This window comes from Emys orbicularis, chromosome 6 (assembly GCF_028017835.1).
Source record: "Emys orbicularis isolate rEmyOrb1 chromosome 6, rEmyOrb1.hap1, whole genome shotgun sequence".
Classification (NCBI taxonomy): domain Eukaryota; kingdom Metazoa; phylum Chordata; order Testudines; family Emydidae; genus Emys; species Emys orbicularis.
Window position 1 is genome coordinate 118,979,822 of NC_088688.1, and position 72,089 is coordinate 119,051,910.

At 44.5% G+C, this 72,089-nt stretch overlaps 1 protein-coding gene across 1 annotated transcript; it reads right to left on the reverse strand.

The window, feature by feature from the left end:
• Positions 1-971: 971 nt before the first annotated feature.
• LOC135879892 (atrial natriuretic peptide receptor 2-like) lies at positions 972-38,843 on the reverse strand. The gene is made up of 23 exons (XM_065405923.1): positions 38,790-38,843; positions 37,646-37,742; positions 34,511-34,643; positions 31,839-31,962; positions 29,331-29,435; positions 28,562-28,664; positions 26,875-27,020; positions 23,637-23,709; positions 21,194-21,341; positions 19,628-19,714; positions 19,223-19,366; positions 18,139-18,260; positions 16,829-16,970; positions 14,566-14,614; positions 13,310-13,411; positions 11,565-11,684; positions 10,571-10,664; positions 9,483-9,570; positions 8,351-8,490; positions 7,030-7,182; positions 5,104-5,202; positions 2,481-2,572; positions 972-1,133 (listed from the first exon to the last, which is right to left on the reverse strand). The coding sequence occupies exons 1-23, from the start codon at positions 38,841-38,843 to the stop codon at positions 972-974; spliced, it is 2,577 nt and encodes an 858-aa protein (XP_065261995.1).
• Between the last annotated feature and the right edge of the window lie 33,246 nt (positions 38,844-72,089).

Below are 72,089 nucleotides of genomic sequence, written 5' to 3' on the forward strand. Positions count from 1 at the left end.
AGAGGTGGTATCTATGTCTGATGGGAGAAGCCCTCCTGTCAACGTAGCACTGTCTACACCGGGGGTTAGGTCGGTATAACTATGTCACTCGGGGTGTGGATTTTGACCCAAGAGGGTCAGACCAGCATTCCAGAGAGCTCCTGCAGCAGCCTAAGACATGAACTGTTTAAACATTCTTTCTTCTATTTAATAATCCCCAGCTCTTTTCATCCCTAGATCTCAAAGCACTTTACAGAGGTGGTTAGTATCATCCATGCTTTACAGATGGGGAAACCGAGGCACAGACAGGTGAACTGACTTACACAAAGTCACTCCAATGGCTAATGACAGAAGCCAGACACCCTGAGTTCTTTTAGTCCAATGCTTTATTCACTAGGCCAGATTATTCCCTCCTACTCTACCTGGCCTTCAGTTCTAGCAAAGTCCACATTTCAATCCCTCCTTTCAAAACATTAAACAAATTAATCCCATGAGGCTTATCACCACCCTGGCACTAAATAGCACGGCCTCCCCTTTCTCCTTCTCACCACGAGAGGAGTTAATATTCTGGCATCTCCAGCCTGCTGCTTGTGCCAAGTCTAATAATGGGGGCTGTTTGCAGGGCTTTCCCCCCCAAAACCAAGCGACAGCTGTACAGATCTGATCCCGGTCTCTGGATAGCTGGTGACACAGAAGAATCCATTTAATTCCTTAATTATCCACACATTTGTCGTCACCAGTGATTTGTTTTACTTCTTTATTTTTGTTCCCGTCAGACTAAGGGAGAGAGCTTTGATTAATGACTGTCCATACATCCGGAGAGGCTGTGGGGGAGCAGCATCTATTTTCTTGCTTTGCCTCTAGGTGTGGCATGGCAATGGAAGCTTTCAAATAGCTCAGGCTCTCCTGGATCACAGGAGAAGTTTGCCAGGTAGATCTAAAAGACTGAAAACAAGGAGAAACTGGAACAACTAAACATCTACCCATGCCCTTTAAGCTGGGCTGGAGAGAGGATCACTGGGCAAGACTCCTGGAATCAAACTGAAAGTAGTTCCATCAGGGTCTTGAGAGGTTGTGGTAGTGATGGGTGCTCTCTTCTGGATGGCAATATTCTGCTTTCCTTCTAGCCAGTAGGTCACCATGTCTCCTTTCCCCTATGGAGAAAAATAAATCAAAGTGTAATAATAATACCACCTAGCTCTTATATAGTGCTTTTCATTAGTAGATCTCAATGTGCTTTATAAAGGAGGTCAGTATCATTACCCCATTGTACAGAAAGGGAAACTGAGGCCTGGAGAGACAAAATGACTTGCCAAGATCCCCCAGCAGGCCTGTGGCAGAGCTAGAAATAGAACTCAGATCCCCTGAGTCCCAGTCCAGTGCTCTAGCCATTACTACTGCGTCTATTAATGATGGAAAAAACACTTCATCTCTGAGAAAGTTTCACTAATTTTAATTATGGGTCTGTCAACACTACAAATACAAATACAAATGAATCAGGGGATGCCATTATCACAGTCTTTTCTTCTCATCCACTTACAAGACAATGACAATCTGTAGTGTGGGTTGGATCTAATTGTGTTTTTACCATATCCCATTACTGAGGTCAAAGCCTTAGCTAAAGTCCTGAGGCCAGGCCAGACCTTTAGCCTGGTTGTGAGACATAGTTGCAACATGGTTAGGTCCCACCCACAGTACAAACCGTAATTATGTTGTCATTGGGTCAGTGGGAAATTGTGTGGTAACTGGATCCCAGGATTCAGTTGTTCATGTGGTGTAGATAGGCATGGGCCTGTTTCAGAGCGAGGCCATGGAAATGAATTGTTTTCACAAAGCAAAACTGTGGGACACTTTGACATTTACCTGCATGCTTCGCATGGCAGGATAATTAACCAGACAGATATGGACCCAAAATGGAAAAAAATGGGTTCTAGATTTCACACCCTTCAAAGTCCAGGGCCAAGGGTTTTCTATCAGCCCCTTACAGAGCGAGAGAAGCTGCCTGCAGTGTTCAGTTTTGGATCTGGCTTCAGATTCCTCCCAAAGGTTGTGATTATTCAAGGTCCATTTTCACCACAAAGAGAAAATCCCACCGAGAATGAAATTACTTCCCAAAATGGGGGCCGTTAGGATTGACAGGTTCCAAACACAAAGTTTGTGTTCGTTTATTGTTTATCGCTATTTTCAAGTCTCGTGTTTGATTTGAAGCAGGCAGGCAGGGCGGCTTGCCAAGCCGTGAATCTGAGTGTGGAGCCCATGTTTGGGCCCTCGCTCCCAGAGTTGGCTGGGGCTGGGAGCAGCTTATGTCACCCTTGAGCAAACTCCGCTGAGTGATCCTTCCATGGAACTCCATCCAGGCCTCTTCAGCTGGAAGCACCGCTCAGATTCAGTAAAGCCCTTCTCTGAGCGAGGAGGGTATGAAGGATTAAAACAACGGCATTCCAGAAGACAGTTCACACTTTCCCCCTCTGAAAAGCTGAGCACAAATGCTGTATATTTACCTTGACTTGCAAATTCCCACGACACACTAATATGTACTCTCCAATCTGCTCCAACAGCTGGTACGTATTTGAACTGCATTGTATTTTAAGAGCTGGAAGGGGGGGGAAATTGCCATATTATTGTAACCATTTATCCACTGAAGACTTAGCCAGCAATGAATAGCGACTAAACTTCCATCTGCCCCCCAGGCTGCGTCGTTATTATTGAATGACACCTAGCTCTTTTCATTTCTTGGCTGTCACTACCATGTTATTTGAAATCCTCACAGATGAACTGAAAAGTCCTTGGTCTCTTTGTAAGTCATCTCAGGACACATACGTGACTGTCAACAAACACTTCACATCACATCCTGTATCCGATATTATTTTTCAGCTCTTTATAGCTGCCTGGCTGGAGTTGCTTGACAAGTGACCCTTTCATCTCACAGGGAAGAAATCCATATGGAGTTTTAGCCAGTGGCCACTGAACAGCCACTGCCTTTTCTGTGTACTCACTTTTGAACAAAGACTAAAGCTAAGAGAAATTTCCACCCACCCACTGCCTCCAAGCCTATAAATAAATAAAAAGAGGGGGGAGGTGCCATCTCCTGTAACTGTATAAATACTTCTACTGAATTATTCTGGCAACATGATCTTTTCTTTAACCAAGGAAGGATTTATACTCATGCAAAATGCTTATTGTCTCATCCATTGCAGGAGACTGGGAACCAGGACTCCTGGGTTCTATTCCCACTTCGGCTACTAATTCTCTGTGTGACATGGGACCAGACACTTAATTTACCTATTTGTAAAAATGGGGATGATTCGTGAGCTGGGGGTGGGAGGATTTTTCCACTGAAATGATTTTTTGACAGAAAAAAACAGTTTCCTTAAAATCAAATTTTTCCACAGCATTTTGATTCAGAAATCTCAGAACATTTCATTTAGATTGAAAAATGCTGAAATAAAATGTTTCCATAATTTCCAAATGAAAACTTTTCTGAACTATTTGCCCCACAAAAAGTTTTGATATTTTGACATTTCATCCCGATTTGGGACAGAAACAAATGTTATGTCCACACAGGATGGAAATTCTGGATTTCACGGAAGTTAATACTTCTAACCTATCACTGTGAGGTTCTCCGGGTTAGTTACCTACAGTGTGTAAAGCTATTTGAAATCCTCAGATGACTATTCCGAAAGAAGCATGGAAAGAGGAGAGGATTAAGGTCATAAAATGATAAGCTTTTTCTTAGCACACTGTGTTAGAGGTGCTGATAAGACATACAGAAGAAGAGGTGAGAGATAGGTAGAAATACATGACTGAAGAGAAGATGAAATGTGAGGGATGGAGAAAAAGATTTGGGAGTCATCAGCATAAAAGTGGTAGCTGAGCCTATGGTATCAAATGAGTTCACTCCAGGAGAGTGCAAAGGGAGAAGAGGAAGGGAGCAGACTGGGAGATCGACAGAAGGCTAATGAGGTTGCACACATAACTGAGAGCATGAGTTGAAGACAATGGGGGTAACAGATGTCACTGAGGGCATAATTTGTTCTGCAGAATCTTCATACTAGTGATGATGAGTGAGAAGGAAAGAACCCAGCTTGACTCTCAGATCCATGGGTCGAGTTTGCAAGGCTAGCAGTTAGGATGGGGGAGGAAACACACTTTCAATTTGTAAACTGGGCAAATTTGATATGGAATCAGTAAGGCACAATGGACATATTAAACCCCATCATGACAATTTTGAGAGTCACTTTTTGGAGTGGAACAGCCCTTTAAAATATATTGAAAAATTGCCCTGTTTTAATACATTTGAAAAGCATTGTAACCCCATCCAACAAAACTATGTAACCTTCTTTCTCTCGTGGATTAGAGGAACAAATATGTCTAAAAAAAAAAAAAAGCCCAGCTTTGGCTCATTCAGCTTTTTCTGGCCCCTGGAGCTCGGATCAAATCAGATTTCAGCTCAGCTAAAGATAAAGCCTGCTAACCAAACTCGGGACTCTGTCAGTCCCTGGGAGGAGCTGAAGAAGAAGAACTCTGTCCGCAGATTTTCTCATGAAGATTTCTTCCTGATCATTCTGCTGGACAACAGGGTTTGCTTCCCCATGCAACAGACTTCCCCCACCTCCACTTACTGAGGGTGCAGTTCCAATGGAGCCAGGTTGTCAAACTTTCTGTAGTCACTAGCAGTCCCCATTTAAAGGGAAGTTACACTGAGGAGGGTGGGCCATAGAACATATTATAGTTCTGCGATGAGCTCCGCTGAGTGCAGGGAAGGAGGACGAACAATGAACATTCCCTGCTAATCCTATGCATCTCCAGGGCCTGATTGCAGCCTGCCCCATCTCCTGCAAGGAGCTCTGGACCCTTGGAGACCCCTCTCTTGGGCCTGGAGGAAGAGGGGAGGCTGTCACAAGGCAGTGGAGCCCCCTTTTTCACAAGAGGGGAAAGTCATGCATGTAGGTTCCCCTCTGTCTGTGGATCTTGGCTGCACAGTTGAGCCCTCAAGTCAAAAGCCTCCTGAGGTTGGGAGTTGCACCCTCTTAAGCCAGGGCTGGACTCAGAACTCAGCCCTTTGTTTCTCCACAACTCATTAAAATGTGCTAAGCATTGCCCCAGCATTTGGCTTTTCTTTACCCTCACTGGTGGACTCCATCCTGGAAGCTGTGTTGACAGTGTCTCCAAACAAGCAGTACCGGGGCATTTTGGTTCCAACAACTCCAGCTACAACTGGCCCTATTGAAGGAAAGAAAGCCAAATATTCTGGGAGATGTTTTTAACTCACACTCAGAATGGACCTTAGGCTCATGTAACCTCAGTGGTTGCACAGGGCCCAGTGCCACACACAGCTCTGGTCCAGTGTCCCCAGTTCCCCATTTGTGGTCCAGTCTGGTTGCATTGCACCATGACAAGGTATAAATGATGATACTGTCCTAATCATCCCCTGCATTTGACAAGTTGTGCTTCACCTCCACTACTGACTTCCAGGTCCATGTAGGTGAGTCACTAGAAGCCCAAGAGCCTCATGAGCAGGGTAGGAGCTGGGATGGAGGGATCACAGTCAGGCAGGAGTTGCTATGGGTACACAGAAGGGTCTGGGGAGGAGGGCCTGGTCATAGATGAGCAGAGAGCTAGATGGGTCTGTGATGGGGTGTCTGCCCTACACTAGCATGTAAGGGGTTAAAAGAGGCCTAAGGAGGCTGTGTGAGGAAGTGGCCAATAGGAGGGAGGCTGTGAGAAGCAGCCAATCCGGGCCCAGCAGGCCTATATAAGAAGGGCCGCAGAGCAGAGCAGGGTGAGTAACTGTCTGGAGCTCAAGGAGGGAAGAGTGTGTTCCTAGGTAGAGGAAGGAGTGCTAGTACCTTGGACAGAGCAGTGCCTGACGGCTCTGAGGTGAGGGCAGAGCAGGTGCTAGGGGCCCGGGAAGAGGCCCAGGAAAGCATAGCAGTCATAAGGGGAGTTGAGGAGATGCAGCACGTGGTTGCCATTGACAGGGTCCCTGGGCTGGGACCCGGAGTAGTGGGTGGGCCTGGGACCCCCCAATCGCCACTGGGGAAGTGGCTGGACTACTGACAAAGATACTTCCCCCCTGGAAAGGGGAAACATGGATATGGTGACATGGCCAGAGGGAGGGCCAAGTCATGAAGAGGGTGCTGCGGTACTTGGATTGAGGCGGATCTGCAGGCTGAGACAACGATGGGAGAGACACCATCAGGAGAGGGCATACTGGCTGGCGGAGCTAATCCCTGTAAAGAGGCACCACTGTGGTAAGTGGACCCATGACAGAGTCTCCACGGGAGCTGTTCACACTAGGCCCCACAAAAAATACCTTAGGCTGGCCCTGCACACACTAAGCATCTGGAAAAGCAAGAGCAGGAACCAAGCTCATATATTGCTGACAATAGCAGAGGAACTTTCTATTCCTAGGTATCTCTACTGAATCTTAGCTTTGGTTCTGTGATGTCAGCCCATTCTGCTTTAAATTGAGAAGGGTTTGCTCTGTTGTTGCGATAACAAGGGCTAATAGTCTTGTTGGGGCCGCATTCCAAAGTGCTGAGCATCACAGCATGTGTGCTGGTCTAATCCAGACTCCGTATTGCCAACCAGGCATGCAGATGAGTGGGAAAATCAGATGGTGACCCAGATCAGGAAGCAGAGAAAGCATAAGTGTGGGAGATGAGTCAAGGATGTGAGGAAAAAACTCTTTTGGGATCACGAACAAACTAACTGGGACTAGCAATGGCAACAAAATTACCATCCCTGGCCTGTATTAGCATCAGCTTTCTCTCTCCTTCTGTGAGGCACAAGTGGGCTCTGCTCCTCCCAGTCTGGCTGGTGGGGCGCTCTTTGCAAAAGCATCCATGTCAGAGGGATGGTGAGGGCCATTTAAAACTCAACAGTTGCCACTCAGCAGTAACTGCCTTGTCACAGGATCTTGGATTCTAAGGATAAGGTGATAGTGCATCTACCTGGGGCTCAGCCCATGGCTGAAAATTCAGCTCAATCTTTACATAGACAAGACGCTATTACAAACATTTGCCAGATGGCAGCATAGCCACATACCTGAGTGGATTCCTGCTCGTATCTTTAGCTGGGTGTTGGGTTTGTGCGGAATCCTAAATGTCTTGCACACGGCCACCAGGTCTAGAGCCATACTTGCTATTTCACTGGCATGATGAATTCCGTTCTCGTTGGGTACCCCCGACACTACCATGTCTCAAAACAAAAATACAGCCTCATCAGCCTTCAACACGAGTCATTTTAAACAGGCATTTGCTAGAAGGATGCTGGCCTTGGCTAAAAAATCCTATTTCCCTTTCACACACTGGGTTAGCTCTAAGTTTAGGGCAAAAACCTCCAGAAACAAATCCAGGACAGAAAACACAGTATAATATTTTGAGTGATTAATTTCTAGAGCTGTGCAAAACTTTGGACTTCCCTCTTACCCCTCCCCACATTCAAGGACTCTGGAGAAGGGGCACAGGGCCTCACGGAGGGTATCAGCTCTTCTAGCTTTGGGTGGGGGTCACCAGGAAATGGCAAGGAACCCCAAATCCCTCAGGAGTCCTCTCCCATTCCTTCTGAAACTGGCTCCTACACTGAGCAGCAAGGGCAGAGATAGTCACTAGCTCTGTGGCTAAGGAATCCATTTGAGTAACCAAATGCTAGCTAAGATGTTCAGGATCCCTAATGTGTGCAACAGCTGCTGCAGCAAGTGGTGTTTCATCACTACCATTAACATTTAAGGGTTCAGAGTCCATTGCCCGCAAGATCCTGGAAGATTTGTTGCAAGAGTAGTCTTTAAGTGGCAGCCATCCCTTGCAAACCTACAATATGGGGGAAAGAATGAGTGGCGTCTTTTCTAAAGAACCCAGAGAGAGAGCCTCCAGCTCCATACAGAGTAGGAAGGAGGATAAGGCTACCACACCCTGCTTGAGAAGACAGCAATGATAACATTTGGGAGAGGGAGTCTTGGGCAGAAGGTGTGGGGTGGGGATGGGTTGTTGGCATTGGTTCATATGAGAGTCACACATTTCTGTAAAGCACAAGCCATCAAGTGAACCAGCCGCGATTGATCTGTTGTCAGCATCTCAGACTGGACCCTGCAGGTCACAGAAATCAAACTCAGAAGGATTTGTTCATCTCCACCCACTTCTCTCCTTTCATCAGATTTAATGGAATACTATGGACATGTAGGGGGGAAAATGAACCTTCATCGTTAGGGTGGTGTTAGAACTCTCCCCTATCAAAATGTAATTATTCTGGTCCTTAATGTGGCAATGAGCTATTCATATCCCCTGGACTGTTCATTCTTATGCTTTGAGCCCTTCTTCTCCTAAGCCTCTTATGAAATCCCCACTTGCCCACAGCACAGGGAACTTACAGGCATCTCCTATCGTCTCCACCTTGTAGACATCATAGTTGTCTATGATTTCGTCAAAGGTAGTGTAGAGTTTGTTTAAGAAGTCCACCACTTGGTAAGGTGTGCTGGTGCTGGATAGCTGAGTGAAGCCAACAATGTCACTGGTAAGGCACAACAAGAGAACATACACTGTCCAGTGAGGTGTTTGGCTAAACACCATCCAGTCAGGTGTTCTGGTTAAACATGAGCACAATGGCACATCTTCCCATGCAGTACTATTTTCTCAGCTGAAGGTATTGACCCCCCACCCCCAACATCCAGCCCTGAATTTGTGTTTTCATTCTGTTTGTTTTGAAGTCTCTCTTTCTGGCTGGGGATTTTCCTCTTTAAAACATTTGCTTAGGCAGAGAAGAGATCCCAACAGTACCAAAGACCAGACAGAACTAAGTCAGCTTCACTTTCCAACGGAGTAGACAATTTTTCACCTACCACCAGACTTTGTGGATAAAAGGTCCTTGGTTTTAGACTATGCACACAAGAAAAGGTGGACGTAATATCCTACCTCTGTCATGGACTGAGCCGCTGGCTCTTTAAATTGTTGGACAGCGACTCACTGCTGTACCTTTTACCATGCTGTTCAATGCCAAAAGCCAAATAAAGTCTGTGAAAACATGTTTGAGGTATGTATTGTTTTTCCCCCCATAGGGACCGATCCTGATGTCTTTACTTAGTCCAAACTTGGGCAATAAATATTTCTTTTAACTGCTAGAGGTGATGTATTACCGAGTGCTAGACTTGCAGCCATGTGATAGTCTCACTTTCCACTTCATTCATTTTAACATAAAAAATGGCAATTTTGTGACCTTTCATAGAAATTCACAAATTTGCCCTGAGGAAAATTTTGCCATTTTCCCACCAGCGATCACAGCTTTGATAGAAATTATGTTCCTGGAACAAAGGTTTCATCCATTGCATTTTAACAGCACTCCTTTCCACAGGTGGAAATTTGCAAACCTCCTTTATGGTCTCACTCAAACAAAAAGTTTAATGTTTGTGTTTCATGGACATTATTTGCCTCCTCTCTACAAGTGACTTGACCACAATTGTTTTGTGCAAGTAAATTATAGTCCTAAATCCACCCATTCCCACTTACCTGAAAAAGATAGTGGCAATTACGTAACTTTGGGCTTGTGAAGGTTTTCCTTGCCTCAGATCATCTGCTACTTGCTTGGGTAACATACCTATTTTAGAGCATAAAGCGAGATTGTCAACTATTATTGTAGGGTGAGAAATACATGAAAAGGATAAAATTAGCTTAATCTGATTTTTCCCCACTCAGATATAGAAAGCAAAAGAAATGTTTATGAATGTAAAATGCTTTGACATTGGAAAAAACATAGGAATAAAATCTGCCCTCACTTACAGCCTGCTAAATCCAGAGTAACTCTGTGGAAATCAATGAAGTTACAGCAGTTTGACACCAGTGTAACTGATGTCAGAACTTACCCATATGTGCTGCTTGTTATGTATTCTAATTATTATTATTACAACTAGTGTTACTGTTAGAGATAGGGTTGGATTGGAATCAAACATCCTTTCTGAATCCTAGTCTAGTTGCCCCCTGGATCTATACAGGGCTAGAAGAAAGCTTGGGAGCTAAACATTCCAAAGTCAGGGGAAGTCTAGATGTAACCAGGCCCATCACTGATTCTATCTTTCTTTACCTCTCTTTTGTTTTCCTCTGTCTTTTCTTTCCTGCCTTCTGTCTCCTCTTCTCCTGTGTATTTCATCTCTGGTCTTTTCTCTCTCCCTCATTTCTCTCTCCTTTTTCCCTTCTCTCCTTCCTGATTTCTCTCCCTTGTTGTCTCTGTCTGTCCTCTCATTCCCATCCTCTTGTGAATCCTATAGTGCACAATCTATGAAAGAACCCAACTCCTCTATGAGCTCCCCAGGATCCTCCAGCATGCCTGGAACTGCACAAGCTGACATTCTCAGCAACAGAAGAGGGTCTCAGAACGTTGAGGAAGCTGGAATATTAACTAGTCAATGTAAAAGTATTTATTTGGGGGGGGGGGGAACTATAAAGAAATGATAAATATCTATTGAATCTTGCATGGAGGAACTCTATTAAAGGATTACCTATTAAAAGGTAGTTTCTTCCATTGCTTGCCACTAGGAAAGCTAAATTTCAATTATTACTGCTCAGAATACCCTATATTTTCTGTAATTTGATTGACTTACTATATAATAAACGATCAGTCTTCTGCTTTTCATGCATTAAGTCCTGGGTTCGTTCTGCAACTACTACTTCCAGGTGTTTGCTGTATTTCTCCATCTAAGCAGGACAAACAGATTCCATAATATAATCCATTCACTAAGGTGTTCATGTCTATAAACGGCAGGCAGTTCAGCATTTGGCTGGTTCTGGTTTGGTAACATTTAGATGGGCACAGGTCAAAAGTTGGTCTAGATTATTTTTTTCTAGACCAAATTCTGTCCTTCGGTACATTCATGGCTCCCACAGGAAATCAGTAAGATCACATTCTTCTGAAGGCAGAATTTGCCCCATTACTTTCAAATTCTACATAATTATTGGGAGCCAAGTCCTGGATAGTACCAGTTGCAGAGATGTGCGTTGAAACCCTCTGCAGGGACCACATAAGGACCTAAGTCTCAAGCCGCCACCAACTGATCACAGAGCTGCATTAGGCCATGCTGTGGCTTATGCACCCCTACTCTGAGTGGCAATAGATGGTGGAGCCACTAGCCCCATTCCCACCACCAAAGCCTTGCGCAATAGCACTCAAGATGCTTCTGGAGAGCTGTGCTCTTGATATATAGTAAATTGGGCTTCAACTGCTGCTGCAGCTGGGGAGCTCTGCACTTGAGGAGGGAGGACAGGATTTCCAGACCTGCATTTTTAAGAAACAATGTTGTCACATTATTTTTTTTTAATTCAGCCCCAAACAAAATTGAGAACTGAACTGAAGGAAAGGGGCTAGAATGGAACCTGGGGCTCAAAGTTAACTGTAGCTTCCACAATAGCTCAAGTTACAGCTAATTCTACTAGAGGTCAATGAGTGATTGCTATTCTTCTTCGCAAACAAAGGGCATGACATCAAAGGACAAGACCATTCCAAGTGATTAGAAGGGAGAGCTGGCAGCAGTTTCAGGTGGGTATGTTAACTCCTGCCTGGGTTGTTTTCTGGTTTGGTTAAGACTCTATTAAGCTTACCAGAGTCATCATCATGTCAACTGGACTAACTTTGTTAGGATTCATCTTGTACAATAACTTCTTGACTTGCTCAAATGTAGGCCTTTGGGTTGGGTTGGTTTTCCTGCACCTCCTGATTAGCTGAAACAGGGAAAGGGAGAGAGAAATCAAATGACCCTTAATAGTTCAAGGTACAGATAGGTTTTCCTTCGAGCACTATAGCTTGGACCATTTTTGAACTTGGGGCCAGATCGTGAACTGGCATAAAATGGCATAGCTACATTGAAGTCTCTGGAGCTACACTGATATACACCGACTGATAATCTGGCCCATGTAATTCAATAGCATTAGTAAATGAATGTGCTACTGGGAGAAACACTGCAATGCTCAAAAGCCATGCTTGGTTTCCTCTGTCAAATACTTTTAAATCTTATTTACACTAAGAGCACTTTACACTGCCAGAGTGGTGGAAAGTGGCTTTAGGGCTTATCTATTCACAGAAGTTGTACTAGTTTAACTTAACTCAGTTTAAAAACTGATTTTGTTAAATCAATGTAAAACCCAGTATAGACACTCTTATTTCAGTTTAAGGGTAGGTTGGTTTCATTTAAGTTGACAAGCTAAGCTATGACACTCTTAAAGTGAACTAAGGGTATGTCTACACTACCCAACGGATCGGCAGGCAGCGATCGATCCAGCGGGGGTCGATTTATCATGCCTAGTCTAGACGCAATAAATCGATCCCCGAGCGATCTCCTGTTGACTCCTGTACTCCACCGCCACGAGAGGCGCAGGCGGAGTCGACGGGGGAGTGGCAGCAGTTGACTCACCGCGGTGAAGACACCATGGTAAGTCGATCTAAGTACGTCGACTTCAGCTACGTTATTCACATAGCTAAAGTTGCATAACTTAGATCGATTTCCCCACCCCCCCCCAGTGTAGACCAGGCCTGAGAGTGCCTACACACAAACTTGCACCAGTTTAACTAAATTGGTTTAAAGACACACTTTAGTAAACCAGTGCAATTGTGTGTGCAGACCAGCACTTAGTGTCAATGAGACTCAGACCTTTAATCTCCAGACACATACTATAACTGACTAACAACTGACTTTCAAATGCTAATAATAAAGCTTCACTGATATTAAATATGTAGATGGACTTGACACTTGATAACAAAATTAAAAGCCATACAATTCCAATGACTGAATATTGAAAACATTACTGCCCTGAAACTTTTGGGGGACAAACTGAAATTTTCCATTTGGCAGAATAATGGCTCCTTCATCGGGCTGGTCACACTGAAAGCTTACATCAGCATAGCTACATTTCTCAGGGGTGTGAAAAATACACACCTTTGAGAGATGTAACTACGCCGACCTAACCCCTGGTGGAGACAGTGCTAGGTTGATGAAAGAATTATTCCATCGATCTAGCTACCACCTATCGGGGAGATGGATTAACTACAGTGATGGGAGAACCTCTCTCCCCCGTTACTGGCGTGAGTGTGTACACTGAAGCACTGCAGCTGTGCCACGATAGCATTGTAAGTGTAGACATACCTGTAGTGGATATTAAAGCTAAAGAGCATTTTATGGTGCCTTCCTTAAAAAGTACAATCTTAACTCTGCATTTCCTAGGTTTCTAACTTAAAAATAATGTTTACATTCCTCAAAGGAATATTGCACTGAAACCATTGTCATGTGCCTGCAATCTGAAGTTCACCGCAATAAAGATTTTTGTGTGAGAGACTAAATAACCTTATTTACCTCCACATAGTCTGTAGGGCATGGGCAGGAATTCTCAGACCTTCCTGAAATTAATTCTGTCAGAGGGAGGCACGAGGAATATTCCGCTGAATGAGAATCATCCTTGAGAAAACAATGTTGGAAGAAGAGGACAGGAATGGGGACAGCAGTGAAAAGAAATCAATAATAATGATGTAAAGCACTGAATACACCAATCAAGGAAAGTGAGAATAGCTGGTAGGTTTCTCATCCACCATGTTGAAAATACACCCCTATTGTCATATGTTGGGGACATATTCTTGCCTATCACTTCCTGTACAGAAGCCTTCCTTTTTTCTCTCCACTGGAAATGTTCCAGATCAGGGCTTTCATGTCTGAGTACAGAAGAGGTCTACATCTCTCACTCTGCCACAGACGGCTGTCTCCAAACTCTCACTCAGCTGACAAGATCTAAGCTCAGCCTATATCGAAGGGGAGCAGCTCTTGAAATGATTGAAAACATCAGACACAGCGAGATCCACAGCCCCTTATGAAGCTGGAAGGACCACACTGGGCCACTGGCATGAACAGTTAACAGTAGGAGAACCATAACCATAAGTGCAGGCCACTAGAGTTATTTTTAAGCAAAATTGTTTTTTGGAGCCAGAGTTGTTATGCAGGTTTTTTCAGGGCACCTTATGTTGATTTTGACGCAAATCCTTTATGCAAACAGTTTGGCCTAGATCATTTGCCCTGAATCCATGTACAGACAACACCTTCCCCATGGATGGGGTTCAGCAGCTACCCCAGCACTGTCCCCCCAGCTTTGGATCCTGTCAAGGTGCTTTGTGGGTCTGGGGCTGTATTGTGGGAGGACTGGAAACTGAGCAGGCCAAAGGAGGGGTGGGCAGGTCAAGGGTAAGGCTAGGAGTGACATACCTCATCCCCACTCCAGCCCCACAGAGCATACCCAGAAAAAAAGAATAGAACAGAAGCTGTATTCTCTTTTCCACTGCATTTCTCTCAAGGATCCCAGGGGCTGGTGGGGCCTGGAGGAATCTTACACTGGTAGCATGGCTCCACTGGAACTGGATTTAAACCCGTGTAACCAAAATAAAGATACAGCCCTCAGTAAGCACTGAAGATTTTGATCCATGACAGGAATATATACCGTTGTGAACACGGTACTGTGAGCCAAATCCTGCTCCCACTGAAGTCAACTGGAGTTTTGAGAATAACTTCAATGGCAGCAGGATCAAAATTATGAGGACGTTCACAAATAGCTCTTCAACTCTTACCTGCACAGGGTCACTTCTTGTTGCGATCTCTAATAAAATGATGGAATAACTGCAATATTACAGACAAATAATTGTAGTGAATATATCGCAAACAGAGCCATTTGAAGAACAGGATGACATTTTTGCATATTTTCTCTCTCACTTCCTGCTTTTTTTCTTTTTCTTTTTCCTGTCACTAATCTAGCCTTATTTGGGCCAAATTCTCATGAAAATCAATGGACCTTTTGGATGCCTATGGACTGCAGGATTGAGCCCATGGCGTTTTGGCCAGCAATACACATGCTGAGATGGCTTAGCACCTGCTCATAGTGTCAAACACCAAGATGCCAAGCGCTAGTGAACCCGGGTTAGATGGACAGCCCTTGTACTACTACACGTGTCATCTCTTTTGCAGGAACTCTTCTGCTGGATTGCTTGGGAACTCAGGTGCTACGTGCCTCTATCTGATTTCACCTGTTGCCATTTATTTGCCAAGTTAGGATTATCTGCCATGTTAGGCAAAGACAGACTTTATAGGCACTTGGGGTTGACAGGTTGTACTGTAACAGGAATCTCAGTAACCTTTTTAAGTTCACTGGAGTGTTCAGTTGCCTAAGACGTGAACAATGTACCTATTGACACTCTGTTTTAAGGAAAGGTCTTAGCAACATGTGACTCCAAGAGGCAAGCTCAGCCACAAATTTACAGCTCGGTAGCCTAAAACTGCACACTTTGCCCCTGCAGCGGGCAGCAATCTGAAAGCATGTACAACTAAGTCGGCATTACTGGGAAACGTGATGCTTTTTGGATGTGAGGCAGTGACAAAACAAAATGCATGAGACACTCCTGCAAAACAACTGCTTCCAAGGAGCACCATAACTCAAGGAGCACTGAGTATCAGAGGGTAGCCGTGTTAGTCTGTATCCACAAAAACAACAAGGAGTCCGGTGGCAGCTTAAAGACTAACAGATTTGTTTGGGCATAAGCTTTTGTGGGTAAAAAACCTCACTTCTTCAGATGCACAAATCTTCACATCTGATATAATCAAATAAATATAAGCACTGTACACTTCGCATTCTGTGTTGTAATTGATATCAATATATTTGAAAATGTGGAAAACATCCAAACATATTTAAATAAATGGTATTCTGTTGTTTAACAGTGTGGTTAATGTTTTTAATCGCGTAACAGTGTGGATAGCTTTCTTCCACAGGAGGAGTGCATTTGGCTGTTTAGTCTTTGTTGCTCAAATGCTCTGGCTGGGTCAGAAGAGATGGAAATACAAAAGCAGATCTCTACACACTGAAGGCACCACAGCCTTTATTCCTTCACTACTCCTAATTATTCATTATTTGTATTCCAGTAGCCCCTATAAGGCCCAATCAAGATCAGGGCCCCATTGTGCTAAGCACTGTACAAAGACTAGGTAAGAGAGAATCTCTGCCACAGAGCTCTCACAGTCCAAAAAGACTAAATATTATTGTCCCACAATGGGATACAGAGGGAATAAATGACTTGCTCAAGGCTACAGAGGAATTCTGTGATAGAACAAGGCAGTAAACCTAGGTTTCCAGATTCCTAATCCAGTGCCTTAACCACAGGACCATTCTTCTCCTTGCATCCCTCCTAGTAAACCCCTGTACATGTTTGAATAGGAGGAGGGGCAGACTAGAACCTGGCATGACAGGATCCCCTGGGCAGATGAGCGATTGTGAAGTATTGCCCTCTGGGTTCTCTCAGAAAGAAAGGCACGGAGTCACTCAAGAGTGCATTCTTTTCCTCTATGTAGCTGTTTTTTCTCTCCATACAAAATATAGCCATCCAGTGTATTCAGCAAAAACACTCTGTTCTCATTGCATATGGAAATATAGGATGGATGAATTTTGCTGACACATTGGAAAACTGCTCCTATTTTAACTTAGTATATTGCCATTAGCTAAGTAATAATTTTTTTTCAACAGGGAAAACACAAGGGAGGAAGTGATTTAAAAAAAACAGACCCAGGGCTAGTTTTTTTTATATCCATTTACCCGGATTCAAATCCAGAATAGCTCCATAAAAACAAATGGAGTTACTCTGGATTTACACCAGCATTACTGAGCTGAGATTTTTGGCTTCCTATCTTGGAAGGGTAGATCCTGGGGCATCTAAATTATTCTCTAAATAAGGATCAATTTTTAATCACAATCCTCCAAATTCACCCTGGTATAGCTTTGGAATTTAGCTAAATTATTACGAAAGACTAATTGATCACAGAGAGAAAGACAGGAAAGTTTATCATCACCTGTACACATCTGCCATGGAAGTGGGGACAAAGTCTGACAATGAATGGGCCTCAGGAGCCAAGTAAATCTGCACCAAACGTTGCTGATATGCACTAGCACCCTCATAATGATCCTCTTTTCTGTAGGACTGTAATCCATAGTCTTTCATGGAAGAAAGAAGGAAACAGGTACTTAGTAAGGGTTATGTTCACTCCTGAAACTCTTCCATTATTAAGTAGCAATATTAGTGGTTTAAAGGAGTTTGCTCTGTATGGGGAGATGAGACTTGGTTTAAAAAAATAGCACTATGTTGCTCTGATTTGTATCCAAATATAGTTGTGAATACTGGAACTGCAGCTTGAATATTGGGAGAGATTGTCTGGTGAGGTATGACTGCTTCTTGCTACCCCTGTGGTGGTGGTTCTGGCCCAACGTATCCAGCCACAGTAGGATCATTGCAGTGCAAGCCAGAGTCAGCATACCTGCTTCTTTTCTGCACCTCCTTGCTGCCAGTGTAGGGGTGTGCCCAAAGAAAAGGGGGTGTGGTTGGGACATCCCTCAGCTGTGATGATCTCCAGCTGTGGTTTCAGTGTCTTGGACTACATAGATGCCAGGGTAAGTCAGAGCAGCTCTCATGCTCTTCCAATGTATGCTGGGGCCTGGACCTACGCACAGAGGCCACAGCATCGGGGGACTGTAAAGGGGAAATTTCCACCAGCTTTGTACCCCATCTTCCAACCTGCTTTGTATGAAGCTTGTCTGGACCCCAGGATCTGACCCAGGGTCCGCGTGCTGAGCTGTGTTCAGAGAACAGAATGATACAAATTCTGACTTCTATTTCCTAGATCCAGACAGCACTGAAATTTGGTATGTGGAGGCAGGGGTTCAGGTTGGTGGTTTTGGTTCAGACCAGTATCTAATTGGGACACTCCAAGGATCCCATTCTTTAGACTGGAAGCCCAGCTTCTCACCTAGCTGTGAAAGGGCACTGTGTTTATTGTCTGAAAGGAGGATTTGCGTTATGTCAAAGAATGGCATCAGGCAAAGATTTCATAGAGAATGACATGGATATACTGCTAGGTCTGATGACTGACTCCATCATTTGTGTCATATAATTGGTGCAATGGTGACATGTTAAATTGTAGGCTAGACAGGATAATGTAATGGGATGTTTGCTCTGGCATAGTTTACTTTTAATGAAGGCTGCTGCAGTTAGCATTTCCACCTGAAACGTTGGTTCACAGTCCTGCTGGAGCAGTGAAGGCTGTGAAATCAACCTGCATTAGTAGGTTAGTTAGCCATGTTTCAAATTTTCATCTCTCTTCATTACCTGAAATTTTACAGACCCAGCGGTCGTCTATCACACAGTTATTAGACTTTAAGCATCCATGATAGATTTTATGCTGGTGAAGATAAGCCATTCCTTGGGCAATGTCTCCAGCAAAGGAAAACCTGAAAGGCACAAAATCATTATTAACATGTTAGTATTCCACTGAACCAGACACTCAGGAAGGGATTAATCCAAAGACTATTGAAATGAGTGGAAAGACTCCCACTGACTTAAATGGTCTTTGGATCAGACCCCAGGGACTCGATCCTGCAAAGTGCTGAGGACTCCCATGAGTTGCTGAATGCCCTCAGTTCCCATACAGTTGAATGGGAGTGGAGGGTTCTGGGTCCCTTGTAGGAATGCACAGAATCTTGTGGAAGTTCTCAGCAGTTTGTGGGCTCGAATCACGTGCGCAGATATTTACTAGCTGAGCAAAGTACTCAACTTTTAGTTTGTATGGCGTGGCGACTTGGACCATTTTTTTTCTTTGCTGTTGCATAGAAGCAAGGCAAACATAAGGCAGAGATAGAAGGGATAAGGGACAATTTGCAATTATATGTGATGAAGTAGTTCATAGGGGAATTCCTTTGAAATCCTGAGCCAGTTTTGTGTACATCTGTTTTTATGGGTAACGCTAATGTTGCACTTTTAGTTGTACTAATCTGTTCACGGTTGGACTATCATGAATGTAGCTGTGCTGCTCTTTTACTCATCTTAAGCCAGAACATCAAAGTGTACTAAGTACAGATGGCAGTGGTGGGGAAAAGAGGCTATATGGGAACCAAGGTTTAAAATGGTGTTGCAGCATACTAGAGATAGGATGAAAAGGTTTGGGCGTGACATGGGTAGTGCTAAATTCAGGGGTGTCAGGATGTCCATGGGACAGGTCAAATCAGAAACTTGGATTATCTCTTAACCAATAGGTCTCTCTCTTTCTCCTTGCATCTCAGAAGAATGGTATCCTCTGTTATACATCACAGCACTGTTGTGTCTACCAGTGACTTTATCTATAATTAATGTCCCTCTTCAAGTGTCACCTGGTGATGCTACGTGTATCTTATTTCACAAGTTTTTTTTTTTTTACCTGAAGCCCCAGTTGAGAGGGATGTCTTCATTGAGCAGCACGTCGCTCAGGCTACCTTTTGGACAGTATTCTGTCACGATGGCAACATTTGGCACCTCTGTACAACCGCCGATGAATTTGCAGAGGTTGGGATGATCAAGTTCTCTGTGAAAATGAACAGGAATCACACCCTTTCTAAGCCTCCCCTCTACACCTTTTGGAACTGAAAAGTTAGGGCTTTTGCCACTGGATTTAGAGGAAACGCTAAATATGCATAGAAATATGTTCAACCAGGTTCAAAGAAATGTTTTCAACACTGTTTGCGAGAGAAAAACACGAAAACAAGTAACGATGGGGCAGGTTCTGATCTCCATTACACTGGTGTAAATGTGGAATGGCCCCCAATGTGCAGGTTTCATTGTTTACCTCACTTGCTTTACTTCCTTGCGTATGGATTTGGACAAGGTGAATGTCTTCTTCCTTATTTTCTTGATGGCGACTGTTCTACCATCACTGCAACAAGAAAAAGACTTTCCTAAGTGCTGGATTCCCACATGGTGAGAATGCAGTATTCTCTATATAGGAGCTTTGGCTCTCTGCGGAAGGTACACGGATGTGGATTTTGTCAAAATCTGGATGGGTCTGAATTTCATGATTAGGGCCTCTTTCTGTTATAGGCTGAGCTAGAACTCTGTATTAAAGCAGCCTGGAACTGTGGGCATGTAGGGAATAAAAACCCAAAGATCCCTACAAATTTTGCAGCTCAGGTCAATTTATCTCTGTGTGTATTAGAATGTTCCGCAATCAAAGAAGTGAAGTCTTCTGTTTTCTGCAGGGGAGCACCAGACTAGTATGGAGTAGATGGGAGTGGTGAGGGCAGGGGAAAGAACCAGTGGGGGCAGAGAAAGCTGAAAACCCCCAATAAAAGGGTGGGACAAAGTAGCAGGTGATTCTTTGAAGCCCTCCCTTTCCCTCCCTCCACCTGTAGCAACTTTGAATGCAGTCAGCTGGGGAGTAGCTCATGTTTACAGGGCTGCAGTTTTAAGGCAGCAGCCTGCCAGTCCAAGGTCTCCTCTGTGCTTCCATGTGGCACTCAGCTAAGTTGTATAAGCACAACAGTGTAGCCACAAAAAGCCAGCGGTGATTCTTGCCTCCAGCCAGAGCAGAGCCTTCCAGTGAGTGAGAGTACTGGGGAAGGGGAGCCACTGTGGAAAGGGGATGACCCACCTAGGTAGGAGGAGCACAAAACAAGAAGGAAAGTAAAAGGCAATAAGGAGAGAGAACAAAAGGAGAATGGGTGGGGCAAGAAAAGAGACAGAGAAACTCTGCTGGACAAAGGAGAGATGGCAGCAACCTTCCTGGGACATGAGGGGACTTTGTGGCGGTTGCAGTGTCCACTAATCTCTTGGAAGCCGGTGCTCCTACAAAAGACGTTTAGGAGCCATGGATACATCTACCGTCTGTGTGTACAGGTAGGTCACTACCAGCTAGGGATGTATTCCAAACCAGTGAGCTAGAGAGGAAATGCGCCATTCCCAGTCTTGCGAGCTGGTTTAAGGCCATAGATTATAATGAGCTGTAGTACAGTACATAATTTTCTGTGCCAAATTGCTTACTTGTATTTTACTTAAATATTAGAGACGGGCCTGACTCAAAACCTTCGCTCCCAATAAACTTGAATGCTGTGGATGTTCAGAAGCAGAGTCAAGTTTGCAGTTCAGTCCCACGAGCATTGAAATCTCAGCAGGAGAAGGAAAAGGGGCATCCAAAAATAGAAAACATCAATGTGCGTCTGAGAATATCCTTCAGCCTGAGTGTGCTAGGAAGGCCAAGTTAGTCCTCTAACGTTCCTGGCCCTGGCCCAAGCAGAGGAAAATTAGCCCTCACATTATTTCCAGGTGATAATACAGCAAGAACGGAAAGTCTCTCTCTTGCATGGGTGTAACTACAATACACAACATAACACAAAGACTGACTGACATATAAGCCTACTATATCCCTGTCTGGGTGAAGTGCTGTTTCCTGGATGCGTTGACAGCTGCAGTGCAAGAACTCAGGGCCGTGATACAGCTGGCGTTGGAGTCGCTGGGTGCCTGGGCTGCACTAATGATGCTGCCCATTGCCGTCCGTAGCATGCGATCTAAATAAAAAAAAAGCCATTGAGATGCACATTATATGCAGGTGCACCTGCAGAAGACTCCTGAATCATAAAAACTCAGGAAATGCTGCTGCCCATGGCACCAGAGAGCCGGCTCATTTATGCTTGCAGTAGGAATGCTTTAATTTAGGATTTGACTGTTAACATGTAACAGGGTGACTACGGCTGACAGCCATAGGCAGTGGCCTCTCCCACTAATATCAGTAGCTGAAGGCAGTTCCTCTGCCTTCAAAACTATCAGCCCTCAATGGAACAATTTCAAACTCAGTGAGTGTCATTTTATGCAAGGGACAAAGCCAATAAAGGAAGAGACAGTACAAAAAACCCCAAACTCCAAAACCTATGATGTTACAAATCTATTTAGGACTCTTTGAAGAATTTAAAGTTATCATCAGGGGAAGTGATTCTGACATTAAAGGGAATTCAAAACAAAGCAACAATCCAACTGGTTGAAAAAACTAGAATATCAACATTTTTCACGTCTTTCTTTTGGGGTGGGGGGGGAGGAAGGTGATGCTTTGAGCTGGACAAAAAGTAACAAAACTACATAGGGAGCAGATTAGACAGACTCATGAAAAAATGTGAACAGATTGGATCCTATGTTGATGACAGCTGTAGAGATAGTTAAAGAGACGGATTATAAGTACATATGAATTCTGCCCTACAATACCTGAACTAGAAACGGAAGAGACCTGTTAGGTTTCCAGTTAATTTGCATGCCAATGCAGGAATGTTCTCTAGTGTTTCTTTACTAGCATTCTGTCAAGTTTCATTTTAAATGTGCCCGTGTGATGTATATTCCCTTCCTTGATTTCATTCCGTTACTGTAACAGACTAACATTTTCTTGACGTGATGTTTGCACTCCAAGTATGTCTGTTAGACATGTGGCATCATATTAGACGTCATTCAGCCTCTCTCTGGATATATCTTCAACTCTTCAAATTTCCAAAAAAAGTCAGTCTATCCTGCCACCTAGTCGCTTTTGTTTATCTTCTCTGAACTCCGTCTAGTGCTAATTGTTCTGGTCAAGGGTTACATAGAAATGAACTCAGTATCCCAGTTGAGGTCACCTCAGAGCTAGAGAGAGAAACTATTATGCAGAGGCATAATGCCATGGAACAGGGACATATCAACTCAGCACTGCGTTGGCATTTTGTTTTACACACACACACACAAAATCTTGGCTGCTTTTAGTAAATTAGACTCCTTATTAACCTGATATCTGTTCCTTAAGACCATGAAGGTATCTCATTACACTACTTAGAAATGAACATACAGCTCCAAGTATCCGTACTAAATTAATGCAATAAAGTCTTATCCCATTGACTTGTACTGAACATATTATATATTTAAAGCAGATGGGACCTTTTCAGCAATACCTTGTGGAGGCAGGACTACAATTATAGTTAGATCCTCAGCTAGTGTAAATCAATGTAGTTCCAATGACTTCACTGGAGCTCCATTAATCGATATCAGCCGAGGATCTGGCCCATATGATAGCAATAAATGACATGGTGAATTATATGCTGTACAGCGAATGTACAGCCTGTATGACAAACTGTACAATAATGCTCCGATGTTAAAAAATGTCCAAGTGGAAAACAAATATAATTATGATTTTACACATTAGATAAATTGAAGAAAACTCAAGTGATGACGAATTACTTCAGCTACGGATAACACACAGTGGGACAAATTAAGCACTTGGTTACATCTGTGCAAATCCAACATCGCTCCACTGAAGTCACTTAAAAAGAGCATGTTCGATCCTAAAGCAACTAGGGCCACCGCCATCTGTTGTGCCCATTTTCACATATTTCCAGAGGGGATTTGTGTATTTTTGATCGATTCCTTTGTTTTTTATTTGTAAGTCACCATAAATTACAGGAAAAAAGCCCCCAAACCATATGTGAAAAGAAACCCCTGATCTTTACGCTATGTCTACACTACTACTTATGTTGGTATAACTTATGTCGCTCTGTCTCCTGTCCGCTTAGAGCCGCTACGCTAGAAGCGCTGTAAGACTTAGTGGAGCTGCACTGCTGTAAGCTGTCTAGTGTAGCCATAGCCAAAGTGTTCAAGTTAAAATAACATCCTTAAAGGAAAACTCCAGTGGTCAGCTCACAGATGCTGTGGTGACCGGCACCTATCAAAGATAGATCCTCCTCCTTTAGGTCAGACCCTTATGGAATATGGGTATATTTCCGTGTGTGCTTCATTTACACAACAGGATGTGCACTGATGATAAAAGCGCCAAAATGACAGTCTTTACAAACCTTGTTTGATGCGGGAGAAGTCTATAATCCAGCTTTCATCCCAAAACATCTTTTGCTTCTGATATTGAAACCACTGCAGAAAGCATAACAGGCCAAATTCATTCCTGGGGCAACTCTATTGGCTTCAGTGGAGTTGCACTAGGGATGAGCGTAGCCAATACATGATTAGTTGTATGGATATTTTCAAATATAAAATCCTACAGGTGTCTGAACAAGAATCACCATTTTAGCCCCCATCCTCTCTCAACGTCTGACTGACTTACATAGAAGTAACAGATCTGGATCTAACACCAAAATACAAAATCTGTAATTCTGAAGACTAAAGAACATGACATTTTGTAGTGGACAGTCTGATACTTTCAGTCCATGTTTGCATTTTTGTGCACTGCACTTAGAACCCAGCTCTTACCCCAGCGATGTGGTGAACATCATTTCACATCTTGGAAATGTCCAATGTGTAAACAAATGTCATTTCCCCCCAGATAAGCAGCATTTACTGGTCATATAGGATGTGGCAATCAAAATCAGGCCCCAGAGCAGCAAATTAGATGGTACATTATTACACAAAGTACTGTAGCTTGCATAACATTAGATGGGACACTGTCACTATTTTGTAAATAAGATGTATGTCTAATAACTGACATACCAAAAAGTTGTCAAGTACAATAAACCCATTTTATACAAGCACATACTTGTCTGTAGATCAGAGTTGCAGGTTAGCTATGATAAACAGAAGACAATTTAAACACAAATATTAGATGGTCAGCATTTTGCCATCTATCTAATATTACCTTCAACAGCACGCATTGGATGGATGACAAGTAACAAAAACCCAATTTACACAAGAGTTCTTGTGACATCTTGGGAAGTGGTGGCAGAATTTGGGGAGAGCTTTCGGCCTGATTCCAGGCCCAGAAAATCAATGGCAGTCTTTCCCCTGATTTCAATCGGCCTGTGCTTTCAGGAAAAGGAGATGTATTTTAGTGTGCAAGGACCATAATCAAACAAAGATGATGGGACTGATTCAATACCCACTGAATTAAATGGAATCCTTTCATTGACTTTAATGGGGGCTGGATCAGATCATATGAGAGAGAGGAGCATTGGAGCATTGTGCTCTTGCTGTATACTGAAAACTGGATACAAGTGACCTTTTCAGCTCTGTTTGTAAAAACAAGTTTATACATTGACTAAGCAACAAGCAGCAGAGAATGCTGAGTAGCATCTACCTACAGAAGCTAGGTAGATGATACTTAGCATGCACTCCAGCATAAGAGGAAAAACAACAGAGTCCCTGCAAAACAAAGAATATCTGAGACAATAGGTAAATTAGGTTTATTCTGGAGGACTCACAGCTAATATATGCATAAGTGAGAAGGGGGCTAACTGTTTCCCTAACTCGTATGATGACTTTAAAGTTATCCACTGAAATCTGGTTGTAGGGGCTTGATTGAACTCCAGCCTGTCTTGCAAAGAAGTGGGAAATGGAAGGTGAAGTGGTCTGATGTGTATTATGTTGGAAGATCCTCAATAAAAATGTTTGAGTAACAAACCGACATTGAATCAACGTATGGGGTCAGATCCTTCTGTTGGACCTGAGCAGTGCCTATTTGTACCACCAAGAGAACTGGCCCACTGTAATGGGCTTAGGAAACCTCAAGTTGCTCATCTAGTTGCAATAGTTCAAGGGTCCAATGCTGTAGTCCACATACTGACCCTCTCACTGTGATAAGAGTGGATAAGGAAGGCATGCAGGATCGAGTCTACGTTATGTTAATACATTTGATACTGAAACATGTAAAGAGGCTTAACAGCTGTATAACTGATACTTTTCTATGATTTAATTAATTCATTACATTGGCGTGTTTTCTCTTAGAATGTAAAATATTCCGGTGCCCACCAGAGACTCTGGACACATTTACACGGAACAAGAATTTCCTTCCATGAAAATGCCCTTCAGAAAAGTAGTCACAACTCTCCAGTTCCCATCTAGAGTCTCTCAATGCTCTTCCCAGCAATTTCTCTCTTACCCCTAGAAAAAGCTGCCAAGAACAAAGAGGTCTTGCATTGTAACCTGAAAGGTAACAGATCTGGGCTGTGGCAATCTGAAGCAGGAAGCTAATTCCACAGTTTTATCTAATTATATGGCCTTCAGCATGGTAGTATCTAAGTGTCTCCCAGGGCTGTGACTTTAGATTTATTCTCACAAGAGCTCTGTGAAGTAGGTACCTATTATCCCTATTTTACAAGTTGGGAACTGAGGCACACAGAGATTGTGACTTGCCCAAGTTCGCATAGGAAGTATATGATAGGACGAGGAACTGAATCCCAACCCAGTGCCTTAGCCGTACGATCATCTTTCTTCCCCTGAGCAAGAGCATCCTGCCTTCATTCCCTTGCAATCAACCAGGGGGTGTTAGATTGAGCGCTCCAGATGTCTCAGCCACAGCAGTGTGACATGAGGAGGGAAGTGATCCCTGCCATAACAAAGAGCCAATGCACTTATAGGTTTATAGGTTAAAACCAAGCAAGTTATCCATAATGCACACAATCAATACCATGACTATACATCTGAAAATATTTCCCTGGCAACAGCTTTCCATAACGTTCAGAAATTAATTTATGTTCCTTCAGATACAGAGGAATCTATAGGAAGGCAAAAAATAGAAGGGCCTATTCTGCAGAAATATAGTAAAAGAATAAGTAAAAATGATATATCATCTTATATTTATCCAGCACTTTTCATCCCAAAGGATCACAAAGCATTTTCCTTATATCGATCTATCCTTGTATACACACACACCCCTTTCTGTATTCCCCCCAGTGAGTCTGTTATAATAATGAACTACTACTACTAAACAAAACCCAAGGATTGGAAACTGACCGGATCTCCTAAGTTGAGGAGAGGTTCCAGCTGGTGTTAGGATGCACAGTCAGACACGCCAGGATCATTACAGAGAAGGTGTAATCCTAGCTGTCAGCCCCTTGTGAGCCATTCTCCAGCAACGTGGGGCTGCTCTAAACTATACCCGGGGGGCTGGTGTAGAATGGGCCCCAGAATCAAGAAGCAACTTTCCCTCCCATTTCTCTTCTTCCCCCTTGGATCTACCCGGGGGATTGTGTGTGTAGCAGAGAACCTGTTCTGATGCTTGTAAAGAGTTGCGTTGTAAACAATAAAATAATGGAGACACCAGGATGGAAATAAAAGAAGAGAAAGGAGATTTCATTTGACACTTACCACTATTGTCAGAATGAAGCCGGCACAGACTAAACATATTGGTAAGGCAATTGCTATCCTGGCATCAGCTGTCAGTGGGCATTCCCCACAGTCAGCTGGACACGTGGAACAGCTTTCATCTTCTTCACAAACACCATCTCCACAGACTGGGCAAAAAGGGATGTAGAGAGCAAAATGCTTGAAAATAGCTCTATCCACTCTTAGGACTCAAGTCAGTAACAAATACATAGGGCTCCTGAGCTGGGGATCCCCGGGAGTGGCCACAGAATATCTGGAAGAACAGGTTTTGAGGGATTCTAGGATCTTTGTCCTGCAGTTGAAAGCTGTGGATTTTAAATGTAATCTAAGGACCCTTAAAATACACTGACCTTAGACTAAGTGTGGACATCAGTGCTTTTGACATGTTGTTGCAGATGTGTTGCTTGGTTGTTACCTTTTGTCTGTTTATTTCTCGTCGCCTGTCTTGCCTGTTTAGACTGTATGCTCTTGAAAACAGGGACTGTCCCTTACTCTGTATACTCAGCCCAGCCCTTGGGAGACCCAGGGGTCAGGAGAACAGAAAGCCATCTTTGCCCCCTTTCCTTTCAATCAGCAGGACTGGTATTCAGTAGTATGAATAACTTCAGGCAAAATGAACAAACCAACCCATGCTAGGAGGTGTTTCAAACGAAAGCTCATGAAAATTAGAACCAATATCAGATGTAATGTAATTTAAATGGAAGTTTCAACACCAGCCCAACATCAGCAAATGATCACAAAGTTGAAAAGTATCCCTGAAAGACATGATCTTTACAGCTGAGATGTTCAAAGAGCTGTCTGTTTGGTTTTATAGGCAATAAGGTCAATGGCAAACGGTAACTTCATTAAATAATCACTGTTTTCTCATTTCATTTACTAAAACATAATCCCAGTGGGAATTTCTTTAGATACTTTAGAGTGAAAGTCAATGGCAAAACTCCCATTAATTCTAATGGGGCCTGTATTTCACCCACGGATCTTCACTACTAGAATGCTGTACCTCAGATTCTCAAGCAAGAGAAGACTTAGTGCCACTGAGATGAGCAAAAGCACAGATCTCCTAACTACCAAAATATTTTGGAAAACAATTGGTAATAATTCTGCCTGCTTCAGTTCTATTCCATTGTAATCTGCATTCCAGTACTATGCCCATCACAGAGGTCTCTGAATGCCTAACAATTATATTTATTAAAATTAACACAAGAGCACTGCATTGGGCAGTGTTTCTGAGGTTTATATGAACAATAGCACCAGGCTCAAGAATCACTTGTGTTTGCACGTTAGCTGTCATGCCTCAGGCTAGCCTGCTTCCTGTCTGATGACGAGTGTCCATATACTGGAAAGAGACCATGTGGTAGAACAGTTTTGCATCCCTATAACATCCCAACAAGCCTTGTAGTGCCTGAAGCTGCTGGTTCTGGTATTTGATTTCAGCTGTTTGACCAAGTGCAGCCTTTTACGGGGTTCTCATGTCCTACACAGGCAACGAGAAGCTGGAACAACTTTAGAGATTTCAAGTGGTTTGAAAAAGAATTGTAGAAACATTTGATGGGATACATTCACTTGTGAAGGGGCTATGTGGGCTTTTGTTCTTCTAGCCTATCAGTAGAATTGGAAGAGCTGTGTAATTCCTGTTTAACATACGAGAAGTCTTTATTTCATACCATACCTACTGCAGGTAGCACCGTGGTTTTGGCTTCCAGAGCAACTTGCATTTTCCCAACCCTGATGTGTGCGATGAGAGAGGTCACCCCCACATGAACCAAAATGACCTGCCAAACAAACAGCCATTGCTTTAAATTTCATACACTGGACTTTTTCAACACCAATAATCTAATCTCCTTTCTCCTAGATTTATTATTTCACCTTCTTCCTATTTGCAGGCAATGGAGGTCTCATCATCTTCTCATCAGCCCATGTGGCAACATGATCAATTGTCTCCAAACCTCATTAGATATTGTTACCAGAATGGAAGCTAAATGGCCACTCAAGACCTCTGTCTCTCCACGAGGGAGTCTGTAACTCCACCCAACCCTACTGCTGCATGTGCAGTTCTGTTGAATAGGTCAGCCTCTGGGAGAGGCAAAGTCTATGTTCTTCCAAGACTTTTGGGGCCCAAATAGCCTCAGCTATTTCCATAAATGTTTTTGAGACATATTGGCAACCCTCACGGAGCTGCCATGAAGTGAGGGAAGTGAGACAAGCAGAAGTAGAATCCAGTCCTCTGGAAACAAGATGCTAGGTGCACTCAGTTCCCAGTAAAGTCAGTTGGAAGCTGAAAGCACTCAGCACCTCGCAGTATCAGGACTTTATCCTGCAGCCTTTATATGCATATAACTCCAAATGAAATAAGTGGGCGGATTTCCTACCTAAGGACTGCGGGATCTGGCCTGCTAGTAAAAAGGTCTAGAGCATTGTATGCCGTAAATGTACTATACCTTGGCAGTCCAGTTTGTCTGACTCATTTTGCCAGCTGTAGATAAAGTGTGAGTAAATATCTGGCCATCATCTGGAATCCACGGGCCACATATTCCACCTTTCCCCTTTACCAAAAAAGAGCAGTCATATCAATAGATAATAAAACAAGGAAAATTCCAGACCTTAATACTCTTAAATTTAGTACTCTTTGGGGGCCTTGTGCTTTATTCCAATAACTAGCAACGTATTATTCATTATGACAATGCTCAATCATAAATGACACCATTGTGTGCTAAAATAAAACACAAACAAATGGAAAGGAGCACACGGATTGATAGTCCAGTTTAAAATTCCACAAAATTTTCACTCACTCAAAGTCCATGAGCCATTTTCTGTCCTCATCTCATTTAGGCACCTAAATCTGGAGTAACTTTATTGAAGTTAATGGAGTTATTCTGTATTTACTTCACTAAAAGTAGAATTTTGTCCACAATTTTTTATTCTCTACATGGTAGATTGACTGTAGCTCTACTTTTTTTTGGTGACAACTATGGGATATGGTGTTTCTTTCATGAAAGTTCCTATTTCCAGAGCATTTCTCATTAAGATTGTATCAACTTTAATTTCCCAGCAGCTGCAGCCATTGAGAATTATAATGGCTGTCTGAGGATCATGGGTTTTTAAATGGCTTAATCCTTCTTGCTAAATTTCAGATATGTATTCAAGCATTTCTGTTCATGCACTTTAAAATACAGTATGCAAAAAAGAAATGGATTGCTCATGCTAGCTGACGTAAAACCAGGAGTAATGGTCTCAAGTTGCAGTGCGGGAGGTTTAGGTTGGATATTAGGAAAAACTTTTTCACTAGGAGGGTGGTGAAGCATTGGAATGGGTTACCTAGGGAGGTGGTGGAATCTCCTTCCTTAGAGGTTTTTAAGGTCAGGCTTGACAAAGACCTGGCTGAGATGATTTAGTTGGGGATTGGTCCTGCTTTGAGCAGGGGGGTGGACTAGATGACCTCCTGAGGTCCCTTCCAACCCTGATATTCTATGATTCTATGATTCTTCCTGAAAAGATGACACCGTATTGAAAGCCCCTGCTTAATGGAAAGAGCTTTATTTGTAACTATCCATTCAGTAGCACAAGCCCACTTTCCTACAGCAGTTTTGCTCTATGGGGGCTATTTTATAGATGCTTGCCTTGTCTAAGCAGGAAAGCTCAAAAATATTTCAAACTTTAAAAGCAAGAGGCTGGGTGGTGCCTTTGTGCTAGAATCACTCACAGATCACACCCTCCCCACAAGGATTTGGGGGTAGAACAACTCCACAACAATGCACCCTCTCTCTTCCCACAGAGGGTGGTGTGTGGACACGGGAGTGATCCTGAGGGAGGTGGCAGCCAGTGGCAGACTGAGGGAGGACTGGGCATGCTGACAGGATGCATATCGTGCTGTGCAGCGCCAGTGGAGATTCCAGCCAAAAAATTACACCGCCACAGGCTGGATGATATTTCTGTAGCCCCCTTCCTTCAAGGGGAAGTTCTGAGGTCAGCTGGGGAATCCCTAACAGAGTGGCTCCAATAGAGCTGTGCTGGCAAGGAGCAGGGCCACAGCTGCTGTGGAGGCACAGGGGCCTTGGTGCAGCTGGGTGAGATGAACATGATTTATGGGCTAGACACGTGCACTGGAATGGGTTGCCTAGGGAGGTGGTGGAATCTCCTTCCTTAGAGGTTTTTAAGGTCAGGCTTGACAAAGCCCTGGCTGGGATGATTTAGTTGGGAATTGGTCCTGCTTTGAGCAGGGGGTTGGACTAGATGACCTCCTGAGGTCCCTTCTATGATTCTATGATTTCCCCTGTGAAGCCTTCTCTCTTTAAATACATTTAAAAGGTAATGAGTGGAATCTCGCAGAACTTCCTCTCCTTTCTGGTCCTATGGGTACTATCTGTCCCTCCGTAAATACAAATAGACTAAACTGTTCTAACACGTCATTCTGGAGCCACCATTTTAAATATGGTAAGTACACAAAGTGAAGAGGAACAGACTGTCCCCCTCTGCAATTTAGCACAAACACCTGCCTTGACTTCCGTGAGCCAGGATTTCACCCAGTATGTTTGAGTACAAGTGCCCTAACAGAGTCCAGAAGAAATGGATAGATTCTTCTCGCAGTGCAAAGTCAGCCATCAGGAGCTTATTGTCTGGCCTTTGAATGCTTTTCTACCTTGATGAAATATGATAAAACCAGTTCATATAGGGTCCAACCCTGCAAGTCACTGAGCAACTCCCATTGACTTTAATGGAAACTGCTGGATGTTCAGAACTTCTGAAAATCAGGCTGTTTCAGTCTCTAGCAGCCTGCTCCAAAGCCTGCTGAAATCAATGGCAGTCCTTCTGTTTGCTTTAATGAACTTTGGATCAGGCCCTAATATGGACTTTGGGGCCTAATTTTAGGCCCTCATTTTTCATTATGTTGACCTGGCTATTAAAGTGTCTCATCTAGCATGCAGAACAGACCCACCCATTGTACTAACCATGAAGGCCAAAGGGCAGGAGTGGATGTTGGCGTGATGGACACAGCAGTTCTCTCCATTTGCATCTTTCCAGTTGGAAGGGCACTCTTGTTCTTCACAGAACTTCTTGGCTGCCGCAGCATTGCTAACCATTTTTTTTTAAATACAAAGAGAGGATTTTATATTCATTTCTCATTCCTAAAATTTTTTTAACAGGCATGTAATGAAGTCCTGTTCTTTACACTGCACAGATATACACAGCAGGAGACACACTGCTATTTCTTTAAATTGTTTTGCTGTGTGTGGAAATAGCCCCACAGCGATGGATCTCTGCTATCAACTGGGGCACCATCTGGTCCCAGGCAGAAAAGGTCTGGCAGCTGTCAATCCTCCGGCAGCTGCCAACTCCTCAACCTGGCCCTCCACCCTGACAACACCACCAGATGGGGAATCTTGGCCACACAACCCCTGACTCAGATCCTCATGCCACTTCTGATGATGTCCATCTCTACTTACAGTCTCTGCACCATCTCAAATGAGTGATTGTCTCTCTGAACTTCAGGACATTCCATTGTAAACATTCTTTACTTATAAACAAAGTAACTGATTTTTTTTCAAGTGTGGCTTACTTTGTAGATATGACTGAGACTTAAAATCTAAAGACTTTATCTAGTGTACTGTTACTGGATTCAAAGCTCTATGAAAAAAACAACAGTTTTTATCCTATTGCAAATTGTATTAACTGACAAGTAATTTGTAGTGTTATAAAAGGAGAATACATTTTAAGGGAACAGAGTTAAGGTTCACCTAGGGTAAATTTTTCAAGAGTGTCTTAAGGGCAGATTTAGAAAGGGGTTTAGGCACCTAAAGATGCAGTTAGGGGGCTAGTAGGATTCATAGAAGTGCTGAAGCAGGAGAGGCACCTAACTCACATTGACTTCTTCTTGCTCCTAATTTGGAGTTAGGCACCTGACCTGCTTAGCATTTTTGAAAATCCCACTAGCCACCTATCTGCATCTTCAGGCACCTAAATACCTTTGAAAATCTGGTCCTTGGGCACTTTTTAACATTTTACTCCTAAACTCTAAGATCTCCATTCAGTGAAGCGCTTAAGTACTTGCCTCATTTTGGGCCCAATCCAAAGCCCCAGGAAGTCGATAGAATGATTCCTGTCCACTCCAATGGCCTTGGGATCAGGTAGTTTAAGCAAGGCAGCATCCCATTGATGCTAATGGGATTTACGTCCCTTCTTAAAGAGAGGCACATACTTAAGCATCTTGTTGAACTGGGTCCTAAGGGTCCTGTCTTTGAGTGTTTGATACCTGTGTGTATTATTAATGCATTCAGAGTGAGATTTTCAAGCGTTCCTCAATCATTTATGAGCACAAGTCCCATTGGAAAGACTGTAGCAATAATCCTACTTCCAGCTATTGGAGAAATTTTATTTTATGGCTATGTCATCACAATGCTATAATTTACTGCTATGACATTATAGCTATAAATATTTTTGGGAAAATGTAAAAAAAGTTTTAACATTACTATTACGGATCATTACTAAAGTTTGTCCAAAATCCCTCAGTACCCAAATGAACGAAATACAACTTCATGATTAAAGCCACCTATACTGTCAAAATTCCTCCTTCCCAACAATCTTGAATATCAGCTTTAAATATTAAAGAACATGTAAAAAAAAATTCTCTCTGAAGAACTACTCTCACAAATTGAATCTTGTAAAAATGAACACGTAGGAGGGCACTGGAACATTTTCTGTGTAATCTGATTTTTTTCATTTACCATCTTTTTTAACCCACCAAATACATAAAAACAACACAGAAAACGGTGACATGAGGTTAAGGCCCCAATCCTATGTTGCTCTGCATGGATCACAGTACATGACTGGGGCCTAAATATGCATCTCAGTGATCCTATGTCACAAGCTGCTCAGCTTTTACACTTGTCATTACAATGGCATCATGTTAATCCCCCTATTTTGCCTTATTATACACCGTTACATTTGTAGAAGTCTCTGTAAGTGTGCTGATATAGCTACAGTAGGAAAATTCTGGCCTCATTGAAGTCAATCAGAAATTTGTCATTGACTTCAACAGTCACAGGCCATACTGTAGTTAATGTGTGTGTTGTACATTAAACATTAGTAGTAGTATTATTATTCCTATTGAGACCTACAGGCCACAACCAAGTTGGGTCCCAGTGTGCTAGACACTGAATAAACATATCCCGGCCGCAGTGATCTCAGAATGTAAAAGGTAAGACATAACAGTGGGATGAAACAAGCAGGCTGGGTTGAGGATGGGAAAGATGAATAACAACTATAATAGCATGTGCACCACCCAATTGTTCAGCAGCAGTGATTATTATTATTAAAACAAATTATTATTTGTAATACCATAGTATGTTTGAGCCCCAGTCATGGACCAACCCCCATTGTGATAGGCACTGTACAAATACAGAACAAAAAGGTAGTCCCTGCTCCAGAGAACTTACAATATAAATACAAGACAAGAAACAACAGATGGACACAGAGAGCACAAAGGGGGAGTACAAGTAAACAATGAGACAATATTGGTCAACAAGATCGGCAGTGGTCTCAGTACACCAGTGGCCTACCCATTCCCAGGAGCTTAATCCATTGACACCTTGTCTACACACAAGCCTGCACCAGGAGGTGGTACCTGTGAGAAAGGATTCCGTTTTGCACAGCATAGTGGTAAAAGTGATCTGAAGCAAAGACTGCATACGTTACATTGAAGAACTCCCCACTCACAGCCTTTTCTGGAGGTCTCTGGACCCAGGCCATCTCAAGACCTAGAAATAACACACAGTTATGGGTCAACATGTTTGGTTTAACCTACTACAACTATGTGCAACTGGACAAATAGTTCTGGAGCAGAAATCCAATTGAAATGTAAATGTTTTCACAAATATTCTTCCTGTCATTACTGCTGGCCAAAGGACTTCCCCATGTATAGTATACAGGTAGTTCCAAAATAACATCTATTGGAGAAGAAGTGTTTTTAGATTTTATTCCCCTACAGTGTGCAAGCTAACTAATCAGAGCACTTGGAAACTTAGGACCAAACCCTACTCACTTTGCTCAGGTGGGCCTGATCCTCTTCTGACTTGTATCGATTTCACTCCAGTGTAACTCAGTTGACTTCAGTGCAGTTATTCCTGATTTACACTGTTTTCCTGCTAGTAACAGTTAAGAACATAAGAACGGCCATACTGGGTCAGATCAAAGATCCATCGAGCCCAGTATCCTGTCTTCCGACAGTGGCCAATGCCAGGTGCCCATCCCCTGTCGCCCATTCCCAGCTTCTGGCAAACAGAGGCTAGAGAAACCATCCCTGCCCATCCTGGCTGATAGCCATTGATGGACCTATCCTTCATGAATTTATCTAGTTCTTTTTTGAACCCTGTTATAGTCTTGGCCATCACAACATCCTCTGGCAATCAATTCCACAGGCTGACTGTGTGTTGTGTGAAAAAATACTTTCTTTTGTTTGTTTTAAACCTGCTGCCCTTTAGTTTCATTTGGTGACCCCTAGTTCTTGTGTTATGAGAAGGAGTAAATAACACTTCCTTATTTACTTTCTCCACACCAGTCATGATTTTATAGACCTCTATCCTATCTCCCCTTAGTCTCTTTTCCAAGCTGAAAAATCCCAGTTTTATTAATCTCTTGGCTCTGTCAAGCCATAAATACAGCCCTTCTTTCTCAGAGGGTATATTACTGAACAAAGTAGTAGGAATCATTAGTACACACAGAGCCAATTCCTGAAAACCCTTACTCACATGAATAGTCCTTACTTAAGCAAGTAATCTTCTTAAACAGGACTACTCATGTGAGTAAGGGTTACTATTCTGTAGTGATTTCCTTTTCCTTATAATTAGATGTGATTAGAACTTATTACACTGGAGTTTTCCTTTATCACAATATTCTTCACTTGCATACCGCTTGGTGATCTAAACGATTTGTTTCTGCATATAGTTCCCTTTTCAGATATAAAAGGGTTAACTATAAAAGAAACAATCCTTTTGGGTCAACAGCATTAGAGGAACAATCATAACAAATCATTAATAATGAATATAATAGAAGAGACAAAAGAAAGCTCACTTTATATATTATTCTAGCCAGATTTTCACAAATTATTAAAAGGTAAAATAATTGTTTAGGTTGAGAGTATTTCATGGCAGCTAGGTGAGAGGTCAAAATAAATTTCTTAGAGCAAAAGGCTTTTTTTCCTTGAAAAGGATTCACAACAGCAGCAAATCCCTTTATTTAATTCTATTCACACATAGATACATATGCACACCAAAGAACTAGTGTTTAATAAGAGCCATAATATGTGTCTCTAGCTCAGTTTTCATCTGCGTCTAGACAGTGGTTCTCAAACTTTTGTACGGTGAGCCCTTTAACACAACAAGCCTCTGAGTGCAACCCCCCTTATAAATGTAAATATATATATATATATATATATTTAACACCATTATAAATGCTGGATGCAAAGCTGGGTTTGGGGTGGAGGCTGACAGCTCGCGACCCCCCCACAATAACCTCGTGACCCCCTGAGGGGTCCCGACCCCCAGTTTGAGAACCCCTGATATAGGAGCTGGTAAAGGTATTTTACATAAACTGTACAAAGCTTAAAGATCATTCTAAAATTGGTTACAAAGGGCACATATTAGTGTAATCGCATTATTCATCAGGGTTGGGGAAAACAAAACTCTAGCAACCCTCCCCTCCCCTTCCTTCTCTTTGTTTCCTATTGCATTCATTTTGCATTTTGGTTCACTGGTAACTTTGTTTCAAGAAAGTCAATTGCATTAGCAAAGAAGCTGTTTTAATCGTGGATAACAGAGATGCTAAATATGCCAGGGTAGAGAATGTCCAGTTTATAGTCAATATTCTTTGAACTTCACCATTTAATCTGAACTTTGAGGCAATGTTAACACTATTATGTTACATTCTGAGCCTGAGCCTACAGTCTGTACACAGACTTCAGTGGGAGTTTTACCAGTTTATAGCTTGTAGGATTGGGTCCTGTTATTTCTCTTTGCAGCAGTACGTCAAAAGTTGTTGCATTTCATCCTAACCTTTTCCAGCATTTATATAACTGTTTATTTGCATTAATTATTTAGCTTCTTATTTCTGATTACTCCTAAACTCTTTAAAAAAAACACTTTGAGTTTCAAATATCAAACAAGTAGCCTTTACATTTCTGATTCTTTTGCACTAGAAACTCATCTTTCAAAGTATTATACGTAGGTGTATAAAGATCTGAGATTCGTTATTTGTTTCTATTGAATAGAAGTTGGGGGCGGGGAAATCAAAGCATGAAAATACATATGGAGAGGCTCCACTTTTTGGTTTAGTGTTTAAATTAATCCCATCCAATCTGGAACTGGCACGGTATAATTGAACCAAGTACTGAATACAATCTGGCTGCAATGCAGGGCTGTTTGTTTGCTTTGTTTTGTTTAGGCTGCTTTAGTTTTTTCTAATGTCAAACAAAATTCCTTGCTTGAAGACAATGATTTCCTTCTTTTTAAATCATCCTAATTATGTTCCCTTTGGAACAGTTATGCTCCAGACAAATATTTATTCTGAAGTGTATGTGTGCTGGCCACTTTCCTTGACTTAATTCATCTGGAAAGAGACGTTGCTGCTGACTGAAATATTTTCCACTAGGTTTGAGACCTGAGATGTATTAGGAATTATTCTGATTACTTAAATTTTCACGTTCTCATCCATTTTCCTAGCAGGCAGAGATGATCTTCCCTGAGCAACTGTGGGACCCACTCACCTCCACAGTCCAGCATGTTATACTCATCTGGTTTTTCCAGGGGCCAGCAATCATAGTCGCTGTTATCCAGGTCGTGCCACCCGTCCACTAATATCACCTGCCATGGAAAAAACATACCAAATAATCCCATAAAACAGAGGAATTTTTGTCTACAAAATCTGTTCTCTTAATATAAAAAGTCTCTCCAACTTTCTGGAACAAAGATCACAGCCAGGAACATTCTAAATGCTCAGAAACTAGATTACAGGTTCATTATATTCCCACATGCCCCCCCTCCCCACCCCCGAAATTATTTCTAAAACAATAAGAGAAACTCAGCTAATCCAGTTGTGCTTTGGGTTTAAACAGAGCTCAGCGTGTGTGCTTTTTAAATGTCACACTCCAGCCAAATCTTCTCTTCCTTTTCTTTTTAATTTTAAATAATTTGTATATAAAATACCCTTAAGAAAATAAATATAAACAGGTTTTATAACATATAAAAGTTATACTGAATATTTTTTAGAATCTATTTTTTCTTAGTAGTATTTTATTAATGCATACTATGTTCTATTAATAAAAGTAGAATATATTAATCAGAACTGATGGGACTCAAAGTATATAGCAGAAAAACAGCAGGATATATTATGAGATATATTTCACTTTATATACTAGAATAGAATAGAGTAATATAGTCTGTGGTTTTTCTTGGTATTAGTAAAAGAATATGATAGAACATGTTCTTCTAATGTATTCTGCTATTCTATATATTGGAAGAATAGAATAAAATACAATATGATATATTCTTCTCAGGTATTCTATTATATTCTGCATATTAGTAAAACAGTAAATAGAATAGAATATAGTCTTCAAATGTATTCTCTAATTATTGTTCCATACATTTAGTAGAATAGAATGCAACATATTCTCCTAATTATTTTCCTATCTATTAGCAGAATAGAATATTTTCTTCTAATAGATTCTGCCATTAGTCTTCTGCATAGGAGTGGAAGAGAGTAGAACCAATTATTTCTATCTATATTAGTGAAATAGAATATATTAGGAACAATCCGTAATTAAGAAGTATTAATAGCAACCACTGCAATAAAATATTATTAATTTCTTGACTATGCACTATATAGGAGCAGGATCTATGCAGTTTACCTACCAGTAAACTGAGGAGGCTTCGGAGCCCAGGGGCAGGTGGTTTGGCAGCTCCCATGGTCCCAAATAGGCATCAAGCCCAGTTAGCTTCAGGGCTGCTGCTGTTGCAGCTCCGCTGGGTTCTTCCCTCCCTACAGGTTTCCAGCCAGCCAGGGGTTTATCACTGCTCTAGCTGCTGCAGTTATTTGTCTTCCCTCCTTTCCCCTTCCCTTTGTGGAGTGGGAATCTCCCCCCTATCCCTAGCAAAGCACCTGTGAGGAGGCAGCAGATTGTCATCTCAGCCACAGAGCAGCTCCCCTCCAAATGCCCAGGCGCTGAGGGAAGGGTTTTCCCTCCCCTCAGCACCCGGAAGGCACAGGAGTGTGAGGACTTTAGACCCTCGCCCATGTTGCTTCTGACCCTCAGGTCTTCTCTGTTCCTTGTTGGGAAATTTCCCTGGACGGCAGATAAGACAGTTGCAGAAAAATACAAGCTGGGTCTGGGGTAAGATGGATTCATAGATGATTCTAAGCACAGAAGGGACCAATCTGATCTAGTCTGACCTCCTGCATAACCCCAGTCATAGAATTCCACCCAGTTACCCCTGCATTCAGCCCGATAACTTGTGTTTGATTGCTAACACACTGCCTCTGCACATGCAGTATGCTATCTATTGGTTTGGTAGGACTAGGGCTATATTAAAGCTCACTTCTGCTGCACTCAGTTTCATTCTGTGTTTCACTTTAAATTCTGATTGCAAGCCCAATAGCTCAGAATGAAATGTGGTCATCTACGTGTTGGAAATTCTTAAGAGAAAGTTTGTGTGGGCAATCTCAGAATTCAAATTCATACTTGACGGTGAAAAGAAAAAAGGGCCTTGAGAGAAATCTCAACAACATACTTCACACATAGTTCTATTTATCTTTAAAAAAAATAGAGAGACTTGTATATAGTAGGGTTGTTTATCCAGTGTGTTTATCCAGTGTGGTTGTAAATTATCTGTAAAGAGACTGATTTTTATTAACTTGTTTAAGTCATTTGTCACTCAAAGCTGTTTGATTATCATTAGCAGAGCCTGCTCTTCTGCTGGTGTGAATCAGCAGAGAACCATTGACTTCATATAGTGACACCAGTCACTACAATACTGTAATGTAGTCATTCAGATTGGTCCCTTTAAAGGGCCTCTGAATGATTCAATGGAAAAAGAAACTTATAGTGACTTCAAAGGAATTACACTGATTCACACCAGCTGACCTCTATGCTGACATATTTATGTCTATGGGTTGTTTGCAAACTGCTTGCTATGTCTTTGGGTATTAACTATTCATTATTTGTGGTGCGCAGCTGGTCACTTAGATCACATGGCACTGCTTCAGTTTCCTAATTGGATGGTGTAACGGGGTGGTCACCCGCTCCTGCCCTGAAGGGCTTGAAAACAGCCCTGGAGAGGGCTGCAGCTCTAAAAGCTGGGCTGATTGGGGAAGTGGCTGCAGCTGGGCCATGCCCCAATCAGGCCCAGCTGTCCCCTCTAAGAGGCAGTGAGCCAGGAGCCCAGTCACTCTCTCTCTGCGTTCAGAGAGAGAAGGGCCTGGCTGCAGGGAGCTTAACTAGGTACCTGGAGGGGAGCAGGGCTGGGGACAGGCCAAGGGAGCCGGGGAGCACCGGCCTAGGAAAGCCCCAGGCTGCAGGCCTGGTAAGGCCTATTAGGTACTGGGTTGCAGGGGGCAGCCCATGGGTAGGCAGAGGCAGCAGGTCCGAACCCCTTTGCCTGTGATGAGTGGCTGATACTGCAGTCTGCCGCAGTGAACGGGGGCTAGATGGAGACTGGGCAGTAGCCAAGACTGAAGTGAAGTGGGGATAGTGGGTGGCAGTTCCCCTGGGAGGGGGAGACCCAGAACTGTGTGGGGGGGGTACTGCCAGGGAGCAACACCCCAGACAACAGGGCACCAGGGTCCTGGGAGGGACACGGGGCCAGCGACAAGTGGGACACCGGTCTGCAGAGGGTGCTCTGGAGGCTGGAGAGCTAATTCCCGAGATGACCAGCAGGAGGCGCCACAGGGATGAGTCCGCAAAGCTACAGATGGCTAACTTTTAGAATCAAACAGAAGGTAATTAAAGAGATTTCAAGATTGATGTTTGAGTAAGTCCCGTGTAAATCTTTGTGTGGACACATTCACATCAGTATTCATGAGACTCTGAATATTCTTGTGACCAAAGCAACATGCATACATGTTTGCAAAAAAACCAAAAAGGGTTATAAATATTGCTGAAGGAAGTTTGTGATGTATTTTAACATACACATTGTGCTTCCTTAGAAGATTTATTTTAGAGGATTTAGTTGAAATATACCGGTAGATTCAAATTTTGGAATATTTATAATTCTACAGATATTGTCATTTAGTCTGCAGCTTGCAGTGTTGCAGTCACATGTAAAAGAAAGGGTAATTCATAGTGTTTGGCTTGTTCTGTTACTCCCGCCTAGTGGCTTTAGACCAGAACAACAGCACACAGAAAAGTACAGTTTTACTTGGGTATAGATTAGAGCTTCCTGCTGCTTCAAATGCTATCGCAAATGGAATGATTAGAACTTCAGCTGCAGGCAAGTGATACGTGCCATGCATCAGCTGGATTGCTGTGGGTACTGCAAGGCTGTGTTTAGGGGTTGTACAACATCCATTGGAGAGAGACAGTGTGGTCCAGCGCATAGGGCACTGGACTGGTATTAGGAGACCTAAGGTAACATTTTTGTCACCTAAGTGATTTAGGAGCCTGCAGTCCATTTTCCAGAGATTTAGATGCCTGTCTCATTGAAAGGCAATGGGATTTAGGGTCCTAGGTGCCTAAGTTCCTTTGGAAAAAGGGGTTGAGGGTCCTAAATCACTTAGTGCTTTTGAAATTTGTGCCCCGGAACACTATTCCTGGCTCAGCCACTGGCCTTGTGCAAGTCAATCCAGCTTCTATTTCCCCTCCCACCCTTTATCTGTCCTGTCGATTTAGATTGCAGATTGCTCTGGTCAAGGACCTTCTCTCACTATGGGCAATGCCTGGCAGAATGGTATTCTGGGCTGGGACCTCTAGATGTGGTTGAAACACAAATAATAGTGACAGCTAGATTCACAAATGTGATTAGATTTCTTACATGTTTCTTGGCAGATACATATTTTAAAGACTTAATAGATTGGGGTAAATTGCATATTAAGTGGATGAATCGGGTCTTGATCCTGGGGGAGGGACATGGGGGGTCAAGTGCCCCCCCCCCCGATTGGCCTGCCGGGGGCGGGGAGGGAAAGGGTTCTACCTTCTATCCCTGTGTCTCCCCCCACACACTTTTGGCTAAATTGGCTGCTTTCCCTGGCAGGGAGCAGGACAGAGCCACATCTGCCTGAGAGAGCCTGGCTGGGAGGCAGTGGTGGCCGACTCCCTGCCTGGGCGTGGCTGTGGGGAGCAGGGCCTGGGCGGAGGCAGCCTGCTGCTGCCCCAGCTGCCAGGGACAGGGGCCGAGAGAGCCAGAAACATGCTGGGGATGGGGAGAGGGGACTCTGGCTCGCTCACCCCTGTCCCTGGCAACTGGGGCGGCAGCGGGCCACCCCCAATCTGGGTCCTGCTGCAGGGACAGGGTCAGAGCGAGCTGGGGCCCCACTCCCTCCCCCCAGCAGCTGAGCCCAGGCTGCCTACCAGCCAGGCTCTCTCATCTCAGCCTGCAGGAGGTGCTGAACATCTCACAGGATTAGGTACCAAGAGCACTGGGGGATCACAGCCATGCTCATGAACCTCATAAAAGCACTGTTGGGCCCAGATCCATGAGAGGACTTTAATCCCCACTTTTAAGTCCAAAATTTAGGTGCCACTGAGATCATCCAAACACCTGTTCAGTTGCCATCTCACTCTGGAGGCACCTAAATTTTGCCATAAAGGTCCTCTCAGTGTCTATATTTCCATTGCCGGGCATGCACACAACACCTCAGTCAAGGCCTCTGTCTCAGTCCTAAGCCCCAGTGACTATCTTCACCTGCTTTGAGGAACGCACTACCCCATCTATCTCACCTGCAGGGCCTGACTGGCCGGCGTTCTCAAAACATGCCTAACTCCACACAAAGCAGCAGCAGCAGCTGCCCTCCCTTATAACCTTTAGCCCGACCATTAGCACACTCACCATGAATGTGGGAAACCCTGAGAATTCCTCCCTCTTCCTTACAGGGAGAAGGAATCTGAATATGGGTTTTCCACCTCTCAGGTGAGTGCCCAAACCACTGGACTACAAAGACATGCTCACTCTCTCTGCCGCACTCCCTATTATTTCAGTATTTATAGACAGTGGAACAGCTTCAACACACGAGACTGCAAGAGGCCTATATCAGACTATCCCAGAGCAGTGGTTCGGGCACTCAGCTGAGAGGTGGAAAACTCATGCTGAAATCTGTTCTCTTTAGGTAGAGGAGGGAAATGAACTGGGGTTTCCCACATCACTGGTGAGCAGGGCCGCCCAGAGGATTCAGGGGGCCTGGGGTCTTCGCGGCGGGGGTCCTTCTGCTCCGGGTCTTCGGGGCACTTCAGCGGCAGGTCCTGGAGCGAGTGAAGGACCCGCCGCCGAATTGCCGCTGAAGACCCGGAGCGGAAGAAGCTCCGGATCTTCAGCAGCGGGTCCTTCACTCGCGCCAGGTGTGTTCGGCGGCACTGAAGGACCTGCCACTGAAGACCCGCCGAAAACTCTCGTGGGGGCCCCTGTGGGGCCTGGGGCAAATTGCCCCACTTGCCCCCCCTCTGGGCAGCCCTGCCGGTGAGTGACCTAACCACTAGGCGAAAGTTATGAGGGAGAAGGAGGCATTTGTCACTACCTCTCCCCCACACCCTCTTATTTATTTTGTGCAGAGTTAGGCGTAGCTGCCACCATTCATGCAAGAAACAGTCTGACTCCAGAAGAGCATTCCCAGCTGTGGATCCCAACCAGAGATAGGTGCTACCCTGCCACCTGGACTCAGATGCCTAACTCTCTGAGGGGGCAAGGTCTAGGGGACACCCTTCTCCTCAACCTCTGCTTTTGGCTAGGCTTAGACCGCTCCCCACCCAGCTCCCATTCTTTGCCCTTATCTCTCTTCATGCATTGTATAGGGATCCTGGGCATCTAACTCAGGCTTTGTGGATTTGGCTGGGTGCCTAAAGGTTAGGCATTGGGATACTCCATCCTAAATCCGCAACGCCTAGGTGCTTGTGTGGATTTGGGCTTTGAACACTTAAACTTGCAGCTTATTTATTTCTCTCTCTCAAATGTGTGTGTATGGGGGTGGAGGGTTGCCCTGGGGAAGCTCAAAGGAAAGAAGCAACCATCGCTTTAGAATTAGAAATAAAAACAAACCCACAAAGACTCCCAGTTGTTCCAAGAGATCTGAAATCTTGGTTTTAGTTGATTAATGTTTGATGACAGTTTAACTCAACTGTAGCAGAAGGAACTGAGTACTTAATCAGGCTTGCAAATAGTACATGTTTTACACAAAGGAATAAAGCTGACAGGCAGTAAGCCAACATGACAGCTCAAAATAAGGGCTTGTGAAGAGATAAATAAGGAAATTCAAGATTGTGGAAAACCTGAACTAAGCAAAACAAAGCAAAGAAGGTAAATATACAGTACTGGCACCCAGGATATCATGTACATAAATATAATGTGTAGTTATAGACTTCAGAACGATTCAGACTTTCACCTGCATTGGTATGCTACGCCAACAATTAACAATAACAATAATAATATCTAGCTCTGATCCAGCACTTTTTTTGGCATTGATCTCAAAATGCTTCACAAAGAAGGTAAGTATCATTATCCCCATTTTACAGATGGAGAACAGAGACACAGAGAGGTGAAACAACTTGCCCAAGGTCACCCATAAATCCAGTGGCAGAGCTAGTCCTAACTCAGATTAGTGCCCCATTGTGCTAGGCACCGTACAATATATGGTAAGAGAGTCCCAGCCCTGAAAAGCTTACAGTTCTAAATATACAAGACAAACTAAAGGGTAGGAGAACAAGATCCCACAGGGTGTCTGTGGCAGAGTCACAAATGGAGCCCAGATCTTCCAAAACCCACCCAAGTGTCTTAACCACCAGACTATTCTTCCTCTTCATCTCCTGTTTGGTAGATCAAATTCAGTCCTAGGTGGTGGTGGCTGGAGGGTATTTCAGTCTGACAGCTCTTTGCTCCTGTACATATGTGACGCATGACCCGAAAGGGTTAAGCGTCCTGCAGGATGAATGACTCAAATTCAACCCTTAAAGCATATGGGGAGATAATGTTTGTGGTTTTGTGTATTTACATATATATGGGTGGTGGTCAACAATGTAACCAACAGTCCCTATCTATGCTGTATTCTGTTAATTCAGAGATCAAAAGAACATCCTAGCATTTAAATGAACTGTAAACACGGGATATCGCTGTATTCATCTCTCTTTGAAACGTATAGCCAATCACCTGCCAATGGTGGAAAAACAGGCAATTGCCTTATGTTAATTTGTGTAGCTAATTACTGCTGATGGACTTACTTCAAAGTCACCCTGATTGCCCATTGTAAGCTGAGGGACTCTGGCCTGTCATCTTTGGGTCCTGATCCTGTCATCTCAGATTTGCTTGAGGCTTCATACAGAGGAAGCTTAAGCCATAAAGCCTGAGATCCCAGTCCTAAACTGGAACGCCCTGAAATGATATTGGACATTGGACTATAACCTATGGACTAAATTCTAAAAGAACTCCCTGCAGCTACAAATCTCACCATCTCTGCTATGAATCTGAACCTCAAGAATTGAACTCATGTCTATGTGTATATTGATCTTTTAACCATACTCTCTCTTTCTTTTTAAATAAATTTTAGTTTAGCTAATAAGAATTGGCTGTAAGTGTATATTTACGTAAGATCTGGAATATTTATTAACCTGGGAGATAATGCATCCAATCCTTTGGGATTGGTAGAACTTTTTTATATGGTGAATATAATTTTCAGTAATCTTCATCATACCTGACTTAGGTATCTGGGTGGAGGCCTGAGGCTGGGTTACTTTAAGGGAACTGTGTTGTAACCAGTGAGGTAATAAAGAAGCTGTTTTGTGCTGGCTTGGTAAATCTAAGGACATGGCTACACTTGCAGATGTAGAGCGCTGGGAGATAAACCCGTCTTCGGAGACCGCAGCAGGGAAAACGCTGCCGAGTGTTTATACTGTCAGCTGGAAGCGCACTGGCGTGGCCGCATTAGCAGCTCTTGCAACGCTACAAAGAGCAGTGCACTGTGGTAGTTATCCCAGCGTTCAAGTGGCTGCAGCGTGCTTTTCAAATGGGGGGAGTGGAGTGTGACAGGGAGTGTGTTTTGTATGGGGGGGGGAGAGACAGTGTGTTTTGGGGTGCTGAGAGTGTGTCAGCACGCTGTCTTGTAAGTTCAGACAGCAGCAAACCCCCTTCCTCCCAACCCCCCCCCCCCACAACAGCAACATTCCACACTAATGGTTTGCTTTGTCTCGGAGCAGATAAGCAGCCAGCTGTCAGAAACAGAGCTTTGAAAGGGGATATCCGCGTGCCTGCAGCCGAGTTCAAAACAATGACCAGAGTGGCCACCTGACTTCAAGGGATTATGGGACGTTTCCAGAGGCCAATCACAGAGGAGTAATGCAACACCTCATTCACATTGATGCCCGGGTGTTTCAGCTGGGGTGCAGCAAGCTTTATGCTTCTCGTGGAGGTGGATTCCCAGGAGCGCTCCAGCCGCAGAGTCCAGGCGCTCTAAGTGCCTTGCCAGTGTGGATACATCGGGAGTTAGGGTGCCCGGTGCTGCTTTAATGCGCTCTAACCTGCAAGTGTAGCCAAGCCCTAAGTATTGGAATATCCACCAGCTTTGGGGATTTGTCTGCCCCATTCTTTGCAGTTCACCCTAACTGAGTGACCTCAGCTGGCTCCCCTGGGAATCAGGTCACAACATAAAATAAATGTGTGACCTAAATCTATTTCCTCACCTACATCACAAAACTGTGACCACAGCTGGTACTATCTGGCATCTTTGTACTGAATTTGTACTTGTCTTAGCCATGTACTGAATTTGCCAAGGATACTGAACTACTCTCTCACTGTTATGGCTGATTTCTCATATTAGTGAGGCATTGTGTGGAAGTTGGTCTTGATACTACAGTAGAGGACTTTAGTCTCCAGGATGGTCTATCTATTCCTTTGACACAGTATTTAACTCACTAAAACAATTAGAAAAAAACCAACCAAACCCTGAATATTAATTTATAGTCTGAGATGCTGAGTAGGAAGAAGGAATGTCCTTAGGAAGAAACTTCTTCTGTAGGGAACACACATGAAATTCTCTGCCTGTGTAGGGATTACCAGATTAATCGCTGGCATGGAAGGAATGGATTGCAGGATTTTCATGGTTTAACAGGAAATAGCTGTGATTTTTGTTATTTTGGGGATCTTTAGATGTTGGTAGTTGGAGTGATGGTAACCGTTAAGCTAATCTGACTGAGAATACTGACAGCCTACACCCGGGCTCCGTGGGAGGCTAATAGATAGCAAGACTGCTCATAATCAGGGGTGGCAGTGTGGCAGAAGGCATGAGGTGACATGCAAAGGGGAAAGGGGCATTGTTCTTACTAATCTGGTTTAAGATGTGTCTGCACCATGGTGTTGGTGCTGCAAAGACTGAGGCAGAAAAGTAGGTGAATACTCACAGAGGGCCCTATACTAAGATGAGCTGCTGAGGACTTTCAGCTCCCATTGAGGCCAATGAGCGCTTTACCTTTGACTTCAAAGGGAGCAGAGTGAGGCTTCTGAAAATCCTCAGTGGCTGTGGTACATTCTAGTAATAATCCAGTGTTGATTTTTAATCCACCTGCTTATCCAAATCCCTGATTTAAGAGTAGCATCTAGGATCAAATGTGTAACAGCTAATCATTGATTCAGCGGCTGTTTCTGGAATTGTATAGCATATGAAAAATTCCCAATAGAAAAATCAACAATCATTTGAATTAAAAATTGGAACCCAGATCTCTGAAAAGACTCGATGTTAAACAATTAACATTCCTTCTGGGTCTTTCTGTACTAGCAATAACTGCCTAAATGATTAAACATGAACAGAAGAGTCACACTGGGCTCTGGAAATCCCAATCCATTCACAGAGTCTATATGTGAAATACATCTAAACAGTATCTCATAACTAAGGCAGATCGTTTGTTTTGGTAAATTGTAGGAAAATCACATAGTGAGTGTTAAGACTGATTCCCCACTCTGGCACTTTGAGTGCAGAAGGTGGGGGCCCGCAAAGATTCTAAAAATTAATACTGGCCAGTCCAGGCTTGTATTAAACTCCCAAGGTTGCAGCTTTTCTCTGACCTTGGATGGGTAGATGCTGCCACCACCCAAGTGCAAAACCCCTTTGAGAACCGAGGAAGGCGCACTTGGGAATTCCTTCCTGTGGGGTACCCTCAAGCCCTTTCATACACACACACCGGGGAAGAGCTGAGAAACAAAAACAAAGGAAATCAGCTGTTGCCACCAGCTAATTAAACAACATGTGCACAAACCTCTTAGGACACAAAAACCCAATCCAGTTCTTAAAAAAGGTAAATTTTATTAAAAACAAAAAGAAAGAAAATATATCTGGAAACTTAGGCTATTGCTAGATTAAAAAAAAACATTTACAAGGATTAATTATCAAGAATAACTTTCTTGAGGTCCAGCTTAAAGGTTACAAGCAAAACAAAAGCATTTGGGGTTAGCACAGAGGAATCTACAGACCCCCAAAGTGGGTCATGACCAATGTTCCCTCAACTTTTTCCCACCCATGGGCGGAATGAATTACGTTACGTGCACCAATATGGAGGTGATGTGGTGCACATAACAAAATTCATGTGGCCGAGGGGTTCGGAGTGTGGGAGGGGGCTCAGGGCCAGGACTGGAGCCAGCTTTTTTGCCGCCCCAGGCGGTGCCAAGGATGGAAGAGGACAGGAGAGGGGCGGTTCCAGGAGAAGCTGCCACTGAAATGCCGCCGAAGACCGGGGCAGCCGAAAATCCTGCCGCCGAAATGCCGCTGAAGACTGGGGTGGCTGAAGATCCTGCTGCCGCTAAGCGTCGCTGCCGAAATGCTGCCGAGGGACCCAAAATGCCGCCCCCCAAATCCTGGTGCCCTAGGCGACCGCCTAGGTCGTCTAGTGGTTCCGCCCGCCCTGCTCAGGGCTGGGGCAGAGGGCTTGGTGCAGGGGGTGAGGGCTCCGGCTGGGGGTGCAGGCTCTGGGGTGGGGCCGGGGATGAGGGGTTTGGGGTGCAGGAGGGTGCTCCGGGGCTACGGCGGGGAGAGAGGACTCCCTCAGCTCTCTCTCCCTGCAGCAGCACCTGGGCTGGGGGTGAGAGGCGCCTCTCCCCGCCGCGGGAGCTCTAGGGCTGGGACTGCAGGATAGGCACCCCTCCCTCGGCCCCCAGCAGGTCTGGGCCAGGAGAGGGCTGTCCGGACCACTCCGGCTGCACCCGGGTCCGGGCCGGGCTGTGCCGTCCCGGCCGTGGTTTGGTCCAGGCCGCTCTGGAGTCAGGCCACGCCACGCTGCCCCGGTCGTGCCTGGGGCCGGCCCGGGCCATGGCACCCCGACTGCGGCAGGTCTGGGCTGCAGGCTGACTGAGTTGAGGCCAGCGGAGGGGCACCCCTCAAACAGCAGGTTGGCGGCTGGGCTAGGTGGGGACCGAGGGATGCCTGCATGGCGCTAAATAGGCTGCTGCATGGCCGCGCAGCTTACAGGGAACTTAGGTCGCGACCCTGTTTTAATAGGGTTGCCAGGGCTAGCGTTAGACTTGTTGGGGCCTGGGGCTGAAGCCGAAGCCTGAGTCCCACTGCCCGGGGCTCAGGTAACAGGCCCCCTGCCATGGGCTTCAGCTTTGGCCCAGGCTTGGGCGGGCTCAGGCTTTGGTCCCCGCTCCTGGGATCGTGTAGTAATTTTTGTTGTCAGATGGGAGTCACAGTGCAATGAAGTCTGAGAACCGCTGCTCTAAATGCTTTTGAGTGAACTTGGAGTAGGCAAATGATATGGGTGATTTGGCATGGGGCACAGTCATTGCAGATCACTGATTGCATGCTTTCAACTGGATATTACATAGACTTTCCCTGTGAGGCCACAATACTACATTTCTCTCAAAGCTTATCTTCAGAAGGATTTCACTTCGGGCTAAGGGCACTCAGCACCTCCCTGGCCACCCTCAGAGCCTTGCATGATTGGTCCATACAGTGCTTGGATTCAATGGCAATTTGGCACATCATAAGACTGGGATTTTCAAAGGAGCCTAAGGGAATTAGGTATCCAAATAGCTCCGGCAATTCAATGAGAGCTGAGCATCTAATTCCATTAGGTTTCTTTGAATTCCCCAGGCCAAATCATTAAGGACTTGATTCTGCAACTCCTTGTGCAGAACTCCCATGGAAGAGAAAACAGAGAAACCGTAGAATGAAGCCGAAAGTTTTCAGGAACATTTAAGTGAATTTTGCAATTGCATTTGTTGGTTAATTCTCTTAAAGGTGACCTGCAAAGGACTTTTGAAAATTATTGGCCTCAATCTCCCATTAGTTTCATCAGTTTTATTACAGTCATCAAATGCATTGGAGTCAGTGGGGTTACACAGGCCTCAAATCTGCGAAAGGGAGTGGCGAATCAGGCCCTTTTGAGTGTGTGCCTATTTTTGTTTCTTTATGATGAGAGGAAAGGCATTGTTTCTTTCTGCTTGTGTTTTACCTTAGAAATGTCAGACATGTCCAGTCTGATCTTTCCAGGTTTTGCTGGAGGCCTTTTGGGGTGGTCTCAGAGATGTGCATTGTGAACTTACAACGTAATTGAAGGGATGGGACTGTTGAAGCTTAAAAAACAAACACATTCTTTCACCCAAGGGTCTATTAGGCATTGCAGTTCAATAGGTGTTAACAAAACCAAAGAATAAGCAAATCAGCCACATCCTCAACTGAAGTAAATCAGCATAGCTCCTCTGAAGTCAATGGAACCACACCGATTTATACGAGGTGCAGATCTGGTTATAATTATCGTAACACTGACGGAGAAGAAAAACAATTAAAAAGTAGAGCTTCCAGGACCCTGGGACAGATGAAGAGTGGAATCTTCAGTTGAGCATTCTGTGGACAACACTGTGCAAATCTAAATGACCACTGTAGATATGCCAGTGATGAATGCTAGAGGAATAGCTAAAATAGACAGATTATAGAGAAAAGAGATATGGGAACAGTGTAGACATCCTTCTTATCTGCTATTTATGCAGACTAGTTCTATAGGTTTCAGTGGTGTATTACAATCAGGAACAGACAAGAATCCAGATCGTCAGCTGGTGTAAATAGACATAGCTCCATTCAAGTCAATGGAGCTACACTTATTTACACCAGATGGTTCCAACTCCCTCCCTTCATCACAAGTAAAATGAAGGCTCTGTACCTGCAAGCTGCTCTGCATGGATGGGGGTCTGCACTTGTCAAGAGCCTCCTTCATTTCAAGGAGGTTCCATGTGGCCATAAGAACCTGTCTGCAGGACCAAATTCTGTGATGAATCCTGGTCATGTGCCACCTGAGGCACATTGCGCATTCGCTAAGAAGAAGCCCCTTATCAAGCACCAAACAGCATCCTCTGGCTTGTGCCTTAGAGGGCACAGAATCAAGGCTTAGCTCACCCCTGCTCCTCTCCAAATCCTCCCTGCCCACCCTACCAGCATGCAGAGGAGAGCTGTCTGAAACCTGCTCTTCCTCATCACACCTGTAATCGAAATGCAGGGAAGCTACCCATGGGAATGGGACAGGAGTCTTACTTCCTCTTTACAGGCATATTAAAGCTAGTCAAAGTGTACCCCCTAGTCACAACAACCATCCACAAGCTCCAGTCCTGGGATCTGTGCTCTATGCATAATTTAGGTGCATACATGGTATCAACATGACATGGTGCTGATGGTCACAGTCACCAGGGTGTGGCGGGGGGTGCTTGACTCACCACTAGGATGGCGCCTCCTGCTGGCCATTCTGAAGATTAGCTTCATGAGGTGAACGTCCCTGCCCATAGTTGCATGCCATCTCTCTGCTTCTCTGGGTCTGCAGCCCTCCTCTTGCTCCACAAGCTGCTGCTGCCTCTCTGTGGCTTGGCCAGTCCAGCCAGGTCACTATATGCGATTCCCCATCCGGGGTATCAAAGGTTTTCTTCAGCAATCTTCCTATTCATTGCCTCATTACCACTTCCTCAGTCTTAGGCAGTCTTCCCACTCACTGCCCATGGTACGACATCCTTAGGGGCTAGCAGGGGAACCAGGCCCGTCCTCTACTCCAGGTTCTGGCTCAGGGACCTTCTAGTCAGCAGCCAAGGTGTGTTCCCTTCTAGACCTTACTCCTTTCCCTGAGCCCTTTCCTTACCTTCTAGCACTCCCCCCACCCTGGGTGTGTCTGCCTCCCAGCTCTCTCCTCCCAAGGAGTAACTATAGACTACCTGTCTCTGGAACCTCCAAACACTCCTCCCATGGAGTGACTGTAGACTTTCCCAGCTACCCACTGTGCTTCCAATTTTCTGCCTTTATACATCCAGCCCAGTTCATTCCTCCCCAGCTGAGCTCCCTCACTGCGCCAGGGGATTGCTTAGCCACCTGATTCCTCTTAGCTGTGACCCATCGGGTTAGTTAGCCCCCTTCTCAATCCACAGTCACCCTTTCATGGCCAATGAACACCCCATCACGTGTGGTTGTATCTGTTGGGATGAAAGTGGTCTCTGTGCTTGTGGAGGGATGGGGATCATTCGCACAAGGACAGGTATATCATATTTTAAATGTGTCCTCAGAGTGTAGGAGGTGCATTATTTAATGGTGTAACTATTTCATACAAGCCCAGTAATGCACTTGAATCTATCTTTGTTTGATTTTGAGATCCTCTTGCAGAATCGAATCTTCCAAGTTACGGAGCAGCAGGAAAGGGTCATACTGAGTGTGACTGAAATTGCACAAGTGATGTGAGAAAGGAGAATGTCACTTCTGCTGGGTTCAACTCCATCAAAGCTCCCCAACCAGCCATTGAGCTACATCTTACATAATCAGAGCCCACTTCCATTGGACGCTTTGACCCTGAGGGCAGGCAGGAGGCTAATGCTAGCCTCTCATAACAGCATTATAACAAATAGCTCTTTCATAAGGGCTGCATCAAAGAGAAAGTGATTTGAAACATGCCCCAGTTAGTCCCAGCCTGAGATGAAAGGGAACCTCCTGTTCCAATGTACATATCCGAGTCCCCATGACTCACCCTGGCACGCCAATCATTCCCGGAGCTAGGGACTTTGGGAGCCATTCTGGCCAGTCAGCTAGCAGTGGCTGACCTTTCCCAGCAGAGATGGAATAAGCTTTCCAGGCTGCATGAGACACCACAAAGCCACCTACTGAGAAGATGGGATTCTGACTGTCCACAATCCTGTAAGACAAAATGTAACACATCCCCTTGTTGCTTTTATACTAGGTGATGATTCCATTCCGAGAAAGCTTTCTGGCTTGAAAAATGGGGGGAGGGGGCAGTTGTTTGGAATTACATCAGGGATGAACTTGGCCCAGCATGTGGTACTAGTTAATAAATATCCTAGAGAAGGTCAAACGTTGATTTCATGACAGAGAGCCCATGTTCAGACTACCTGTCAGGCAGTCTGCGCCAATGTTATGGCAATGGTGGAGTGAAATGTCTAGCTCGGTGTTTCTCAAACTTTTGTACTGGTGACCCCTTTCACACAGCAAACCTATGAGTGCAACCCCTGCTTATAAATTAAAAACACTTTTTTTTGTATTTAACACTATTATAAATGCTGGAGGCAAGGCGGGGTTTGGGGTGGAGGCTGACAGCTTGCGACCCCCCATGTAATAACCTTGTGACCCCCTGAGGGGTCACAACCCCCAGTTTGAGAACCCCTGGTCTAGCTAGGTTAGGTTGAAAGATTTCTGACTCAATACTCAGGTGACTCCCCAGTACGCACTAGGAGCAGGGAGCCTCACTGCAGCTCTAGGCTTCATGGGGCTAGTGCACCAGCCACGGATCAGCATAATGTACTATACTGTGGCCACTACCCCATGCACAGGAGTGGGCTCTTATTCAAATTCCTATATCTGTACCTGCTCCTGGGATTTTGGTTTTGCCTTCCCCAGCACACCGCCAGCACCCCAAATAGCACACAGGGAGTGGAGTGGAAGAGTGGCATATAAGCTGATTTACACCTGCTCGGTGTCACCCAGGCATTCCTCGATGTCAGAGGAATCCTTCACTTGGCACATCTGCCAGCTGTCAACACAGCATGTGCAATGTGCATTGCAAAAAGGCCAGAGGGAGGCGTGGGACTGTCTTTCATCTTGGCTCCCCACCGTTGCATCCCCCTCCTTCATGCAAACATGACTGCGATATTTGAAAGGCAGAGGCGTGACCCTTCACAGTAGGCACGTCATTTTGTTCCTTGGCAATAAACAAGTTTGTTTTCTTCTCTTCTGATAAAGACCCCTCATCTCAGCTGGTGTGAACCAGCATTGTTCTATTGGAACTACACCCTTTTTACACCAGCTGAGAACCTGGCCCTAAATAATTAGGATTTATGATCAAATTCAAACCTGAAATATTAGCAAACTACCAGGGGGTTGATTATCAAGTGCTGATACAGCAGGTTCACTTTCAGTCTTCTGAATGATTTTATGAATGAGAATACAGTGACATGAACCAATGTGAAAAACTCCTAATAGGGCAAGCATTAATATATAGCTAAAGTTTGAAAAGAACTCAAATGTCTGTGTAGAGTTACTAAATGTAACTAAAACCACAGATGGTTGGAGGCAGCTGATTTAGAGTGGAAATAAACCTGAAAGTTAAAAAAAAAAGGGGCTCTATTAACCCTCATTAAAAATAATGTATAGTCCCCAGAACCTGCTCAGACACCAGGAAAGTCTTTTTTTTTAAAGTGAACTGTGGTTTAGCCACTTGCAGTGGAGCGCTTGTGTACTGATGGGAAAGGGCACAGTTACTTGTGTGTCTAAAGTGTCCTTGTCCTCTTCTTCGCTAGTGAATAGAAGCAGTGTGGTGCGAGTATCATGGCACTGCTGATGGAAGAGAGGGAAATCACTGCCCATAGAGATGGAAATGACCTGTTAGGTAAAGCCGTCCGTCTCTCTGCCAGGACAGGATTACTCCCTGTAATGTTTTTTAATAAGTTCTGCAGTAGATCCATCCGGTCTCCATGGGGACTGCAGTCCCAGTGCGCTAGGCACTGCAAACACATAGCTAGAAGCGGGGGGAGATCTTAAAGGCACAAATGGGAGTTAGGTGACTAACCCTCATTGTCAATAGACTCCCATTTGTGCCTTTGAAAACCTCCCCCAACGTCCCTGTCTCAAAGAGCTTACAGTCTGAACAGGTCAGTGACCTAAAAAGGACTTTTAGGGCCACTTAGCTGCTTGAAAGTGTAAACGAAATTCAAATGAATAAACAATGTTTAACTTTTTGGACACAAGAGTTAGATATTTGGTAGAAGGAGGAAAGAAACAGCTCAAGTAAGGCTCACCACTGACAAAGCATATCCGCAAAGGAGAGAATTAATGATTACACTGGGGTCAATAATCACTGAAGAGAGAAAGACATCATCGGGCAGTGTAAAGGGTGGATTATAGGACAGTACCATTGTGATCTGATGGGAAATAAAAATCCCCTCTTAAGAGTGGAGTTATCAGATCACAGCCTCCTACTGACAGGGGTAAGGGCCTGATCCAGTGCTCATTGAAATCAGTTGGAATCCTTCCACTGATTTCAGCAGAATTTGAATCCGCCCCTAAATGCAAATGGAACCCCTTCAGCATAGGCTGTACCTTACCATCTCTAGCCCAAACTTAATAATCATCCACACCAAGTATTTGCATTTCAAGTTCAAGTCCTCCCTTCCTCCTTCACAGTCTGCCTCTGAGCCATTGCTTCGGCCATCAAAGTTATTGTCCGGGTCTCCTCTGGGGTGCTAGACCTGATAGGAAAAGAAATTGTAGATGAACAAATGGCATTTGACAGAAGGCAAATGTGCCTGCCATAGGAATGAATGTAGCATACTCAAGGAAGCTGGGAGTCTTGGGTTTCAGTGAAATGCCAGATGCAGCTTTCTCAGAGCATTCCAGTGCTACTTTGGGTCACTAGAAAACCCATTCAGTGTTCGAAGCCAGAATGAGGCATACAGTATACAGAGGGGGAAAGACAAATTAGGGCAAAGTATGGATTTAAATGGATACATTGGACCGAATTCATCCCTGAGGTAATGCCACTGAAGTGAAGGGAGTTACATCAGGGATGAATTTGGCCAATTGGAGCTAACTAGCTTAATGCACCAAGACACGGAATTATCCCTCGCGCCACATCTGGCACCTACAGCCAGATCTGCCAAAGTCGATTTCCCTAAAAGTAAGGGCAGCATGCCAGCTAAGTTACATTGTTCCTGTGCACTGCAGACATCTGCAGAACATCCTGCTTATGGGAGTGGATTGTCAGGATGGGAAGAATTTGGCCTCCAGTGATGTTTGTCTTACTTCCCTCCTTTATCTTTGGCAGCACTACTTCCTTCAGCTCAAGGTCACTAATCCTAGGGAAGCCCTCCAAGTGCTTCTTCAGTATCCAAGACTGGGTTCATACCATTCTGCCTCACCTGCAGAGAAAAAGAATGCAATCAGCTGCCGTAACCTGAGTGGCTGCACAATACTTTAACAGATACATCAGCCGAGCACACCTTTCCTTATACAACGCTCTTAATCGAAAGGGAAAATCATTCTACAACAGTAAGAGTTACAGGGAAGAGCATTTCTGCTAAAGCACTAGCTAAGGCGGAGAGGTTGGGGGCATGGAGAAATGGTACGACCAGAGTGGGCTGTGCTCCAGCAATCCCCAGGCGGCATAATGACCTGTGGAAAGCTTTCACAGGCCAACATTATTTAAATCAGCTCTGAGGCTGTTCTAAATTAACCCAGTGGCTGACCTGAGGACCAGGGGAGCTGGAAAGGTGGTATAAAGCTACCTCACCGTTGAGGCTGCTCCAGCACCCTGAAGATGGAGCCATTTGTATCAGGTTAAGAGTTAGTAGGCATTCACAGCAGTGCAATAGTGCTAGGACAATATAAAAGAGTTACAGAAGTAAATTGTCTCTGCAGCATAGGAAGGGAGGCATGCCGTGCTGAATTTATCTTTTCCCCCCCTTTAGAAAAGGCACAATGTATTGAATGTAAAACCTTTTTGGGGGTTGTTTTCATTGTGAGAAATTAAGCACCCTAAAGTTAAGGGGCCTGATTCTCTTTTCAGTTATACTGGTGTAAATCAGGAGTAATTCCACGGATGTCATTCTAGTATAAAATGAGGGTGTCTGAGAGGCGTATTCCCTGATTCTGCTCTGACTTTGGTGTAAGAATCAGAGGGGTAGCCGCGTTAGTCTGTATCCACAAAAACAATGAGGAGTCCGGTGGCACCTTAAACACTAACAGATTTATTTGGGCATATGGAATAGGCATAGGGAATAGGGACTGGGAGTGGCTGGCTCACTACAAAAGCAATTTCCCCTCTCTTGGTATTGACACCTCCCCATCAATTACTGGGAGTGGACAACATCCACCTGACTAAATTGGCCTTGTTATCACTGGTTCTCCACTTGTAAGGTAACTCCCTTCTTTTCATGTGCCAGTATATTTATGCCTGTATCTGTAATTTTCACTCCATGCATCTGAAGAAATGGGCTTTTTACCCATGAAAGCTTATGCCCAAATAAATCTGTTAGTCTTTAAAGTGCCACCAGACTCCTCGTTGTTACTTTGGTGTAATTTCACTGGCTGCAATGGTGTTACTCCCCATCCCCCCGCGCAATTCTAAATCAGGCCCATGGTATGCTTTTAACAGTAAAAATTACATTGTAGCAAGCAATAAAGAGCAGTGGTATCTAAATTTTCATGTATAAAACCCTCCTATTACAGGTTCATGTTATATTCCCCATATATCATCTACACCACTGGTTGGAGTAAAGTCCATGAGTCAGCATAATCTGACATACCAGACTTGGTGGATCACAACACATGTTCTAAAAAAGCAGCAAACCTCAAAATTAAGCCAAAGCAATGTACTAAAAAGTAGAAGCTTTAAGACACAACATATAGAGTGCTGCTTAAATATATTCTGTAGGGTACTTTAACCATATATCTGGAGATATTTAAGAGTAGGTTAGATAAATGTCTATCAGGGATGGTCTAGACAGTATTTGGTCCTGCCATGAGGGCAGGGGACTGGACTCGATGACCTCTCGAGGTCCCTTCCAGTCCTAGAATCTATGAATCTTTGAATTATAACAGCATGACGCATATTAAAGTTATGCAGATCTAAATTCCCCATTTCGTTGTGCCAAAAGTGTATCCAACACATATGCTTATACTTAAATTTCAATATACAGATCTTATAACTCATTACCAAAGTGCTCCAAAATCCACATTAGAAAAATAAAATAATGAAAGAACCAGTCTAATCGAATTACAAAATGGTTCCAAAGGAATCGTCTGTGTTAAAGTATGTTATGGACTGAATTGAGCTTATCTAACAGTTGTCACCTAATATTTGTCAGATAACTTGGACTGTAAGATCTTTGGGCCATGAACACTGGGTCAAATCCATGCATGGAATAATTTCACAGGCTTAATTTTCTCTTTGTCTGTCAAGCAATCCATGTTTGTAGCATGGTATAGGTGACAAATAATAATATTAAACACAAAAACATCCTTCTTAAAACCAGATTTAAGAAAGGATGTAAAGATAAACTTGCTTTCCATTCCGAATAAACAGGGAATACCTTTACCTGCGAAGATCTACAGTTCAGACTTGCAAACATTCACCAGGCGAGTACCATGCAGGTACAGAAATGCTCCCTATATAGAACTGGGACCCACCCGGACAACAAAACTACATAAGTAGTAGTAAGTTTCTTATAGGAACAGTTTTTCTATTGACAGTTTAATAGTTGAACCAACCAGCTGGACTGACCTACTCGCTAAAACCCACAAGCAGCTTCCCTTTTGTGGAAACTTTATTTTACATACCTACACATTAACATTTCAGTGTCAAATCAACTGTTTTGTCATCCTTCTCCTTCCCATTCCCTCTCCTGCCATATTGTGTCTTGTGTTATCTGTCCATGGGAGCAAGATTAGGCCATGATCCTACAAGCTGGATGATTAGCTGGTTGGATCATTAGCTTGCCCGGCCCGGGGCGGGTACTAATGGGAATTGCTATGTGAATGCTGATCCATTCCCCGTTAAGGGGCTGTGGAAAATTACTGTCTGACACAACCCTGGAGCAAGGGAGGCGATAGAGGGGGAAGTGTGACCCTAAGGGTCTCTTGTAAGTGTGGTGCAGCTATTCACCACCCCTGCTTAGGTTTGCCAGGCGTTCGGTGTGAAAAATCGGGACGGGGGTGGGAGGTAATAGGCACCTATATACGACAAAGCCCCAAATACCGGGACTGTCCTTCTAAAATCGGGACATCTGGTCACCCTACCTGCACTCCAACCCCCTACCCCAGCCCAGTGAAAGTGAGTGAGGGTGGGGGAGAGCGAGCGACTGAGGGAGGGGGGCTGGGGCAGGAGCGGGGCCTCGGGGGCAGGGACAGGGCAAGGGTCTTCCGTTTTGTCTAATTAGAAAGTTGGCAACCCTACTCCTTCTATAGGGCTGTGCCTAAAGGTACAACCTAGCCCTATATATTTTTTGTCAACCTGTTTGTGCTTCTAACTCCCTTAAGTGTTTTTGAAAATTCCACCATTAACTATGGCTCTGTTGCAGGGCTGCGAAGTGGTTGGCTGCGCTGGCTGAGATGAAAAGGTTGCTTACCTAAAAACGATTGGTTCTAGTACCTATAAATGAGCCCAGTGCAACCACCAGTTTGAACTGGCATTTTCAAAGTAGCAGTTGTAGCTATCGGGGGAGGCCTTCCTCAGTGCTTCTTCCATGGATCCTACAGTCTCATAGTTAAAAGCTCTGACAAAGCCAAACTGCCAAATTATAATGAAAATTGTATTAATTATTGATTATTTGTATTATGGCAGCACCTAAAGGCCCCAGTCAGGACCAGGCCTCATTGTACAGAACCTAGCATACTCGCAAAGTCTCTGGTCTGAAGAAGTTACCCTAATCTGAGCCAAGTTGCAATAAGTCTCAATGACAAACGGAGGGGATGGAGGGAGGCAGCAGAAGAGTACTGAAAATAAGATCGCACAGCTATATAAATAGCTATTGCATAAGTTGTGGTCCCTGATGTTTTGTCTTGGGGATTTGGGATTTTTTAATTGGCTATCCCCAGCTGATCTAGTACCAACCCGACATTAGCTGGATGATTTCTTGTAGGTGTCACAGCCGAGATAGAACATGAGGATCTGAAGGAGGGGGTCCTGGTGTAGTGTAGTCATTCAGATAGGGGGCGCTATGGGAGAAAGTACAGAGATAGCTCTGGGAGAAGTTGACAAATGGATGGACTGTTGAAGGAGCAGAGGAAACAGGCAATAAGGGAAAACATGTGAATAAGGGAGGAAGGGCAGAGGTGTAAAGGGCCTTGAAGAGATCAGGAAGCTTCAGCTCGACTCCCTGAAGATAAGAGGCAGTGGAGGGATTCAAAGAGAGAAGTGTGGTCAGAGCAAGACCCAAAGGAAGATGATGCTAGCTGCCATGAGGGGAGTGATAAAGGCCAGAGAAAAGAAGGGTTCAGTAATCAGATGGGAGAAGGTGAGGCCCTGAACTAGAGTATTAATATTGTGCATAGAAAAGAAAGACTGAATTTATGAAATGCCCTGGAGGAGGAAGAAACAGGAATTGTACTGTGCCTGGATGCACTGGGCAAGGGAAAAAGGGATCCTGCAGGTTATGGGCTTGAGTGATCGGCAGGATGGTGGTGCTGAGACCAGTAACAGAAAGTGAGAGAGAGGCAGGGCAAGGGAAGGAACATAAGTTCAGTTTGGGTCACATTAAGTTTAAATTACAGCAGGACATCTGGCAGGAGATTGCAGAGAGAAGATGAAATGGAGACAAGTCTGGAGTTAAGCCTGCTTTTAGAAATGTATGCTAGACTGCATGGGGTATTCAGTACAGCAAAAACTTTCAAGTAACCTTTTACAAAATCGTTTTCTCCTCTGTGAAATGCTCTGGCACTTCCTGGTTTATCAAAGAGATTCCAAAATGCATCATTCTGTGTCATGCTGACTTTATTAGTTCTGGGACACTTAAAGACTTCAAAAAAGTTAGCCCTTGTTGCTGTGTTGAATTATGGAGGGTTGTAGTCAGCCAGCTCTCTGCCTGCACTTGGCTGCTGTCTTTGTCCCTTCAGAACACCCACTCCTGAGCAAGCTCACTGTTCCCTGCAGTAGTTGGGCTCATTCCTGGAGTCCTTTCTGAGTCTGATTATCTCCTGTCCTTGGCACTGCTCCACTGGGCACTGGAGAGCAGATATCCAGAGCCTCCTCTCAGGGCTGCAATGTCTGTCTGCTGAAAACCAAGAGGGTGGAGGGGAAGAGAGGAGGGAAGGAAAGGCTAGTCATTGCCTTGGGCTAGGTTCCTCTGGATACTGGGCTCTATCACAGTCTTTAACAGCCTATTTTCTTGGGCCAACTTTTCTTCCTTGCTCTGTGGCCAGCTTCAACTTTTTAAGCTCCCCTCCTCCAGGCAGAACAGGCTCTGCAGGCACAGCTAACTGGCACTGCCTGAGTGAAGGGATGCTTGCTGTCAGTAGGAAAGGAGGTGTGCCCCACCACAAGGACACACAGCACACCTTTCTATCACTAGCATTAACTCAATTGTCTTTGCTTTTACCTTCAATTCAGATTTGGTTGAATATTGGAACAAAATATTTGTTGAATAAGTTATTCATCGACTAGTATTTGTCCATCTCTAATGTCCTTTTCTCTGCAGGACAGAACCATATTTTTAAATCATTTCTCAGCCTGGCTTCATGAATTAAACTTAAATCTTGCGTTAGCAATTTCAGTTGTGGCTGAGATTTCCCATGCACCAAGAGTCTCATAATTGTATTTCCCACAGCAACTGCAGACACATCCCTCAAGTATTGGGGGACAAATTCACTGCTGGGCCTTCAAACTTCTGTGGACAGAGACCTCAGAAGAAGGCCAAAGAAATAGTCCACTGGGAGCAGAGAGGTTCCAATGGGGTAAAGTGGCCACAATCTCAACTCCACTTGAATGGAGCCTATAGCAGCCAATGCAGCCCACAAAATCCCTTGGCGTGTCTAGGAATGGAGGGCCACCAAGGAGGAGATGGGAGGTATCAATTCAGTGCGACCCTTCAACAGCGTCTTTGGACGAGCTGCTAGGATGAGGGAGATGAAAACGATTGCATTTTTGCTAGTGTGGAACACCCAGGGAGAGTGGGGAGCTGGAAGCAATCTGGCCTGCCTTCTGACTGGATGAGTCACCCCATCCCAGAGGCTGCAGGGAGGTTGAATTTACAACTCATGCTCCCGAGACATTAAAGGGAATAGTATACAGAAACACAGCACCACACGTGTATAGAGGGACTGGAGGGGTTGATGCTGAGGCTGCTATCAAAACTAGCACTTGGAATTTGCCGTCTTTTCCGCATGCTTAGTGAAGTCTCAACCACAGTGTTGCATTCGCTCTTTGCTAAGACCATTATCCAAGGTGTAGGGGGTAAAATATATTTCATAATGGTTGATCTTGCTTCAGAATAAAATCTTTGCCCAATTTTTCCATAATGGGTGGGGCGCCTAAAATCAGGCCCCTAAATGCTTAATCATAGTCAATGAGATGTTTGTCAGGGGGAACTGCTGGACACGCATCACTTTTGAAAATCGGGTGACTTGCTCAGGTATCTCAATATGTGAATTTAGGAGATTAATTTGAGGTGTCCAGATTGTAAGAGCTTGGCATTTTATCTTTCAGTAACTAATTCCCATTTCTAATTATCTTCCTATGTTGCAATCAGCAGCTGGCCTTTTAAAAACTCTAGTCAGAAAATTTCATGCCCTATCTGTTCTGGAGATCCTTGGTTTCTGTCGATATATGGTATAGAGAAGGACTGGGTTCAGTGGAAGCCAGGTCACTGAAAATCTGTGTGTGTACAGATTAAAGCATTGCTATGAACCTGTGCTGTATAAAGATAATGTTTTAGCTCTGATTTTTTTTAGGTGGATGGTGAGTTTTCAAGTGTTGCTATCTGTCAGATGAAAAGATTTGGGAGGGTTGCTGCAGGTGGAACCATTGCCATATAAAATGTACAGTCCCTCATAAAGGTATTTATATGCTTATCTTTGTTTAATCACTAGTGACAATGAGAGAGAAAGAGTTGGAATTTTTAGTGACAGTATTAACCAATATCAGTATTAATTCTGGGGAATGGCTATCCCCATTTACTAATGCACTTTGAAGAATTCTTGATGTGTACTATCTCTGCAGAGACTCGCCCGAAGTTTGAAATGATAGCATTTATTCTTAGCATAGCAAATGCAATAAAAAAAATCTTTCTATGGCAATTTTGCATCCTTTTATCTGTAATCACAAATCAATCCCTTTGACATGACTGAGTAGGGCAGTTACTGTGTAATCCTATGAAAACTTCTCGATCAATGATAAATAGTGCCCTACCAAATTCACGGTCCATTTTGGTAAATTTCATGGTGATAGGGGTTTAAAAATCTTAAATTTCATGGTTTCAGCTGGCTGGGGGTGGGGGAGAAGGGGAGGTGACCACAGCACTCCCCCCTCTCCAACCACGGCACCCTGGGTGGTCACCCACCCGTAAGGCCAGCCCTGCCCACCCCAAAAAGTGATTATTCCCCCCCCGATACCATGATGCCTTCACCTCTGTGCTGCTGTTGGTGGCAGTGCTGCCTTCAGAGCTGGGTGTCCAGCCAGCAGCCACTGCTCTCTGGCCACCCAGCTCTGAAGGTAGTGCAGAAGTACGGGTGGCAATACTGCGGCCCCACCCCTCCAAGAGTGAGATTTCATGGGGCAGACCAGATTTCACAGTCCATGAATTTGGTAGGGCCCTAATGTTAAATTTGCAAATGACTGCACAAAAGACATACAGTACCATAAGTTTACCCCACCCAGAATGTAACACTTTTCTTTTAGTCTGTGGCACTCAGTGGGATGCTAAATGTCAGTCTTGTGCCTGGATAAGGCACAAGAAATACAGTTTGCAGTCTATGCTCCATTCTCATATGGGCCATATTCTCACCTTGGACTTTATGTGGCGTTCCCATTTGCATCAATGGGGAACCTACATACAAAAAAAGGGTAGGCTATGGATCACAGCTTTTCAAGAACTTGACTAGGGAGTACTTAGGAGGTAATTGTTTATGCACTATATACATTATTTAATGTAGATGTTATCACCAGGGTTATGTGCTGTGTTATCCACAGGGCCCTATATGCAGATACCAATGGTCTTTAAAGAGCTGTGCATGGAAGGGTTTCTTACATGGAGCTGGACTGACCAATGAGAAGAGATCCTGCAGTGAATAAGATGGGTTGAGGAGGTATGATGCTTGAGAATTTCTCTGAATTCACTGAGCCTGATTCTTATTTACACTGAGGCCACACTATACCATTCTGGTAGTTTAAAGGGGACCTAAAGTGAGCACAAACATAGTTCTCATCCATCTAAGGGCCCCTTTACACTGCCAGAATGGCAAAAGGGGCCTTAGAATAAATGAGAATCAGGACAAATATGTGAATTCATGTTACATACTCCTTGTAAGGGCTTCCTGACCAAAGGGTCAGCCTGCTAAAGTGAGCAGTGACAAGCATACTAGTCACAGTAGCTGTGTGTGTGTATGTGACTTGCAAGAGGGGCTGCGGTATTGTGACACATGCTGTCACCTCCTAGTAATGAAACCCAGAGTCCCTTATAGCATCCAGTTGCCAGCTACCAAGCAGTGGACTGTTCCAGCAGCTAGGGATCACTGGGGTACAGCAGCACTCAAGCCACGCTCTCCTGTGCTGAAGGGCAGAGAGGAGGATCAGCTCCAAAATACCTGAGGCTGGAGACTTCCTCCTGTGGGCCATTTAACCCGACTTTATGGCCTCTTTGCATCACTGGTGCAACACAGAGGCCACAGCGAGGCCAATGCGCTGGCCATATGCTTTTAGCTCTTCTAAACTGCAGTTCTGAAGACTATTTGGGAAACTTCAAATTCCTAGCAATCTCTCCTAATCCTTTATTTTAAAAGAGGTTCAAAAACAAATGCGGATTCCACATTTCCTAGTCCTTCCTTCCTTTGGAAGGCAGCAAGGTCTAGTCTGGTGATTCAAGAACAGAACTGTGAGTCAGGAGACTTGAAAACTAGCCCCGGGTCTGCCATACACTTGGTGAATCTGGGTAACTCACTGAATTTCTCTGTGCTTCAGAATCTATAAGAATAAAAATACCCACTGGTATAAAGATCTTCAGATGAGGCAACACAAGGTTGCCCTAGTCACGTGGTTTAGAGCGAAGATGACATAGCATGCAAAATACAGTGATGCATATTTGTGCAGTGAAACATTTTTCAAGGGGTACTGAATCTTTAGAACTCAGCACTATGCCTATTAAACAACCCTCTGGAGAGAAAGTTGAACAAGCCCCTGGAAGCAACCCTGCACTCAACTACATGCAGAGACTTTTAAAATAAATCTGTCACTGAGATGATTAGAGCTTCCCCAGAGAGCACTGAGTCACTTCTTTGGACTGGGGCTTGCTGTACTCTGCCTCTGATCTGACAAGAAAGATATCAGAGCAGCAGTGCAACATGCTGCTAAGTGAAATGCCGTTACCTCAAAGCTTATGAAAAGTTGTGTTGGGATCTAAAAAGGTACATTTCCTATTGTAACAAGAACTACTTGTAAAAGTTTGGTACATGTTAGTTTCTTGTCCCATGAGCTATTAACAGTGATAGAGTAATAAAAAAACACTGATTTTTATATATACTATACAGAGAGAGCACACGCCAGATTCTCCTCAGACATGGCCAGAAGCTCCTCAGCTAGTGTAAATTGGCGCAGCTCCTTTATAAGAATCTGTCCCACATTTTTTATTTCTTGAATTTCTACTAATGTCTATAGAAAAGACCCCTACCCTTTGCTCTGGACACCTTTGCCACAATTACAAATATAATAAATCAAAATAAAACCAGCAGCTAACCCATAATTAGGTTGGATATTAGGAAAAACTATTTCACTAGGAGGGTGGTGAAGCACTGGAATGGGTTACCTAGGGAGGTGGTGGAATCTCCTTCCTTAGGGGTTTTTAAGGTCAGGCTTGACAAAGCCCTGGCTGGGATGATTTAGTTGGGAATTGGTCCTGCTTTGAGCAGGGGGTTGGACGAGATGACCTCCTGAGGTCCCTTCCAACCCTGATATTCCATGATTCTATGATCATAAGAAAATTCAGCCAACAAAACTCCCCACTCCTGCAAACATCAGCCTTATCAGTCTCCATCTTTAAAGGCACACGTAAATAGATGCCTCTTGTAAGGATGTGGACAAATTGGAGAAAGTCCAGAGAAGAGCAACAAAATGATTAAAGGTCTAAAAACCATGACCTATGAGGGAAGGCTGAAAAAATTGGGTTTGTTTAGTCTGGAGAGAAGAAGACCGAGAGGAGGGACATAACAGTTTTCAAGTACATAAAACACTGTTACAAGGAGGAGGGAGAAAAATTGTTCTCCTTAACTTCTGTGGATAGGACAAGAAGCAATGGGCTTAAATTGCAGTAAGGAAGGTTTAGGTTGGACAGTAGGAAAAACTTCCTGTCAGGGTGGTTAAGCACTGGAATAAATTGCTCAGGGACAGGGGTGGCAGGTTTGTATAATTTTTGGTGGTGCCCAGAATGGGTCCAAGTCCCGCCCCCTCCCGCCGCCTAAGGCTCTGGGAGGGAATTTGAGTGCAGGAGGGGGTTTGGGGTGCAGGCTCTGGGAGGAAGTTTGGGTGTGGGAGGGTTGTGGGCTCTGGGCTGGGACAGGGGGTTGAGGTGTAGGAGGGGGTGCGGGAAGGGTTTGGGGTGCTGGGTGCAGGCTCTGGGAGAGGGTTTGGGTGCTGAGTGCGGGCTCTGGGCTGGGACCGAGGGGTTGGGTTGCGGGAGGGGGTTGCAGGGCGTGGGGCTGGGCTGGGGATGAGGAGTTTGGGGTGCAACAGACAGGCTGCCCCAGGGATGGGGGTCAGAGAGGAGGACTCCCCCCAGCCCTCTCCCTGCCGGCAGCAGTGAGCTCCGGGGGGAGGGGGACCCTCCCCAGCCCATCCGGCACGACACTCACCCAAAACCCCCAGGCTGCTGCTCAGGAGGTCCAGCCAGGATAAGCCATCCCCACCCTCGGAGTTAACTCGGAGTCACCTGCTGTGGGATTGGGGGTGCCATGTGCCTCCTCCCCTCTCCCTTTGCAGGCGCAGCAGCCGCCTCAGCCTTCCCCCAGCGCCGCTCTCTTGTAGCTGGACGCGGCAGCGGCTGGTGAGGGAGCACAGCGCAGAGCTGCAGGGGGAAGCTGTCCACTGCCCAGGGCAGGCAGGGACGCTTGCGGGAGGGGGTGCCCGGGGGTAGCAGGCAGGAGAGACCCGGCCCTGAACATTGATGGATCCGGGCCCTGAATTGGCTGGAGCCTGGGCACCACGGGCCCATATAACTCACCGTCCCTGCCCAGGGAGGTTGTGGAATCTCCATCATTGGAGATTTTTAAGAGCAGGTTAGATGAACACTGCCAGGGATGGTCTTCTCTAGATAATACTTAGTCTTGTCATGAGTGCAGGGGACTGGACTAGACGACCTCTCGAGGCCCTTCCAGTCCTGTGATTCTATGCTGTGAGAGAGTGCAGGGAGTTAACAGGTGAGCCTGCACACTGACACCCATTAGTTTCCCCGAGAAAGCTGACTGGGGTAATTTAAAGGTAAGTATCTAAACAGACCAGTACCTGCATGAGCTAATGAGGAGAGGAACATGGCTAGCTGAGGCTTCAGTGAGGTGAGACCTCTGCTCCTGAGGAGAGGGCTGAACGCATAGGGGTATTGTAAATAGTACTGTTGCACAGGACTGTAGGGGGAACCCCAGTAAATGGCACAGGGGATACACAGCCAGTGCAGTGTGAACTGGTTTCTGTGGGATTAAAAGGCAGGAGTGGATTGTGATGGGTGAGACCCCTTGGGAAGCCACCTGATGTGCTGAGATACCACTGAGTCTGCCTGTTCTGCCAGCCTGAGCCCCCTTTAACCTGTCTTGCTGAGCCAGGCTCTTAAAACCTCCTCTAACACACACACAGGCAGGGCCACACCCAGCTGCAGATCAGCTGTGCAAAGACTCACCTTGGGACTTGCGCTAGCACTCAGATGTCCACCTCCCTTGGCATGCAGACCCAAAGATATATTATGAAATTTGCCCCCTCCCTCAAATTGGAGAGACATGTGCACACGTTTTATGCCTCCCCTCCCCCAGTTAGAAATTACAGAAACTGGATTTAATAATAAACAAAACAAATTTTATTAACTATAAAAGGCAGATTTTAAGTGGTAAAAGGGGTAACAAACAGAACAAAGCAGATTACCAAGCAAATGAAATCAAACACGTAAACTAAGCTAGTTTCGCTAAAGAAATTGGTTACAAATAGTATTTCTCCCCCTAGATATTGTTGCAGGCAGTTTGCAAAGTTTCTGTGGTTCAGAGTTCCAGTTATATTCCTTTTCAGACTGGACTCCTGTCTCAGCCTGGACTCCACGCTTGCCTTCCCTTTTGCAGTCTTTCTTGCGCAGACAGGCCATGGAGAGGAGGAGTCCTGTTTGCCTTCCTCCCCACCCTTAAATAGGATTTACATAAGGCAGGAATCTTTTGTTTCCCAAACTCGACACCACCACCCCCTTTCCCTTACAGTGGAATGTTACAAGAAGTCCCAGGTAATGTTTAGTATCAGGTGACAAGACCACCTCATTGTAGGATCACAGCATCCATGAGTCAGTGGCAGTGTGGAGCGTCTGCAGGAAGGCCAAGCCTTTTCACAGTCTATTGTCCTCGCTGATGGGCCATCCGCCTGTCTGGCGTCACCCAAAGTAGCACAGTTGAAATACAGATATATAGTCAATATTCCTAACTTCAGATACAGAAATGATACAGGCATACAAATTAGATAATCGCATTCCGTAAATCACAGCCTTTCCAATGATATCTCACATGAGCCATCTTGCATAAAGTTTATCTCAGTTATGGCATATTCATATCATAAGCACATTTTCATGAAGACTATGGAATGACACGTCACAAGGACCACACCCTGCTTCACATGCCCTCAGGGGCAACAGACCTGGGGTTATTTTGGATGTAAGTATGGAGCAGGTTCCAAAGCAGAAGGCCCTTTATAGACAATGCTCTGGTCATAGGCCCCTCTATTTTAAATCCAGTTCAAGTGCCTGTGCTGATCACAACTGTGGAAGTGTGGTCCGGGAGAGAGGTGGTCCCTCAAACAGGAAGGTCCTAAGCCACTTGCAGTTTTACAGGTTGATACGCACTAAACTCCACCTGCACACTAATAGACAGCCAGTGTGGATACCAGAGAAGTGGTGCCGCTGATCATCCTAAAATGCACATCTTTATATTCTGTACAAGCCAAAGTCTCCAGGTTGTCCACTCTGGGGCCTGCTCCACATTGACACCCAAAATAGCCCACGTGGAGTGCTTTACAAAAGTGGATATGTTATTATTGCACTTTACAGATGGGAAACTGAGGCACAGAAGTGTTCAGTGGCTTGCTAAAGGTCACCGTATCTGCACAGGGGATCTGTCAAACTCCCTACTCTGGACCTCGGTCAAGGTCCTTTGCTTGTACTTGTGAAGGCTCCAATCCTGTACATCTGGCACATCAAAACACCAGTTGACTGACAGGGTGGGGCACTGCACAATTTGGCCCCACCAGCACTTCTGGGTTTTGAGTCTCATGACTATATTGTTTTCTTCCTCGATAATTCATTCTTTCAGCAGACACGAACACAGTAAAAATGGGGAGAGCTTGTTTTGGTTTTTGCTAGTTTATTTTATGATTTTTCAATTACATGTATACAGAAAATTCAAGGGGAAGAAGTCTAGTGGATAGGGAAGGGGGCTAGAAGTCAGGAATTTTGAGTTCTATTTTCATCTCTGCCATTGGCATGTTTTATGAACGTGGGTCAATCATTCTAATCTCTGTACCTGAATTTATGCATTGGTACAAGTGGTATAAAATAATACCTACAACAGAGGGATGCTATGAAGCTTAACTAATCTCTGTAAAGTAGTTTTAGAGCCTTGGAGTTGTATAATTGCAAAAAAACCCAATATGACATTACAGCCTTGAGAGAATCTATACACAGGATCTATCCAGACTTATGGAAAATAAGTGTGTAAAATATGATGCATTTGGTTTTGTTTACCCAAGGCAAATACCAGCACTGGGGACCTATTATAATTAAAGGGTTTAGAAAAAACGGCATCAGCTTTCTTAGGAATGCTGAAAGGAGAACATATTGGAAAAGCAATAATAAAAATATAAAGAGACACATGGTGCTGTCACTCTAAACATGCCAGGCATTTCACACTTAGCCACTGACCTAGGAAGAGTAATATTTTGACCTACTCAGATACACCAGAGCCACTTAGGCCTGGTCTACACTACGAGTTTAGGTCGACTTTAGCCGCGTTAATTCGAATTTAGCCTGGACACGTTTACACGACGAAGCCCTTTCTTTCGACTTAAAGGGCCCTTTAAACCGGTTTCTTTACACCACCTCAACGAGGGGATTAGCGATAAAATCGGCCTTATGGGGGTCGGAATTGGGTAGTGAGGACGGAATTCGACATTAGTGGCCTCCGGGAGCTATCCCACAGTGCTTCATTGTGACCGCTCTGGACAGCACTCTCATCTCAGATGCACTGGCCAGGTAGACAGGAAAAGCCCCGCGAACGTTTGAATTTCATTTCCTGTTTGCTCAGCGTGGAGAGCACAGGTGACCATGCAGAGCTCATCAGCACAGGTAACCGTGATGGAGTCCCAGTCCCAGTCCCAGGATCGCAAAAGAGCTCCAGCCTGGAGAGCTCCCTGGACCGAACGGGAGGTACGGGATCTGATCGCCATCTGGGGAGATGAAGCAGTGCTGGCCGAACTCCGAAACAGTAAAAGAAATGGCAAAACATTAGAAAAGATCTCCAAGGCCATGAAGGACAGAGGCCATAACAGGGACGCACAGCAGTGCCGCGTGAAAATTAAGGAGCTAAGGCAAGCCTACCACAAAGCCAGAGACGCAAACGGAAGGTCCGGGGCTGAGCCGCAAACATGCCGCTACTACGAGGAGCTGCATGCCATTCTAGGGGGTGCAGCCACCAGTAGCCCAAGCGTGTGCTATCAGTCCCTCTCTGGAGACAGGGAAGCGGGTTCGGCGGACGAGGAAGATGAGGATGGAGAGAACATCATAGATAGCTCACAGCAGCAAGGAAGCGGAGAAACCAGTTTCCCCAACAGCCAGGATATGTTTGTCACCCTGGACCTGGAACCAGTAACCCCCGAACTCACCCAAGACCCTGTGGGCACACAGGGGACCTCTGGTGAGTGTACCTTTGTAAATATTACACATGGTTTAAAAACAAGCGTGTTTAATGATTAATGATTAATTTGCCCTGGCAATCGCGGCCAGTACAGCTACTGGAAAAGTCTGTTAACGTGTATGGGGATGGAGCGGAAATCCTCCAGGGACATCTCCAGAAAGCTCTCCTTCATGTACTCCCAAAGCCTTTGCAAAAGGTTTCTGGGGAGGGCTGCCTTATCCCGTCCGCCATGGTAGGACACTTTACCACGCCAGGCCAGTAGCACGTAGTCTGGAATCATTGCATAACAAAGCATGGCAGCGTATGGTCCCGGTGTTTGCTGGCATGCAGACAACATCCATTCCTTATCGCTCTTTGTTATCCTCAGGAGAGTGATATCATTCACGGTCACCTGGTTGAAATGGGGCGATTTTATTAAGGGGACATTCAGAGGTGCCCCTTCCTGCTCTGCTGAACAGAAATATTCCCCGCTGTTAACCACGCGGTGGGGGGGAGGGGTGAAGTGACCATCCCAGAGAATTGGGTGTGTGGGGGAGGGGAGTTAGTTGGGTTTGTGCTGCATGTTAAACCTGAAACCGCAGCCCCTCCTTTTACATTGCAAACCCATTTTAAATGGCCAACCCAACGGGTGCTTGGTATGGTTAATGAGAGCAGTACTGTTTTAAACCATCCCCACTTGTTAACAAGGTTAAAAAAGCCAAAAGACTGTGTCTTAC

What these genes read in the sequence shown, in the direction of transcription:
- LOC135879892 (XM_065405923.1), bottom strand. Translation starts at nt 38,843, where the DNA reads ATGGGAGCTGCCAAACCACCTGCCCCTGGGCTCCGAAGCCTCCTCAGT. An exon ending in CAAGAAGTGACCCTGTGCAG is followed by an intron (nt 13,412 to 14,565) that starts GTAAGAGTTGAA and finishes TGTTTTCTCAAG; the next exon opens with GATGATTCTCATTCAGCGGA. An exon ending in ATTGCCACTATCTTTTTCAG is followed by an intron (nt 8,491 to 9,482) that starts GTAAGTGGGAAT and finishes GTGCCTTACCAG; the next exon opens with TGACATTGTTGGCTTCACTC.